At 37.1% G+C, this 72,089-nt stretch overlaps 3 protein-coding genes and 1 pseudogene across 7 annotated transcripts in view; 1 reads left to right on the top strand and 3 right to left on the bottom strand.

Annotated features, from left to right (window-relative positions):
* Nucleotides 1-3,736, top strand: part of LOC136229599 (aminopeptidase P1) — an 8,685-nt gene extending 4,949 nt beyond the window's left edge. The window contains exons 10-16 of the mRNA XM_066018491.1: nt 550-684; nt 809-889; nt 1,253-1,307; nt 1,469-1,573; nt 1,656-1,727; nt 2,170-2,294; nt 3,407-3,736. Coding sequence (XP_065874563.1) covers nt 550-684; nt 809-889; nt 1,253-1,307; nt 1,469-1,573; nt 1,656-1,727; nt 2,170-2,294; nt 3,407-3,568 — 735 coding nt within the window. The 3' untranslated portion in view covers nt 3,569-3,736. The remainder of the gene's footprint in view (nt 1-549; nt 685-808; nt 890-1,252; nt 1,308-1,468; nt 1,574-1,655; nt 1,728-2,169; nt 2,295-3,406) is intronic.
* Nucleotides 3,737-15,171: 11,435 nt separating this feature from the next.
* On the bottom strand, nt 15,172-21,460 carry LOC136228828 (disease resistance protein RPV1-like). Of its 2 annotated transcripts, none has more exons than XM_066017307.1 (6): nt 20,909-21,460; nt 18,560-19,655; nt 18,181-18,453; nt 16,766-18,106; nt 16,105-16,634; nt 15,172-15,607 (listed from the first exon to the last, which is right to left on the bottom strand). In XM_066017307.1, exons 1-6 carry the CDS (start codon nt 21,382-21,384, stop codon nt 15,508-15,510), a joined length of 3,816 nt encoding a protein of 1,271 aa, XP_065873379.1. In that variant the 5' UTR covers nt 21,385-21,460; the 3' UTR covers nt 15,172-15,507. The 2 variants fall into 2 exon arrangements, with proteins under 2 accessions (XP_065873379.1, XP_065873378.1); XM_066017306.1 differs by having other exon boundaries at nt 16,012-16,634; nt 20,909-21,458.
* A 4,706-nt stretch (nt 21,461-26,166) lies between these two features.
* On the bottom strand, nt 26,167-31,403 carry LOC136228803 (uncharacterized). 4 transcript variants are annotated; one of them, XM_066017284.1, is made up of 8 exons: nt 31,032-31,403; nt 29,889-30,009; nt 28,009-28,307; nt 27,789-27,927; nt 27,643-27,708; nt 27,465-27,527; nt 27,176-27,343; nt 26,167-26,340 (listed from the first exon to the last, which is right to left on the bottom strand). In XM_066017284.1, exons 3-7 carry the CDS (start codon nt 28,279-28,281, stop codon nt 27,225-27,227), a joined length of 660 nt encoding a protein of 219 aa, XP_065873356.1. In that variant the 5' UTR covers nt 28,282-28,307; nt 29,889-30,009; nt 31,032-31,403; the 3' UTR covers nt 26,167-26,340; nt 27,176-27,224. The 4 variants fall into 4 exon arrangements, with proteins under 4 accessions (XP_065873356.1, XP_065873353.1, XP_065873354.1 ...); XM_066017281.1 differs by lacking the exon at nt 29,889-30,009 and having other exon boundaries at nt 31,032-31,402; XM_066017282.1 differs by lacking the exon at nt 29,889-30,009 and having other exon boundaries at nt 28,009-28,293; nt 31,032-31,402.
* An 11,939-nt stretch (nt 31,404-43,342) lies between these two features.
* Nucleotides 43,343-45,967, bottom strand: LOC136229899 (anthocyanidin 3-O-glucosyltransferase 5-like; annotated as a pseudogene).
* Between the last annotated feature and the right edge of the window lie 26,122 nt (nt 45,968-72,089).

The raw sequence follows: 72,089 nt of genomic DNA, 5'->3' as shown, positions 1-72,089 counted from the left end.
CAGTCTTATAATCCTACTTCATTTTGGTTAGCCACGTTAAAGAAAAATGTCAGCACTTAGGAAGTGAATCCACTATGTCTTTTAGACTGAGTGAGTGGATTAGCAATGGACCAAGTATATTTTCATGATATGCTTTCTTATTATTTTGTTATATGGTCTCATAGTTTTGGTAAGCGCTATTGCATCTCTATTTGAGAGTTTTGTTCACATCAAGTCTTATTTGTATTCATGTAAAGTTAGTAATTTATTTGATGGTCATCACCTTCAAGTTTAAGCTTTTAGGCCTAGTGTTTCTTTGACAACATTGGTTCAGTGCTTTAACCTGTAGGTGAAAAGAAAAGGTTTGTTTCACCTTGTCACGGCAACTTGATATTTAGTAGACCATTTTACTCGGTGCATGCCTCAGTTAGATATCATGAACATTTTATGTTCATGCCTGAGTTGTTGTACATGCCTAAGTTGTTAGCCATCATGAGCAACTTAGGTGGACGCCTAAGTTATTAAACATCATGATTAATTTAATAGGTTCCTTATTTGTTTTAACCGCAGCATTTCAGAGGATTAAGTTTCCCTACAATTTCATCCGTGGGTTCAAATGCTGCAATCATCCATTATTCACCAGAGCCCGAAGCATGTGCTGAACTTGATCCCAACAAAATTTATCTTTGTGATTCAGGAGCTCAGGTTTGTTAGTTGTAAATAATGTAACTGGTAGCTATTACTGGTTAGCTATTAATTTCCATTGGCTTAAAATTTTATTTGCCTAATGCTTTTATTATTTTTAATGCTGTTGTTGGCATGAATAAAGTATCTGGATGGAACAACTGATATAACTCGCACAGTCCATTTTGGAAAACCATCAGCCCATGAAAAAGCATGCTATACAGCGGTAGGTGCCCTCAGTTGCTCCCTATGTGCATCATATTATCTGTTCAGAAATTGAGTATTGTACATCTTTTGTTATTTCGAATACACAAATTTTGTTTTGTTCCTGCATCTTATTATCTGTCTACAACAATGATACGTCTAATGATAAATTCAGTTGTTTTTGGTTGTTCACTTATAATTTGAATTGAATCATTAAAACTTTTTGCCGTTAGTATTCTTCTGTTATCGCATTTTGTCCATGCATTGCCCCTTTTTCTCATTGGAGCTTGTTAGTGATAGAATTTATATGTTTCTCATCTTTCAGATTGTGGTGTTGATTCTATTACCATCTTTGGATATTAATATATTAGTTTTTCTCATGTAGGTTCTCAAGGGTCATATTGCCCTTGGTAATGCCCGATTTCCTAATGGGACTAGTGGTAATCTAACGTTTACTTTTCCTTTTATTATTATTATTAATATTACTATGTCCAAATGTTATAATAAATAAATGAAAACTTTGTGCTTCTAGTGTATAAACTTATAGATGCTGTGCATGGATAGTTGTTGCTTATAATGATTTTTTTTGGTTTGTTCACAGGTCATGCCCTTGACATACTTGCTAGAGTCCCTTTATGGAAATACGGTCTTGATTATCGGCATGGTACTGGTCATGGAATCGGGTCTTACCTGAATGTTCATGAAGGTTAGTAATGAACTGCTACGACCTGCCTTGGGCTAATCATGTTGTATCGTAATAAAACTTATTGCTTGATCATCTTGAACAGGACCTCATTTGATTAGTTTCAGACCACAGGCTCGTAATGTGCCTCTACAAGCTTCAATGACTGTCACGGATGGTTAGTATTAGTCCTCGTTGAACTATATTCCTGTTATGGACTAGGACACAATAAATTACTTTGAATTTTCTTAATAGTCATTTGTTTAATCAGGTGGCCACCAGAGGTTGTGGTCCCTGTGAATCTAGGCAGATGAACTATCCTGCTCAAGAAGTTCGCATTACAAATTTTACCTACATTTTTTACATGACTTTTAGGGATTTAGTTTTTTGAATTGTATGGGCATTAAGTTCAAGTTCCCATCCTGTACTTGCTACATATGTACAATCACCAGTTATTGTCTAATGTAATTGGAAATTTGTTTATTTAATCCTGAAAATTAGAGTCCAGATGTGATTTTGATTGTAAAGCATGCTGTTTTCTTGTTCTCTACTAAAGATCCATTCATGTTTTTATCCTGTAACCCTTAATAATATAATCATGTTGACATTGTAATTCTCAGAACCTGGATACTATGAAGATGGCAACTTTGGTATACGATTGGAGAATGTACTTATTGTCAAGGACGGTGATACAAAATTCAATTTTGGCGACAAAGGCTACTTAGCTTTTGAGCACATAACCTGGGTATGCATATGTCTAATTCATCTTAAACTGTTCATGTTTTGTGTGCAATTTTTGCTTCCTTTGCTGTTAATGCTCTTAGCTTTCTTTTCTTTATTCTGATAGTCTGTTTCTACATGCAAGACTTCGATTCTATGTTCAGCTAGACAAACTTGAAACTGTATTTAGTTGGAAATCTTTTGAAAAAGGTTAGAATTGATGACGCACAGTTGCACACAAGATGGTAGAATAGATGTTCATTGATGAGTATATAAGTAGATGGAATATAGAATTCAAGAAAGAAAACAGGAAAAGATAAATGGATCAAAGCTAGATCTCAATCCCATTCTCTACCAAAGGCAGAGCCTCTGCATATACCAGCCAAACAGCAATAACCAACTCCTACATATACTTTTTCCAGTTCCCAGGATACCCTTCAGCTCATCCCACAAAAATAACTAACTCGGCAATCTCACGTGCATTCCCTTACTGCCCTTTTTACCCTTCATCCTCCTAGTGTATACTTTCAACTCTTTCAGCCCTTTACTACTCTGATCCATGATATTTGCAGCCGGTTTAGTCATTATAAGTGACAATTTCTTAATGAACAAAAATAGAAAAAATGTCAGTGCAGGTTAAAAATACATCTTGAAGCAACATCAGGCCCTCTCTAATCTTAGCACTGAGAAACATGTTCAATAATTAGGTAGTTCATATATCATAGCTCTTGACTAATTCCAGTGTTCGTTTTTGGGCACAAACATGTTTCTATATGCAAAGACTTTGGTTCTAATTTCAGTTGCTAGAAAGAATTTGAAACTGGATTTAGTTGGAAATCATTTGAGTCCGAGGACGAAACCCCAAAATCAATGGACTGAAATAGTAGTAACCTCACCAACATGGTTATAATATTGTTACTGATTGTTTAAACCACTCCTTGACTTATCATGACTGCTTTTAGGAGATTCAGCACTTATTACCTAATCTGAATTTTTAATGTGTCAAATGTTTCGTTGATCTAGGTATTGGATAACCAATCTTGTTTTATTTTTACTGACTTTATTTGTGCTAAAGAACGCTCTTCATTTACACTGGCTATTCTTATGCATTAACATTTACGATGTTCTGATGTGTAGGCACCGTATCAGAACAAGTTGATCGATGTGAGCCTCTTGGTGCCTGAGGAGATAAATTGGTTGAACACCTATCATTCAACATGTAGGGATATTCTGGCTCCATATTTGGATGAATCTGAGAAAGCATGGCTGAAGAAAGCCACAGAACCCGTAAGCGCATAAACTCCTCTTCTAACGGTGGAGGATCCGTTGCTTCTTTGCTCCTCTACATGTAAAAGGGTAAATAAAGAGTTATCAAATTTGATATTTTAAGTTCCCTTACACATTGTATTCCCTGTGGATATTTTTTTAAAGAGTGGCAATGAATTGTGCAAATTGAAAATTGGCCTATATTCTGCTAGTAATTTTTACTGTATGATGCATATTTATTGAGAGCAGCAGCATTAGTGGAAGCACCTGTAGCCGTTGTTGCAAGTATGCATCACCAGCTGATCTTGCAGTCATTTACTTCTATATTTCCATCAGCTTGAATCGCAAATGAGGCAGATTCTCCGTTGCCATCCTTAGTGCGGAGTACTTCTTCCCCACTATAAAAGGGAACGGGGTTTGAAATTTCTCGCCTAAACAGGGACGAAGCGTGGAAGTATCCTTTCCTCCTCGTTTGTAATCCTATAACTAGACCATTTTAACGGTGAATGAGCAAATTCACTTGGTTATTAAGGTGCAAGTGAACATTGCTGCTTATCGTATCCTCTCTCCCCTCTATGCTTTCCAAATGAGTAAATTACACTAATGGTATCTGAACTTTACCTTAGTTCACACTTCTGTACCTAGATTTCAGTTTGTCCTAAAAATATACCTCAAGTAAAGATAACTGGATAATTTAGTACATTTAACCGGTCAACGTGAGTTTGACGGGTAAATTACACCAATGGTACTGTTGAATAAATTGAAGGAATAACATACTTAAAATTTAACGATAGAAAGTGATTATTTTTATTAATATAATCATACACACTCTGTTTATTATTTTTCCCCACCCATTATTATTATTCTCCACACTTCCTCCATAATGTAAGAACTCCTTTTATTTATAACAATTTTTGGTCATGATCTACAAAATTTGAGCCACAATTTATGTAGGTTGTAGCACATAAAAATCTAAATTTATGTAGGTTGTAGCACATAAAAATCTAAATATTATACCACATATTTATAATATGTGGTGTTAACTAAATAGTTAGAGTATTCTGAAAATTGGTGGTGCAATCTCAATACTCCCCTCAACATTGATTTTTAGTACTTCGTATTTGTTAACTTTCGAAGTTGCTTTTCCAAAATCTTCTTCCAGAACATTTTTCCACTCATTGCTTAAAGATGCTTCTCCATAGGTTCTTTTATGGTAGCTTTTTCTTGTATCTTCTTAGTAAACATGGTATGCTCATGTCTCTTCAACAAGATCAGGTTTTCCCACTCTGTTGGGATTGCGATACTTGTACTTGTTGGTCTCATTCGGCCTACATCGCTTCAACCTACGATGCTTTGGTCCATGATTGCAACATCTCTTCGTTTTTTTCCGTTGGCCCTCTAGATAATATTGCAAAGCCTTTCTCAGTTTATGCAGGTCGCTCAAACTCTCGACTAGAGCTTCCAATAGTATCAACTCCTTATTACTTTCCTTCTTGATGAATTCTTGATGGTTATAAGCATCTTGCTTACCTTTTCTCGACATAACAGTTGCACCTTTAGCCATGTTTGCTTTGTGCTTCATCCTCTTTTTAAGTGATGCCCCCTTTGACGGGCTTGTGGGCTTAGGCTTCGTCTTGTCTCCCGTCTCAAACAGTACTGATTGTTCATGCCTAACATTTTTCCTCAGCAACATCGTCTCTATCATTGCTTGCTACTTACACTTGATCTCTCCCTTAGCTGGTGGCGTCTCATAGGAAGTCAATGACTCTTTTTGTGAATCTCCTTTATTCTCCTTCTCCTTGTTGCCCAACAGCAAACACTTGAATGGTACCCAGTCACCTCACTGGTTTTTCCTTCTCTTACTGCCCAACAGTAAAAGTTTGCTCTTATTTTCCATTGGATATGGATGATCTAATTGGATCACATATTACCGGCTCTACCATTACACTTGAAGCCTGGAAATCTCATTCTTCTTCACTTTCCTCTTGAGGGTGTGTAGATGTAACGACGTTGCCTTCTACTTTCTTATACTAGCAATCTCGTGCATAGTGATCTCTTTTGCCATAAACATAAAACTGATTGTTCTTACGTCGATACCTCTTATCATCTTTTTCATTATAGTTGTGACTGTGGTGAGCTCCCCTTTGTTGCCAACTATCTCCTTGTGGCTTTTGCTGCTAGCCTTGTTGTTTGAACCTACCGCCATTTCTCGATCTCGCGGTGTCTGGATACTTGATATTCTTACTACTAAAAAGAGCTTTATCTTCATCATTAACTGAGACTTTAGACATTTGTTTGTCTAGAGCCTCTTGATTAGCCAAAATATTTTCTAATTCATTTAAGGGAAAAGTATAAAAATAAATCTTGTGGTTTATGTCATTTTAAAACATAAACTATGTGGTTTAAAAGTCGACAAACAGGTACCTTATGGTTGATTCCGTTAGCAAACACAGTCCAAACTGACCAACGATGTTAAAAAAAGTCAAATATTAGTTAAAATCAAAAGGTAAAGAGTTATTTTGGTCTTTATATTTATTTATTTTATAAAAATTCTCCCAATACTTTATGAATTTCTTCAAAAACTATAAAAAGTCGGTGAAATTGAAACAAAATCGAGTGATATGTCTAAAATTTCTTCCTTAACCCGCAACAACAATGAAAATTCCCAGCCACAATCACCAAATAGACACCCAAAAGCATAACCCACTTAAATAGAATGATATGTCTAAAATTTCTTCCTTAACCCAGATCGGTCCTATAGCAGTTCAGGTAACATATTTTCAGTACGATGGAATGTCGATCGGGGTATGCTTGTGTTCAATACAGGTTCCTTATATCCACCTCTTGACCTCCCAATTCTGGAACAGATTGAGAAATGAAAGACTGTGTTACTAGGAGGCTTGTTTTTTTTTTATGGTTCGAAGATTGCAAAATTGAAGGAAATGGTAGCGGATCAAGTACCAAATCCTACACGAGTTGAGGTAGTCACTTCATTACTGTATAAATCAGCAATTTCTGCAAATACTAAGGCAAATTCTTCAGGTTCTTTAAAGCCGTGTTTTATGAGCCATGCGATGAGTCTGCGTGCTAAGATTTCGCCTCCATTATCAGAGAGAAACATAGGGAATCTATTTGGGTTGCAGCGGCAGAGCCTGGAAACTAGAGTTTGGGGAGCTATTTTAAGCGTGCGATTAGGGGTAATTTTTCAAAGCTCAGCCCGTTAATTTTTGTAGCCTCCAACGCGTTAAAACTTCGTCATTTTTATGTTTTTGCTAAAATGAAGTGTTCAAAGTACAAAGTAAAAAGATTAAACATATTTTTTTTATTAGTTCAATGTTAGTTTCTAAAAAAATTAGAACATTTCTACCAAAAAAAAAAAGAAATTAAGTTGTTTGAGTCTTAAAAATAAAAAATTAATTTTTAATGGAAAAAAAAATAATAAAAATGAGCTCAAAAGTGTTACGAAAATAAATAAATAAATAAATAATGATAACATGGTTTTTTTTTTTTATAAATATGATATAGTTTTATAATTATTGAAAAATCAAATTCAAATAAATAAATAGTTTCTAAAATAAATTGAGATTGTGGAATTGAATAATCAAATATTACTACATAGAGTCTATATAGACTAATATTAGGAGGGCTACGAGATGCAAAACTACGAATATTCAAGGGTGGAGCCGATGGCCGGGGGCTCGGGTCTCCGGGCACTGGGCTATCTCCGCCCCTATTGAGTTGTGTCCAGTATTGGCGAGGGAAGATAGGAAGATAGAATTAGGAGATTTGATGAAGGAATTCAGGAATTCAGCAAAGCAAAAGCTCATTTTTCTAATTCCTGTGCTAATATAATTAGCAGGGAAGATCTATGTCCATTGATCCTGAAAACCATGAAACATGTACATGAATATGAAATGTATGGTTGTAGCAGCTGGTGTAGGTATCCGTTTTACGAATCAGATTTCGGATGGGGAAAGCTATTATGGGTTGCTACAATTGTTTTCAAACTGAAGAATTTAATTGTTTTGGTAGACACTAGAGAAGGAGATGGAATTGAAGCATTTGTCGGTTTGGAAGAAAACGTCATGGCTATGTTGTTGCGAGTTAAGGAAGAAATTTTAGACATATCACTCGATTTTGTTTCAATTTCACCGACTGTTTATAGTTTTTGAAGAAATTTGTAAAGTATTAGAGAGAATTTTTATAAAATAAATAAATATAAGAATCAAAATAACTCTTTACCTTTTGACTTTGACTATCATTTGACTTTTTTTAACACCATTAGTCATTTTGGATTGTGTTTGCTAACGGAATCAACCACAAAGTATCTGTCTGTCAACTTTTAAACCATATAGTTTATGTTTTAAAATGACCTAAACCACATGGTTTATTTTCATACTTTTTCCTTTATTTAAATTTAGCTCTTTAGCCCATCCATGGGTTGTTGTGACAAGCGTGTTAAATTCTACACAACCCATGGACTATTATTCTTCTCATTCTTGTTTCAGTAAGTTTATTTTAGGATCCAAATTCGAAATTTTGTTACATAAAGTTCTAATTTTAGTGAAGTATTCACTCATTGTCATTTCTTGTTGCGAGACTGGCATTAACCTATTCTTAAGTTGTTGGAGCTTGACATCATTTTTCTTTGCAAATAATTCCGCTAGAGGGTCATATGATTCCTTTGGAGTTTTAGCATCATTGATGCGTTGCAGCAAATCATCCTCTACCGAGATTGATAAATCATACGTAACTTTACCACACTCGACTTTTCACTTTTTAAGAACATTTTGTTTCGTCGCAAGTGTTGTGTCATTACCTCCAATAATCTCCCATAAATCTTAACCAAGCAGATAAAATTTCATACGAGTACTCCAAGTACTATAGTCATCATTATTGAGTTTTTCCAGAGTGCTTAGCAAGATAGATATGCCAGTCATGACGACTTGATTATCTCCTTCAATCAACCAAGTATGTTTGGTCTCAGACTAATAATTTTCACAATCTCGGATTGTGCTCTAACAATATCTCGAACTACCATGATCCCGGATTGTGAACTTCTGAAGCACTTGACTCTTCGTCCCTGACTGCATGCTTGCACTCGACCGTATCGGTCCCTAACTGCCGCTCTGATACCACTTGTTGAATAAATTGGAGGAATAACACATTTAAATCTTAACAATAAAAAGTGATTATTTTTTATTAATATAATCATATACACTCTGCTTATTATTTTTGCTCACCCACTATTATTATTATCCACACCTCCCCCATAATGTAAGAAGTCCTTTTATTTATAGCAATTTTTGGCCATGACCTACAAATTTTGAGCCACAATTTAACACAGAAAAATCTAAATATTATACTAGATATTTATGATATGTGGTTTTAACTAAGTAGCTAGAGTATTCGAAAAAAATTGGTGGTGCAATCTCAATAGGTACCTAAACTTTACTTTTATTACACTTTGGTACCAGAATTTCATTTTATCCTAAAAATATATTTGGGATCAAACATACTTGGTTGATTAAAGGACTTCTAAGATCGGTAAGTACCTTTGATTGGTAAGTAACCGGTTAACACGAATTTGACCATTTTTATGTAAAAATTTGGGACTCACTAAGATCTCAACTCTTTCTCTCCTATTCATTTACATTCTTTCTCTTCTATTTTCTCTCTTCAGCTTGATTTCTCTCTCTCTTTGAATTCTCACTCTTCGATTTCTCAGCTTCAAGGATTAAGAAAATACTCATATGCAAAAAAAAAAAAAGTTAAGAAAAATAAAATAAAAACCATCATACTTTCTCTTCCTTAGGTTCATTCTGTTGTTGGTATTCATATTCTTTATCCGTTTTTTCAATTGTTGCTCATGTTCCAATCAATAATGAATTTTGGGTGTCGGAGAGAGAGATAAAGAAAATTTGGGAGAAAAAAATGAAAACCAACAAAGAGAGGGTTTTAACCTAAAACCAATAAAGATTCTAAAACTAAAACTTGTAGGAATTGGCAAAAATCCCAAGATACAGAAGAAGCTTGATATTTTAAACAAAGGTTGAACCTCTAATGATAAATTTTGATTGATATAAATACGATGATCTTACATGGGGTGTTAAACTTACATATTTATAGGGTTGGTCCAAAACCCTAAGTGATGCGTATTTTATGTATACGTGCTTGTGAAAGTAAGTGCATCTTAATCATGTATTAAGTAATAAAGTGAAAGTAGAGTATCGTTCCCATAAGGATGATGATTATAATTACTATTCTTTTTGCCTTTTATCTATTATTTAAACAATATAAAGGTAGAGTTTGTTGGGTGTTATCATCGTAATTTATAACGTTTTTAGTATTTAATTACTAGTTATTTTGTGTCATTTTAATAAATTTTAATAATGGTTTTTGTATATTTGCTTCATTTTATGTATCTGAGTCACTTTGTATGTTTTTTAGGCACTTTCGCGAGGTTTTCGGCACAAATAACCAAGTCGGGGCTTAAGACAACAACTCGGAAATAAAAGGGACCAGAAAAAAGGAGTTTTAGTGACACCCAGCGTGCACCTCGTCGCGGATGGGTGCTGCAAGATAAAAGTCCAATTGTTCACACTAGATTTGACATATTTTCGTATTTTCAACTTATCTCCCTCATACGGACTCGGATTGAGGCGATTCAAAATGCGTTGGAAAGCTAAGAGAAAGATGAAAAAATGACTAATAAAAATCATCTCCAAATTCGAAGTGTATCAGACCCATAAAATTATCCAAAATTGATGAACATGTTATAGCCTATGATTCCTTTCCCACCTTTACACATTTCAACTCCTAAATTGTCAAAGTCTTCCACCACCCTCTCTTAAAGGCTGAATTAAGAAGATTAGGGAGTGGGAGGCCATAAGGAGACTTGGTCTTTGGAATTATGTGTGCCATTTTACTATAAAAGGAGACATTGAGAGCCATTTGAAGACACACCAAGCTTAAGCTTAATTCCTCCATCTATAATGTTATTTTACTGATTCTTCTCTTCAAGAATCAGTTGTATTTGTTGTTGTGATTGTTGTTAAAGTGTTGTTTGTGCAAAAGTTCATCCAATAAAAGTAAGTTTTAAGTTACCGAAGAAGTTCGTTCGGCAATCATCTTTACGGTTTCTTCTAAACTTCAATCTCTTTTATTATTATGAACTCCATTATCTAACTTTCTAAGATGTGTTTTAATCTAATTATGGGCGAAAACCCCCTTAACTAAGGCTAAAAGCGGATCTTAACCTTAATTATATGGTAATTACGTTTAACCTATTTAAGCTATGTTTATCATTTTTTAGAACTAACTTATGTTTCTTAATGCTTGTAGGAGATGGGCCAACTCCCTACTTGAATATAACTAATCGTTTATATTGACCGTGATTAAATTGATTAATCGAAATTCATAAGATGGACCTAATGACCATTTAGTGTGGCTTATTGGTTTTTCAAGATTTTTTATGAATCTTATTACAAATCTTAGATTTATTACTTGAGCTGGACCAAAGGAAAGTAATAAATCGAAGGTTTGGAACTAAGAAAACTTAATGCTTCTTTGGATTAATTACTTGAGCCGGACCAAGGGAAAGTAATTAATCGAATGTTTAGAACTAATTACTCGAGCGGTTTTTCTTGAATCTTAAGTAATCACTTTAGCCGGACCAAGGTAAAGTAGGTTAAAAAGGTTTAGATTAATAAAACTAAATGCTTCTCTAGATTAATTACTTGAGTCGGACCAAGGGAAAGTAATTAATCGAGAGTTTAGAGCCAATCTCGAGAATCTATTAGTTAATAAGAAAAATCGTCATCTTAAAAAGGATAAAACAACTTAAAAGGGGTTAAGTATTATTACCAAGAAAAGAGGTTAATTGTAGCTAGAAGCCTTAGTTTCTTTCATTATAGGTATTCTCTCATCTAATTTTGTACAATTTTCATCTCACTTTTTAATTAAGTCTTAACTTGGTTGTCCAACAAACTCTACCTTTGGATTGTTTAAATAATAAATAGTAAGCAAAGAGATTAGTACTTATAATCACCATCCTCGTGGGAATGATACTCTGCTTTCACTTTATTACTTGATACACGACTAAGGTACAATTGCCTTCACATGCACGTATACGTAAAACGCGCATCATTGGGTAACCGAATTAAAAATTATGTTAACAAGTGAACAACAATTACACAAATTGAGAATATAAATTAATTATAATGGAAGAAACAAGGCTTTTAGCTTCATTTAACCTATTTGCTTAGTAATAACACTTAACCCTTTTCAAGTTGTTTTATCCTCTTTGAGATGACGATTTTTCTTATTAACTAATAAGTTTTCGAGTTGTTGGTTCTAAACTTTCAATTAATTACTTTACATTGGTCCGATTAAAGTAATTAATCCAAAGAAGCATTACGTTTTATTAAATCTAAACCTTTGTTAGTTATTTTACCTTGGTCCGGTTAAAATGATTACTTAAGATTCAATAAAAACCTCTCGAGTTTATTAATTCTAAACTTTCGATTAATTACTTTATTTGGGTTCGACTAAAGTAATTAATCAGCATTAAGTTCTCTTAATTCCAAACCTTCAATTATCATTTTACCTTGGTCCGGCTAAAACAATAAATTAGAGACAAAATTAAGATTCATGGAAAACCAATAAGCCACACTAAATGGTCATTAGGTCCAATTTATGAGTTTCAATTAATCAATTTAATCACGGTCAATATAAACGATTAATTAATTTCGAGTTGGGATTTGGTCCATTTCCTACTAGCATTAAGAATCATAAATTAGTTTTTAAATGGATAAACAGAGTTTGATTAGGTTAAACGTAATTACCACATAATTAAGATTAATACAAGCTTCTAGCCTTAGTTAAGGAAGTTTTAGCCCATAATTAGATTAAAACTTACTTTAGACAAATAAATAATGAAGTTCATAGTAATAAAAGTAAAATAAGGATTAGAAGAAACCGTAGTTACGATCGTCCAACGGAACTCCTTCGATGAAGTGAAGAACTTACTTTTATTGGATTGATCTCTTGTACAAACAACACAAAATAACAACACATAAACAAACTATTGATTCTTGAAAAAAAGAAGCATAAAACTAATAATACAAAGGTAGAAATGATTTTAGCCTAAGTTTGGTGTGTCTTCGGATGAATCCCAATACCTCATTTTATAGTGATAAGTCATATATACTACCAAAAGCTAAGTCTACTGATGTTCCCCAACTGCCAAACCTGCATTTATGAATGACGACAATTATACACAGAAGGTTTTTCTAAGTAAAAAATTCAAACCGCATAAGAACATGAACTTTTCAGAATATTTTAAGCTATTTTTACATGCACCTCATCCAGGTATTTACACACCTCAATGAGTTGCACGATGAATTGGATTAAAAAACCCAATTTCATCACACCTCGTTGTGGTGGAAATGCACATCGCCGAGGTGCATTACATCACCTCGTCGAGGTGATGCTAAGTAGGGGTGAGCAGAACCGAACAAAAAATCCAAAGACCGAAAAAAAACAGACCGAAAAAACCGAACCAAACCGGACCGAATTATATTTTGGTTTGGTTCGGTTCTAATTTTTAAGCTAGTTTGATTTTCGGTTTGGTTTGGTCTGGTCCAAAACCGAACAAAACCAAACCGATATACAATATGTACTACTTTTAGTTTTAAGGTTTTAAATTAATTAACTAATTATACATAGAAAAGAAAAAATGATTAAAAATGTTTTTTTCTCTCTCAACTAATTATATATACAAAAGAAAAATTAATTATATGATTATTGTCTTTATATAATTGTTCAGTTAGTGAATGTACAAATAGTTGTAGGTCTCTAGTGCTTTGTTTGGTCCAAACATGAACCAAACCGGACCGGACCGAAAAAAATTCGGTTCCGTCCAAACCAAACCGAATTATAATTTGATTTGGTTTGATCCTAAAAAATAGAGGTAATTTGGTTCAGTCCAATTCAGTTTGGTTCGATTTTTGGACCAAACCGGACCATGCTCACCCCTAAGTTGGGACATTGTCCCAACTTAATTAAGTTGGGAAAGGTCCCAACTTAATATTAATTCCCAACTTTATTAAAAGTTGGTAATTTTCTGCCAACTTTATTAAAGTTGGAATTTTATTTCTGTTTCACCCATATTTTAATTTAGGTCAATTTTGTAATTAATCTATTTAATTTGGCCCAAATTAAAATAATTGATGGAGTTGGGGGGGGGGGGGGGGGGGGCAATTATGCAATTTAATTTGGCTTGGATTTGATATTATTTTGCCAATTGTATCTTTTATGTCAAAATGTGTGAGAAATTAGAAGTATTAGGCCGATATGGTAATTTACCAATTATTCTGGCTAAATTGGAAAATTATCTAATTAAATAAATGGTGGAGCTGCACACATTCGTGGAAGTTAGAAAGTGGAGTAGTGGAGATAGTGGGGAGGTAGTGGAGCAAAAATAGGAGATAGTGGGTGAAAGCAGTTATGGAACTTCCTTGCTAAGCAGTTACATAACTTTCTCACTAAAACGTGGAACTTACTTGCTGAAACGTGGAACTTACTTGATGAAATATGGAACTTTCTTGATGGGCAGTTTCCAACATATTTTTTACAGCAGAAAAGTATAATTCAGCAGCAAAAAACAGTTAGCGGATGAGAGCAGTTATAGAACTTATTGGAACTTTCTCACTAAAACGTGGAGCTTACTTGATGGACAGTTACCTACTTATATTTACAGTATAAATACAAGTTTTGGCAGTAGGGAGAAGCATCAAACTCAATCAACAATCAAAACAATCAACAAAACTCAACAATGACTCCAAAGTCTTAGCAAAATCTCTACAACAGTATTGTCAATATCTTTCGATTTTCAATTGCTTTAGTTCTACAAACTTTCTTGCAATTTTAAATTCCAAGTTCTTCCAATTCAATTCCTATATCTGTAATCCTTTCAATTTCAGAATCTCAATTCCAATTATTCAAGCATTTCCTTTTATCCTCAATTTCAATTTAGGCATCGTTTCCTTCAATTAATCTCGATACCCGTAAATATAATAAAGTGGTTCTCCAAAATGTTGGAATAGCCTGCGGTACCTAACTCACTACAGCTCTTTCATCAACTACAGCAATATCCGATTCCGCGCATTCTCCCTCTTTCGCATATCTTCACTACTGTCAGATAGCTAGTAAGTAGTGATCGATTGACGAACTTTAAGCTTTTTTTATATCCTTTAAGCTTTCACACAATATTTTGATTTAGAAGTTAGATTTTCAACTTTTGTAATTTTTCCACAAAATTACTGGCACGCTCGACACAATCCAGTTCACTAAAAAAGGCGTTCAACAGTTTCCCAACACTAATAAATTTGGGATGCAAAGTCGAAATTTTATTAAAGTTGTGACATAGTCCCAATTTTAATCACCGATTAATAATACCCATAACAAGGTATCATTTTGTACTTCCGATTTGTGTCTTGACTTTATAAAATTTTGTGGAAACACTTGAAAATATACGATAATTATTTTGAAGTGTAAAATGATGAAAATTCTACATGCAATTATTATTATTTCTACAAAAACGATATGAAATAAATATAAATAAAATATGAACAAGCTATAAATTACGACAATAACATTAAGCAACAAAATGGAAAGACCAAAATAGGATAGAAAGGAAAAAAAATATTAACAAAAAAACCTAAATATTTCATAGAGAAATAACAGTGAAATGACACCCTAACATCCATTATAAAGGATATGCTAGCATCTAAATCTCCTTTTTGAGCAAAGCATTTGATCCCTCATTTACTCGAATCTTGATCGGTTGAGAACTATGATAAATCCTTCCAAACTCGTCCTTTGGTCACATAACCATGTCTTATTTGGATCTTCCCCTTTCTAGTATAGGGATCCGTTTTTCCTTAACTCTTTATCTCTTTTCCGGATCTCTACAGAGCAAGTCCCTGCATCAAATCTTGATATCCCTCGTGCTTTTCCAACATCATGGATAATGATTCGTCTGTTCTTTTATTCCTATTCTTACCCCACCTGTTAGCCAATAGAAAGAAAACGAAATCATTGTGACGGTACAAAAGCTTAATATATATTTACACCCTTAAACTTGACACGTGTTGCCTATTGACACTTTGAACTTTTAAAATAACCTATCACTATAGTATAGTTGGCTTTAAAAACCTATCACACACCTATAGTTGGTTCATTTAGACCTTCTACCCACAAAATCTTTGATATGTCATTTTTGACGGATAAGGTGACATGCGTGCTATAGAAAAAAAAAAATTGTGCGTGCCTCATCCGTCAAAGATGACATATCAACTATAGGTGTGTCATATGTTTTTAAATTTATTACACAAAACTTACCTAGTTTAAGGGTGTAAATATACATTACGCCGTAAAAAAAAAACTATCATTAAAAACATGCATGTTCTTACTCCATGAATTCTTTATTGGAAGGTCGTTGATGTGTGAATGTTATTTCTCCATCATCTTTCATTGTTAATAAGTTTGCATAAGCAGAAAAGAACCTTTTATCATGCCTGGATGCTGCAGAAGAAATGGTTGCAAGCTCATCCGAAAGTGAGGTAGCCTGATTAGCAGGCTGGCAAAGTAGGTGAATGCCACAGTTTCGAACACTAATTCCAAATCCCATATCGAATGAAAATTCCAGTTCATCCCCTTGTCTTGTATCTTCCTTAAATAGCCACCCTGTATCTAATAAATCATTCATATTCTTCTTGTGATTACTGAATATCCAGTAGCACATCCAACTAATATCTTGGTCCACATGACTTGAAAAGAAGGTCACATTTGGATGATACACCCAATCAAACATTTTGGTTTTGTTTGTGATTGAGAGAAGAGGTGCACAGTAGCAAGAGTTAGAGGTATCTTTCCATGAGTAAGTAGCATATGTAACAACTCCAATTATTGTTGAACCTGCATCAATCTCTGGCACCTGTAAAGATACAATATTTCCTTCACTTCTATCGCTGAACCATGTTGGAACTTCATTTCCTGGTAAGAAGATGCTATAGACACCCCTTTCAATAAGAGCCTGCTCATAAAGTCTTAATTAGGAAAGAACCACATGGAAAACTTCAATTTGAATTTCGTCAGAAAAATTTAATTTGTACATTTTAATCTGAAATAGAAGAGATAAATTAAAAAGAGAAGGAATCACTCTACCTGCAACGGGCAAATCTTATTACCAACTGCTTCATGGACAATCTTGCATACGGAAAAGTCTCCAATCGAGTCTGGAATTGAGTTTCTTAAGAGTTTCTCAACGGTTTCAACTTGTAAACATTCCAAGTTGAAAAAGCCTTTCAGTTCTTTCAGATTCATACACCCTAGGAGCCTCAATGTTACACTATCTGGAGAGTTTTTTAGATCAATACTTTCCAATGATAAACAACCATCAGCTTCCAAGGTGTTTACACTTGACTGAAGTTGTGGTATATATCGGAGCTCTACACAGGCATTCAAGTAAAGCTTGTCAAGGTTTGGAAGGCTACATATGCTAGTTGGTAAGCTTGTGAATTTGTTGCCACACAATTTCAGTTCTTTCAAGGAATATAATCTCTGAAGATCATTTGGAATTACATCATCCAATAGGTTACAGTACCTGAGATCCAAATTTTTTATAGAATATGGAAGACTTCTGATAGCATGTGAATTGTTTCCAGGTGAAAAGATAAGAGGACAGTCACGCAAAGTCAAATCTTCAAGCTTTTTCATAATTCTGATGCTTTCAGGCAAACAAACTATTCCTGTTTCATCAAGGTTAAGAACAATCAAGGATTTTAAATTCCCTAGATCCTCTGGTAATTCCTCAAGTTTTGAGCAGCCTGACAAGGTAAGCTTCTTAAGTGATCTTAGACCAAAGATGTTACAAGGAAAATTCTTTAGATTCTTGCAGTTTTGCAAATTCCAAAAAAGAAGGGACTTAAAATGTCCAGTAGACTCAGGCAAAGCCTCGAGATTCGAGCATCCTGACATGTCAAGCTTCTCCAGGGAGTGTAGATGGCCAATTCTTTCTGGAAGACTCTTGAGGTTCTCACAGTTTTGTAAAGTCAAGGAAATGAGACTTGCCAAAAATTGAAAGGATTCAGGTAATACCTGAAGTTTAGAGCATCCTGATAAGGTTAATTCTTGGAGTGATTTTAGCCCACCAATGCTTCCTGGAAGATTCTGGAAGTTCTCACAGTTTTCTAAACTAAGAAAAATAAGGTTTACCAGATGTCCAATGGAGTCAGGCACCATTTCAAGTTTAGAGCATCCTGACATGTTAAGCTTTTCGAGTGCTTTAAGACTACCGATGCTTCGAGGAAGATTCTTAAGGCTTTTGCAATCTTGAAACTTCAAGAAAACAAGATTAGAAAGAAGTCCAATTGTGTCACCAACCTTCTCCAATCTAATGCAATCTTTCAAGATCAACTTCTCAAGGTTTTGACACCCTCCAAAGTTAGGGATCTCAATAAGCTTGTGAGAGTGGCTCAAGTTAAGGAACTTCAACTTCTCTAAAGACTGCAAGAAACTAAAGAAACTCAGAAATATTGGTTTTTCTTACTCTCTTCGGAAAAATAAAAAAATAATCATACCTTTCTTGACTCCATAAACTGTGTGAGGTTGCTATATCGCATATCAAGAGCAATCAAATTTTCTAGACTGAGATCGAATGGTATAGATTCTGAAGGAAATTCCCGCCAACACAACCACCTCAACTTGCTAAAAATTTGCTCATAGCTTCCTGTCAGGCCAACATAATTAAGTTGAACTAATCTTAGCATTTTCATCTTCTTAAACGTCTTAGTACTCCATGTGTATTTTATTCCTGACTTGTTCAGAACAAGGCCTTGTACTGCATTAGTACCCTGTAAAAGGATCGATCGATGCATGATATTAGTAAGTATAAATGTTATGCATTGATATTGATTAATATGAAATTATGATAATTAGGAATATGTAAATCTTAATTACCATTTTATCTATCAAAACATCGATTACATCTTCATGATACCATAATCTACTACGCTCCCCAGGATCTATGGCATTTTCTTGGCGGACGATTTCTCTTCCCATGTCTCGAAGCAAATCGTGCATCACGATCTTATCATTAGACCCAACCTTCACTAGACATCTTTGGATGAGAGTACTAATGCATTGAATCGGGAAGAAACCACATCCGTCTAGTATTTTCATGACATAATTCTTATCATACCCTATGAAGAAACAAGCAATGTCAAGAAATATAAATTGTTCAATTTCATCAAGAGAATCATAACTTATTTTAAGCTTGCTATGGATATCATCATTGGCAATCACTTTGAGCTTCTCCAACCTACTATTCCATACAGCCACACTTTGGCCACTCAAAGAGGAACCCAAAACTTCAATGGCTAAAGGAATTCCCCCACAATAATCTACCATGTTGCTTGCACAAGAAACATAATCTTGAACTGGGTGATCTTGTTCGAAAGCATGTAAGCTAAGGAGACGAAGAGAATCATCGACTTCCATTTTATCAACCTCATATTCAAAATAGAACTTAGATGGATTCAAAAAGTCCTTGATTCTTGTAGTTATGATCACTCTACTTCCTGGAAATAACCAACCAGAATTTCCAAGAATTTTATGTATATGATCACGTTCATCAACATCATCTAGCACAATAAGAACCTTGGTTTGAGATAGTTTTTCTGTGATTACATTCAAGCCTGTTTCTGGACATTGGATCTTTTCATGCTTTTTTTCAAAGATTTCACTCAAAAGTTTCCTTTGCAAGTGAGCTATGCCTTTAGAACTTGAGTCTTCTCTAACATTTTCAAGGAAGCAACTACTTTTGTACATATGGTGGATTGAATTGTAAACCTCCTTTGCAATAGCTGACTTACCGATGCCTCCCATCCCATATATTCCCAGTATTCGTATCTCTTCTGACTCGATAGCCATTAATGAAATTACTTCTTTAGCTAAAGATGGTAACCCAACTGGATGTATCGCAACATGAAGCATTTTTGGGCTTAGTCTTCTTGTTATCTCTTCAATAATATGATCGATATTGTTTGCCTCATGTCTGCAAGTAAAAAGAAAATTTTAGTGACCTCTTCCATTTTCATTTTTTGATTTGTCTGAGCACAAGCCAAAGCGATTTATAGTTACAATTAATGGTCAATGCAGGTTCACCCTCAGCCTAGGCAAGGAGTGCGCCAACTCAAGGCCCAGTGCTGGCGGGACCCAAATGTTTTTATTAGGTCTATATATATATATATAGTAAACATATTATATATATATATTAATACTCCCTTCATTCCCTTAGAGCATCTCCAATACAGGGTGCTTGAAAGAGTGTTTTGTATTGGAGTAACAAAGATTGCTTAAATGATTATGTTAATGTTGCCAATTTTTGGCATCCATTTGACACCCTTACTTTTTTTTTTAATATAAAAAAATGATTTAGTTACCTACTATTGATGAATTTTTATGACAATATTTATTATTAAAAGAAATTATGTATAAAATAATAATTTGTGGGGCCATAGTGGTAACTTTTAGAGGTTCTTAGCATTTAAGGCATTTTAAAAAAAAAGTTGCCAAAGTGATGTGGATGATAAAGAAAATAAAATAGTATATTTTGAGATTATGTGTTAAGTTTTGGCAACTTTGAAGGGTGCTTGCATTGAAGATGCTCTTATATAAGCCATTTTAGAGTATTTCATACAAATTAAAAAATACAATTAATATAGAGTCAAATCAATAAATTTACATTGGTTAACTAAAAAAAATCTCCATCATGTCATGATTGGGGAATAAGTTTTGAAATATTAAAAACGCATGCACTAAGACAAAAAAAAAATTAATGCTAGGACCAAAAAAACTAAATTAAATTTTTTTTTTGAATCCTAGAATGACCTATAAAGGAATGAAGGGAGTGCCATTTAGGATATAAATGGCTCAAATAATTGATATTCTAGATTTTAAAGAGGTTTAATTAGTTTTTTAATTTAAAAAAAATTATGAAACATATTTTTTATTTTAGATAAACAATTGTATTTGGTGAATGTAATAATATGTACCATACAATTATTAATGAAATGTTTTTTTGTTTATCATTTACTAAAGTATATCTTAAATTTTTGCTTACATTCTTTTTTATTAAAGACCCTCATCTCTTATTTCGTTGTAGGACCATAAATTATCAGGACTCCATTACGGCTCCGTAAATTATTAGACTTATGTGATTTAAATAACATCTTTTAGATGTATTTATATAAAAGAGCTTTAAAGATAAAAAAATTTAGTCATGTTATCTTGTTAGGAGAAACTTACCCATCAAAATGCTTTGATCGATCAAGACCTTTCAAGTAAGAAACTTGTTGCAAAGCATCTTTCCACTCCTTAATAATATCCTCGTTGAAACGTTTCTGATGCTCAACAAACGCCAATTCGTAGCTTCCTTTGATCTCTTCGACATGAGATGGATCAACATCGTAAAAAATGGGCCAAACATCGTCTGAGTCGTTACATTTTAGGATTTGGACAAGCTCTTGGAGGCACCAAGTAGAGAATGCATAGTCTTTTGACAGAATTAGAAGCGATAATCTTGACCCTTTGATTCCTTTCAAGCATGCTTCCCCAATTCCTTCGCTCCAGTGTTCCAGCTTTTCCTCGTCGATGAAAGTGTTGATTCCACTCCGACATAGAGCAGCAAAGAGGTGGCCGGTGAAGCCTTTCCTTACGTCATTAGATCCGAAACTTAAGAAAACGTCATAACTCCACCGTGAATCGGAGGTTGAAGAAGCCATGGAAGAATATTTTTTGCTGCTTCAAATGTTATGTTATGCTTCCATCTTTATAATAATTGTATTTTTTTGGTCCACTCATTTAAAAGTCGTGCAGTGTGCAACGAGACAAGAACAAGTCTAGATTTCTTTTGTTTGTTTTAATAAGTCAAAACTAATAAAAAAATATATATTTATAGGAACATATTATATTTTATAAAAAAAAGGAACATATTATGTTATCCTTTTTATTATAATGAAAGAAAAGGAATGTTAACACTTACATAATATATTAGATTATATCTTCATCGTCAACTTTTGATTAATTATATATTAATACACTTACTAATTAATTCATATTATAACATGTTGATGATTTAATTAAATAAAAAATTCAATTTAATACTAAGGTCAAATTTTGATAAATATATATGGATTTATAAGCAGATTAATACCAGACCCGTTCCTGAGCATGGGCAGGAGGAGCGTCAGCCCAGGGTCCAAGGATGAGAATGGCCACAATTATAGTAATGTATTAGTAGTACCTATTAAATTATACTTGATTAAATTCAAAAAAAAATTATAGTTAGTTAAAAACGTTGGCATTAGATTCTTTCCAAATTAGTTATTCCAAATAAAAAGCGTTGGCATTAGTTATTAAATAGTCTTTCTAAATTCCCTATTTTATCTCGGATTTTTTCCAAATTTCCTAATAAAAACTCCGGGCATCAATTCCCTAATTTTTCTCAAAGTATTTCTATAATTATCTTTCCCACCTATCAATCCCAATAAAAATTTATAATTTCTCTCTCCATTTTTTAATCACACTCCAATCTCAAAGAATATTAAACAGTAATATTATCCTACATCCTCGGTTCATCTTCTTAATTCATCAACTATATAATCAATTTTGTTTTCTAATCACCTCACTGTGAAACTTCCAATTACTAATAGCCTTTTTTATTGTCTTTGAGAAACTCTATCAGATTCTGATTTACTCGGTCTTCAAAAGCAATTTGGGAAAAACGTATCAAAATCTTCCAATTTCAAGAACTTAGACGCTAAATCTCGTTAAATAATGTGATTTTCAAATTTTGTTTTTCATTTTTATGTTATCATGCTTTGTATCGTAAAGAGCATAAAATCTATTAGAACTATTTCATAATTTATTAAATTTAGGAAATTTACTTCTAGAAATGCTCATAGACATCATTTTGTATATAAAAAATTGGGTACTTAAAGCAATATAAAATATTTTTATTAGATATTTTGTTAAATGTAACAAGAAAAATCTCATTTTTAAATAATTTTCTTTTATACAATTTACTTTTCTATTTTTTTCATTTGTTTATTAGGGCCCCATTTGGTAATTCGTCCACGGGCCTCTAAAATCTCAGGATCGGCCCTGATTAATACTCCATAGATGATAAATCATGTTTTGCCAGACCATCAGCCACACGAGCAGGGCAGGGACATAGGAGGGCGGTATTATGAATGGTTTCGGTCCTATATTTCTGACAAATTAAAGTTCGGAGTGGTTAATTAACTTAGGGTTAAGGTGCAAAAATACCCCTAACGTTTTGGGTCAGGAGCAATTTTACCCCTAACATCTAAAATGGTACAATTTTACCCCTAACGTTTGTAGCCAAGAGCAATTTTACCCCTAACGTTGATAATTTGGGTCAATTTCAGACACTATTATAAAACACATATTTTTATTCCTTATTTTGCACCAATTTCATATCAATTCGTTCTAAAAAAATGATTTCATGTTTTTTTGTAATTTAATAATAGAATTGAAGATTAATATTTATAAATTCGGTGAATTTTTTGATTTTTTTTGTCTAATTCGTACAAAAGACAATATATTTTTTTTTTATTTTTTCACATCCCAATATATATTTGTGATTTGTTAGTGTTAAAATGACGCACGTGTGAAGTGTAGACGGCAAGATTCATGGCCGAGCAGACAATTTAATGAATTATTTCTGAAATGGACCCAAATTATCAACGTTAGGGGTAAAATTGCTCTTGGCTAAAAACGTTAGGAGTAAAATTGCACAATTTTAGACGTTAGGGGTAAAATTGCTCCTAATCCAAAACGTTAGGAGCATTTTTGCACATTAACCCATTAACTTATTGATTTTGTATTTAATTACGAAATCCAACTTGATTAATATATGGTATGCGATAAATTTCCTTATGTTTGTTCAAACCGACGCAATATTACTTTTGTAGTCTAAATCTAGTTTAAATTTGAAAAGTTTTACAATGGTTTGTAAAATTGATTCTGAACCACTCAAATGATAATATGTATATATATGTAAAAACAAAAAAATCAGCGAGTTCAATTTATCAATTTTTTTGTACGCATTCACGTCTAAAATTAGCACCCAATGAACAAATCCTATATTCGTTACTGAAACACGAGTACCTTTCTTGAAATTACCAACTGCATCTTAGAACTTAATGAAAGATAATGTGTATCCATTCCGGACGAATCTCCCAAGGAACCACATTTTCTCTTAAAAAAGATCAATGACATAAGTAGAATCAACCTCTAACAAAAAAAAAAAAAAAAATTTGGTCCGCCTCGGCGAGATTTAGCTAGATCTCAGCAAGATGGGCTCTTGGAAAAGAAAATTTTCAGCAAAAAGTCAAGTCTCGGCGAGACCTGGCTAGGTCTCGGACGGTGACCTGGATGTCATTTTCTCACGTTAAATTGTTCACTACCCACGTTTTTTTGGCTCTCAAACTCTGCATTATCAGTAGTCGCAATTAATGGAGCAAAACTAGGAGTTCATGGGATTGAGGCTTGGATCATTGGCTATAAATAGAGGCAAATTATTAGAAGCATCCGGTTCTCCATGTCAAATGGAGGACCTCCTATACATATTTTGATACGTGTAACTCGGACCCACATATATTATAAGAGACCCCACTATTTTAATTATTATATGGGGTCACACTACACGTGTCCAAATGTGAATTGGGGGTCTTCCGAGTGACATAGAAGACCGTGTGCTTAATATAAGAACTCATAAATAGGATCTCAATCCATCATTCCAAACCTCAACCAATATTCAATCAATCTCTACAGCAAAACTCAGTTATTCCTCTGAAGTTGTTCTTCTAAAATATGTTCTTCCCAAGCGATCAAACTCTGTTCTAAAGCTTTGATTTTCATCCTTAAACCTTGAATTTCATTCTCCAAGCCTTCAATTTGCTTAAATTTAAGTTTCCCATCAAGTCACAATTGTTATCTTCCCGAAAAGCTCAGAAGTATTATTCTATACGAAATTTCAGCTTGCAGTTCATATTTTATACAAATTCACCATTCAATCAATTACAACAGTCGTTATTCACATCATAAGCCAATTTTCAACTACAGATGCAGAGGATTCATCAAACCAAGTTAATTCCAAGTTTGTTAATTTCAGTTTCCATTTCTGTCAAAATTTCATTTTTACAATTGATTGCTTTGTCAAACGTAATTTCTTCACGAAATTAACGTACTCTTTTCAGTTGTAATTATTGCTTTCGTTTCCAATTTTTTTATCATCGTAATCACAAAATATTTACAAAAATCAATAAAAAAGGAAAAAAAAATCCCAAAACCTTGTGTTGATTTTAATTTTTTTGTAATGCCATTAGCTGAGGTAGTAAAGCTTTTCATAGTGGAACTAGGAACTCAAGAATGTTTTTATTTTTCAATCCTTGAATCTTTCGTCCAATCGTTTCGTTTTCAAGAAGTCATGTTTAACACGCATTTCATAACCCAAAACCATTAAAATTAATTGGGAATTAACTTCCCTGGCACGCCCGCACCAATTCCACACGAATCAAGGTTGAAATACACAAAACCATTCAAATTAACGGGGAATTAACGTCGAAATCTAAAGAGTTCTGATTTGAGGACTGAAGGTGCAGTTCGTAGCACTCAATAATGAGTAATTTTAGGATATTCCTGTAGTAATACTCCCCCTACCAATAATTACATGGTACATGTATATATATTTTTTTCCACCAATCATGCTCATGTTGTCACACCCGACCCTAGACGACCTCAATCGGCATCGGGCGTGAAATAGAAATAATCTCCAAGATCACAAAATTATTTCACATTATCAAGATTCACTACAACAAATCATCATTTGCGCCACGGGTAGAATCATGGCCCAAGTGTAATATTTTCGTGGCTATGCTACTTAGCCACGGAAATTCAAGGTGGATACTCCTGTGGCGCAAGTGAGCGTGGCTAGATAGTTGCCACGGAAAAATAATAGTCGTGGCATAAATGGATTTTTATGCCACGAAAAAATCCGTGGCTAATCATATCCCTTTGCCACAGACAAATTCGTGGCATAGTAAAATACCCGTGGCAAAATATAGCAACCCATGGAAATTAATCTCACTTCGCCACAAGCATAGCCGTGGCGAAAATATGGCATTTCTGGCTAGAAATATTTCTTAGCCACGAGCATAATCGTGGCTAAAATAAAACACTCGTAGCTAGAAACCTTACATAGCCACGAGGATAATCATGGCAAACTTGACCAAATTTTGATAAAATTTTTTTATTAATTTTAATTTATTATTATTATTATTATTATTATTAGTAGTGGATGAACTTATGGATTGGATGGAGCTACATTAAAATCAATAAAAATAAATGAATAATAAATAAATAAATTTTAAAATTTTAAGCATTCTTAATGAAAAATAAAAATTAATAAATAAACATAAATTGTTTTATTATACAACAAAGAAACTACTATAAAAAAATCCTACTAGAAAAAAAGTATATACTAAGAAAACTATAAGTCTAAAGAAAAAGTATCCAATATAAAGATTATATTCCCTATTAGTGTATCATGTACGAATAACAGTGGTAGAAACCGTAAAATTGAATATGGTCAGCTTTTGAAAGTTACAATGTACACTTCATCCACCAGCTGCTCCTTGATGTCAATCAATCATCTAATAAGAGAAAAAAAAAAAGTTACAATCAGAAAAATTACCTCTGAAAATAGCAGTATAACACTCCATATATAATCAGAACATACATACATATATATACCGAGTGATGACATCTCTAAATACGACACCAGTCGAGTTCATGATTAATAAACAACAATCATGATCTAAAATAAACAAAACGGTTATTATGAAATAAAGAAACCAAAGAGGGATCTAATGGAAATTATGTAAAAGTAAAGAAATTACTAACTAATTAATTATGAAGGACATAGATAGAAACAAAAAAATCAAATATTGCTTTGAGCCAATAAACTAATGCATAAGGAACATATAAAACAAAGTCACCATACCAACATAATGAGTGAAACCCACTATTATCTCACTAATAATTGATAATTCTTAGGCCCTGACCATAATACATTTTCACTCTCTGTGTTAATCAACATCACTCTTTCATCTCAAGAGTGTAATTTGTACTCAATAATTTAGTCATCAATTATACTAATGTAAGAGCAAACAAAGTCAATATTCCTCTTCAAATTTAAAGTTAACTCTTCCCATATGTCAAATTTAAGGCATTTTAGGTTATTTCTAATATCTATAGCTTCCTCCCATCTTCAATTGACATACATGGATCTTCTCCATCTCCATCCTTATGCTTCAAACAATAAAGAAACATATATAATATGGATTGAGACTATTCTTATATCTAGATAAATACACTCCTTAGAAATTCCACTGAACCACATCAGAGCTTATCACTTAACATGTTTGGTGAAACTTTTGTAAGGTAATTGACCAAGTACTACTCACTAGGAAAATATTAAGTTCAAACCTGGAATATTAAGTTCCTCTTCCATATTCACAAGGGGTACACTGCTTATTCATTCACCATCAAGATCATGAGGAGGAGAATATTCAAGCCCAACTCCTTTTCCATTTTGTCCATCCTGATCATAGTTTGTCTCCATATTGTCTTGAAATATAGTATCTTCTTGATTATCTATATTGAAAAATCGAAAAGAAAAGTCAAATTAAATTCTAAATTATATTTAAACTATTAACAAAAAAAATATTTCCATTAAGTAAAAAAAACGTAATTAGATTTTGAACATGTCTTATACCTTTCTCCATTTCAGCATGCTCATGATTCCCACTAAATGGATCCTCATTTAGATTAGGTATACCTACATCAGAAAGGGAAAAAAGTAAAAATTATAATTTATCACAAGGACATATGAGAACTGTATGACAGTAGTTCTCCCATATTGTAAAAAAAATTAAACTATTACTAGCTTGTACCTTCCTCAAGAAAAACAATTTCTTCATTGTTCTGATCTTGATATGTTTCTTGTTGGCTACTAAAGACTGCATTAAAAAAAATAGCTTTTACTTATATCCAAAATACATAGATTTTTAAGCCAATTTAAAAAAGTATAAAGATTGACCTTTTTGTACCACATCCGATTCCTTATTTCCCACTACTGCATCATGTTGTTTCTTCTTCATTTTATGAATTCTAGCCAGTGACATTGGTGGAATGAAATTACCTTTTGTATGTCCTTCTTTCAAAAAATTTGTCTTAGCCTGAAACAAATTTCAAAACATATAACAAGAATACATTATACATTCATATATAACTTATAAATTACTATTTTGTGTCCATACCTTTTTTGAAAATGCAAGTTGGGCTTCTTTCTCACATTCCTCTTCCACAAGATCATCATCAGGAACATACTCATCATTTTCCTTGGTAGCTTCTCTTCTTCCCTTTCTTTTCTTCTCCTGTGTACTTTCTACTAAACTTGTCAAAGAGGAAGCAATATGTTTTAAGCCCAAGGATTTCAATCTCCCCTTGTTAGCTTGAATTACCATAAGCCTCCTTTGTTCATACTCATTAAGTGGTTGCTTTGAATTTGTCTTTCCTCCATGTCTAGTCATATTTAAGCTATTCTAAAAAGTAGCAGCTATTAAAACAATTAATATCACTTATTAATTCTTTGGATAATATTTGCAAATTAAAAAATGATACAAATAAGATAAATGATAAAATTATATTATTAAACCTTAGTTACTCATAAAAAGCCAAACGTTATGTAGTTTATAGTTAAGTAAGTTTTAAATTCATATGTATTTGTAATTTAATAAAATTTTGACTTGTTAATTAATTGGATCCAACTTTTGATTTGTTTTGTTTTTTTCAATTTATACCATGATTTTGTTCATGTAAGAGGAAGTGAGTTGTTCTCCAAAAAGAAACTACTTTATTTTTAGGAGTAGGATAACACAATATTTGGTTCCACATTCTTTATTCATATGGTCTTTTATGTAGTGATTTTTATGATAATAGTAATTCTTAGTTCATTGTTTCTGAAAATAAAAAGAAAAACTAGAAATGTACTTGTACTCTTTTTTAACATTACTGGGTTAGGTGGTCTATTTTTTAATTTGTATAGATTTATTTGGATTTTTTAGAGTTTTATGAATTGATTATATTATGTTTATTATTATTATTATATATATATATATATATATGACAAATAGCATCTTAGGATCCTTTATCTTTTAATTTTTTGGTGTATTAAACCCTCGATCTTTTATTTGGACACATTAAATCTCTAATCATTTAGTGTTAGTCGCCTAAGACCCAAACTAACAGACTTAACAGTTCATGCCATGGCTGTCACTATTTTAACAAATCAAACCACTAATCAAGTGACACGGGCATACGATGAGAGATTTATCAAAATTAATTTTCATTTCCCTAATTGGCACCTGAATGACCCTTTCTTTTTTATCTCGTTCTTAAATCTGCACTCCATAGATAAGGATTTCTAGCATGCACTAAAGCTTAAATCATAATTATTTCTTTCAAGAAATTGGTTTCATTCTGCTGTTAATAATTATCAAAGATGGAAGATGCAGGGAGAAACTAGTACCAATTCAACATTATTTTTATAAATATAATTGCATGCAGGTCACTTGAATAGTGGTCTGATTTGTCAAAATTGTTGCCATCATTTTAGATTTGTAGGCATAATATATATGAGGTATCAGTTTTCATTATTTTGGATTTGCAAAATAGTTTTGGAAATTTGAAATTATTAGATACATATGTTCTATGGCAATTGTTGCCAAAGATGGATATGATTTCAAGCAAACTTGATTTAGTGTACATATTATTGAAATTAAAAAAATGGGACTGCTGTCAAAACGTTGGCAGCAGAAGCTATGGCAGTGTTTCTTCCTAGCAGTGACGATATGGACCTGTATTTAGGTAGCCAAGCTGCTATCCATCATGGACAATAGTTGCAATGGATCAGTGGCGCTATCTGTTACATAGTGCCGAAATGTTCAGGACTGTAGTAATGAGCCGGGCCAATTGTTTTTCAGGCTAAGAGTTCTCCATTCCTCTTTATAAGCTCTAAGTCTAAGGCAAGCTAAAATATTGAAGTCAAGGTTCTATTGAAATGAGGAAATTTCTTATTAGAATTAGACAAGCCATATTGATTCTAATAAAGAATAGAATTAGAGTGAGAGTAGCAAACCGAAAGTATGCTCCTCTTAGTCGTGTGTTTACTTCCTAGACACAAACCAATTAGCTAGCGGAAGCCAATTATCACCATGATCCAAAAATATCCCAAGGGATATAAAAAAAAACACTGCTTCCTGATAAAATGAAAGAATGCATGATTTTCAACATGTAATAAAGGAGATACTTTCATTCTTGAGATCGCTTATACAGTTTAAAGTGCACCCTGAAGTAGAAATTCATTATTTATTTTTATTAACCTGCTCAGCCTCACATTCTTTATCAATTAAACCTCGCATTTATGTTATCTGTTGCTGTCTTATCTAACGAAGGAAAACGAGTACTGACAAATCCAGAGAACACAACTTGAAGACCATATTGATTACAGGAAAATGGACAAACTTTTTTTTTACTCGATTCGAAATTGGATGGGTCAGTCAAGCCAATTCTATCCTTCCTGATTAGAGGTGCTAGTTCGAGTTCAGCTCGTGACAAGGCCTTTTTGGTCAAAACTCTAAATCATATAAACACTTAGATAGAGGCTTTCTCACATGCTTGCTTAATGGGTGGCAACTATCCTTTTAAATAGATCGTTGTCACTACAACTGACTCACTAAAACGAGGAAATCCTATTGTGTTATTGGCTTTGAACCAAATTACTAACCAGGTTCTGCCCTGTGCTCTATCAATCTAGTCCGTCTCTAAATCATAGATTCCATCAAGCGAGCTTGTAGACTTACACTTTTTACCTTAAACGGTTACACTAAAGACAAAGCATTTAATTACATATAGAAGGAGTCACAGTAAGAAGTATCAACAAAGGGTAGAGTCTCACTCAACACCCAATCCACAGGAGGTTTTGATTCTTCTTGTGCACAATGGAGATGAAAGTCAAGAAGGAGAATAAGAAATACCAAGAACATGCAAATCGGTGACATTCTGGAATTCTTAATTTCTCTACCAACTAATTATTACCCTTATTTAGAATTATAAATTCGTAATAGAAATTTCTTAGCCCATGACACAAGAACACATATCCACTAAATTAGCACAGCAAACACGATTAAAAAACACATAACCACAAAATCTACAATGCTTCATATGCATAATAAGATCCTAAATTAACTTTAAACAAAAACTCTTATAAAAGAACCCTTACCACCAGCAGCGATGAAGTCAATAGAACCAGTTCTCCGCAGCACAAAAATAACCTTTTTGAGCAGCGTTAACAGCTTCCTCGGACACCGGCAATAACACTCCTCTCCGATTGGATCGTCTAAAATTAGAAATAATGGCTATAAAGAAAGAAAAAATCAGAAACCCAGTAGGAGATAGTCAATCGGAACTGTTCTCATATTCTAGAGACACTAGAATTTGGAGAAGATTATGGAATGAAGGAATCTATGGAGAAATTGAATGAATTTGGCCCAAATAATTTCTGTAGCAAAGGATAGGTGGAATAATATTTGCTTTTATGAGTTTGTGGAAGATCATTTGTTGTTGTAGACTAGTGGCCGGGAAAGTGAAAGGGCAATGTCATTGAATTTTTTGGCGCAAATAACATCTACTTTATCCCGCCAATATAAAAAAATTTGGAAAATTACATATTTAAACCTTTGATGAATTTATTTTTTATTAATTAAACAATTAATCTTTTAAACAGATATATTAAATCCCTGATTAATAATTGTTTTAACATAAATCTTTTAAATGTTTATATTAATCTTTTTATCAATTATTTTTTAACACATTAAGGCTCCATTTAAATCACACACATAGCCGGATCCTCTAATAAGGGCTTGTTTAAAAATAAATGATGAAAAACTTAACGTACCTATTTAAAAATGTGTTAAAAAATAATTGATCAAGATATAATATATCCATTTGAAAGATTAAGGACGTAATCAATAAAAAATAAATTGGTCAAGGGCTCAAATATGTATTTACGAAAAAGATAAATCAAATTAAATTGTTTATTTTTTTAATTATAAATGAAATAATTGAAATTAATTTTAGTTGCCATGAAATAAATTATTTTGGACATAAGTAATTTTATGCCACAGGGGTATTTTTTCCGTGACATAAATAGATTTAGCCACATGAAAAAAATTACTGTGGCAAAATCTGTGGCACAAGTGTATATTTGCCACGGAAAAAAATTACATGTTGCATAAATATATCAGGAGATCCTAAGTTTGTGGTGGAATATATTTTTCCCGTGGCTAAATGAAAATACGCCACAAATTTTGAATTCTCGTGGCATGATTCGTGACCCAAGTGATGATTTGTTGTAATGATTCCTCCTAATCATCATAAGACCACAAATTCTAATGTTTCCTTCCATTAACTCCATCATTTATCCATATCCACATTACTGTAACTATTATTTATACATAACTCTTAGTAACTCTCAATTGCAACCTAGTTAATTCCATCACCATAATCCACAATAAAACTTCAAATATCATTCATATCTTCCTAACATACACCAAATCTCACTTTAATAAATTTAAATCACAATTGATTTCATCAATTGCATATATATCAGATATATTTCACCTATCTCCAAGTTCTACAGACTTCAAAAATATCACTTTTGAACCGCTAATATGTACGATATTATATTTTTCTTAAACTTCAAATAATTTGAATCAATGATTTGCATCAACATATAATCTTACTTCATCATAATAATAATACTTATATCTATACTTTTTCACTCCCATCATTATTTGTCAATCATTAGCATCAACGTCACCATCACTCTTATAAGAGTCATTTCATAAACATCAACATCAACATCACTAATATAAACCTCATTATGATGATACAATTTCCTATCAATAAGAGTCATTTCATAAACTCTTAATATCAACATCACTATTATAATTCTCTATTTAACTTCTCAAAATCAATTAAGCTAACATGCTATTTTTTTTAATCACCACTATATATATCATTTATCAATCTAAAGAAACTTCAATCTTTCCTCCAAAACATATAACCAAGGAAAATAGAGTACCTCAATTACGATAATCAATGTTTTTTTTCTGTCTTCTCCAAACTCCAAATAATATCTTTACACCCATAAAAGTCAATAAATCTATAATATCATTCGATTTTCTTATTTGATCTATAAACACTCAATTTGATCCTTATATAAACTTAAACCATAATCACACAAACTTCAACTAAAAAGAACTTTCCAAACTAATTCATAACCATAACTCATTTGGCTTCAATTAGCCCTTTTATATCATAAAAATCATATTTGGATTTCAATCCAAAATAATAACAACAATAACCGCAATAGATTTCTCAATCCAAAAACAATTCGTAAGAAATCATCAAATTCATTTTATTCAATATAGATATATATTGAAACCAAAAACATATATGTATATATGTAAATCAACCAAATTAAGCCTTAAATCAACATAATCAAGTAAAATCTGAAATTCACATAGAAGCATAATCAATAGCTTCATTTGAACCGTAATTTCACAATAAAAAGCAAAATCATGAAAAACCCCAATTTTACAAAATTCCTGCATAACCCTAAAATATCAATTTCTGAAACTTCTTTGATTATATATATATCCATATACATAAAACTCAAAATATAGTTGATAGTTACTTACCTTGGCTACTAATTGAACAAAATACACCCGATCGATTCACCGCTGTATAAAGATGCTATAGTTTCAATTTCGAGTGATTCGGACGGTCGAATCTCGGTAAATCAAAGAAACGGTGGAGAAACAGTTCAGAGAAAACTGATGAATTTAAAATGATAAGAAAAAAGAAAAAGAAAAGAAAAAACAATGGATAATCTCTGCCTCTCCGACAGAGTTGGATTTATATATACCATAATTGGCAAATATTCACTTTGGTCCTCCATCTTTATATAATCTTTTAAAAATGATCCTAAACTTTTAATTTACACCTAAAACCATCAAATTAACTCCAAACTTTTCCCATAGCACCAAATAAAAATCACACACCCAATAATTATAATATATACTACTATCAATGTATAAATTCTAGAAATTTAGACCCGGACGTGACACATGTAGTGAGATTAAAAACAATTTTGATTGGTCGGGAGCATTGCTCCCGGAGTACTGTAAAATTTATCATCAATAATATCAAAAGTTCATTTCTGAAAAAAAAGAAAAATAGAATACTCTTAGAGTATTGTGCTCCTTAAAAACACATTTAAAAGAAAATATTTTTATTCTAGATTTGGATTAGTAATGATTTTTCTATGTCATGTTAATCTGGTATTATAATGACATAATAATAATAATATACAACTTTTTTTATACGTGAAAATTGATTGATATCGTCAATTTTACCAAATATTTTTGTCCAATTCATTATTCTTATCTATACTATATATATATAATTACGGAAGCAGAGAGAAATGAGGAGAAGTGTTTTGGAGGTCTTTTTGATGAGTTGTCAACGTAGTAAAAAATCAGATTAAAAATATTTAATTAATTAAAAATAACAAATTTATATTTATAATATATTAAACAATTACTAGCCTATTAATTAAAATAATAATAAAAAGCAAGAGTTACGGGAAGATGAAAAAACACAAAGCAAAGGAAATCCAAAAGTCACAAATAAACTTATATATAAAGCATGATAGATAGTATTCCACCATTATATTCATTGGTCACGATAGATAGTATTATATTTCTGAAGGTAAATATTCGATTTTTTTCATATGTTGTAGTTATTTTGTTCTCAATTATTTTGTTGTTTTATTTTTATTAAACAATAGTTGTTATAGTTTCATCTTTCAGATCCATTTCTGTTGTTACCCAGGTTCTATACCTCTCGCTATCTTATCCATGTTTTCTTTTTTATTTGTCTTTTTTTTTTCTTCCAAACTGATAGCTTCAATTGAAGAAATCCGATAAAAATAGAAGATGCATGAACAACTAAAATCGGGAAACACAAAAGTGTCAAAAATTACAATAAATTCTTATGTTTCTGAAGGTAACTATTTGATCTTTTTTCATGTGTTGTGGTTATTTTTGTTCACAATTTTGTTGTTGTTTTCTTTTTATTAAACAATAGTTGTTATAGTTTCATTTTTCAGAGATGAAATTTCATTTCTGTCGTTACCCAGGTTCCATACCTCTCGCTACCTTATCCATGTTTTCTTTTTTATTTGTCTTTTTTTTTTCAAAATGACTAAAATAAAGATTTTATAAATTTGTATTCTTTTTTAGTATATGTTGCTAGGTGTTATCGTTTCGATTGTTAACTCTTAACTAAATTTAGATTTTCGGCTTTATATGAACTCAATTTTTGGCTTTCTCAATTGTGCTGTTGTTTTATTTTTATTAAACAATAGTTGTTATAGTTTTATCTTTCAGAGATGAAATTCCATTTCTGTCGTTACCCAGATTTCATACCTCTCGCTACCTTATCCATGTTTTCTTATTTATTTATTTATTTTTCAAAATGACTAAAATAAAGATTTTGTATATTTGCATTCTTTTTTAGTATATGTTCCTAGGTGTTATCGTTTTGATTGTTAACTCTAACTAAAATTTAGATTTTCGGCTTTTTATGAACTCAATTTTTAGTTTTAATTGAAATTAGATTAATTTTTCTAATTCGGAACCTGTTGAAACCCACTCATTTTTTTAGTTTGAGTTTATCTAATTGATATGGATTGTATTTTTTAATTTTATGCATTTTGGTACAAATAGATATAAAGTTTCACACGATAGTTGTTCATTGAAGTTTGAGACATATTAAATAAAATATTAAAGAGATATTGGAATATTAAACTTACAATGAAGTTTATTTCAATATAAATTATGTTATATTATTATTATTATTATCAAGAAGTTATTTCTTCCCAATTTTCTAGACAAGGAGATTGTAAGCGTCTAATACGCTTGATAAGATGTTTATTCTTGAAGAATGTGGATTATGCTAGATACGAATTCAAAATCAAGATAAATAAAAATAAATTTTGATGCTCAAAATCCTAAAAATGTACATTAATTATGGATATTGAGATAATTGCTTTTGCAACATTGGCTTATATAATTTTTAACTATTATATTATGGTTCGTACAAAATTGTTAGTATTTCAAGAGTTTTTAACAGATGAAAATGAAATATGATCATAGGACAAATTATTGAAAAATATTAATTAAGAAAATATTATTATTTGAATCTCTTCAAATTCTCAAATGTTGAGCATAATTATTCTAATTAATATAATTAATTTCACATATTAATTATAAAACGTTTCTTTTTTGTACTGAGTGGTTACAATTGCAATTTAATTCTATTTAACTAAAATTAATTTATGGACTTAATACTTCATTAAGAAAAAATAAAATGTTTAATTAATGAGAAAAAAATATTTTCACTCTCCTCTTTATACGCTTATGTCTCGACATTCTCTCTTATTTAAAAAAAAAACCCCGAGAGGAAGATGGTTCTCTTCTAATTATCTTTTTCGTCCCTTTATTTTTTTCAATTCTTTTGTTTGTTTTTCTTACTTACAAAATTCAAGAATATACAATTATTAGAAAATATTAATGAAGTCAAATAAGTGATATCTACGAGTATGGCTGATATTCTATATAGTGAAAGAATGAATAACAAATTGATCGAATGTTTTGATGAGATATTACGAGATGAAAATAGGAGAAATCATCATCTTAAACCGATTTAATTAGATATATTGGGTTATTTGTAGCAGAATGAATAATTAAATTCGAATACTTGGTGATCATGAAATTCCATCAACCAAAATGATTATCATCAAGATGAATTTGTGACTAATTCTTACGAATTTTATTTTTTTATATGTAACATATTGAATTGATAAAGTTTCTTCATATGCAACATTAGAAAAGTATTGATTGTAATAGTTTATAGAATAATATATTGATGTTGCTTCCATTTTAACATAGATTGTAATTCTTTTGTATCGTAGATATAATATTTAATTTTAATTTAGTTTAATTCAATTTTTGTTTAACATATATTGTAATTATTTTGTATCGTAAATATAATATTTAATTTTAATTATAGTTTAATTCAATTTTTGATTTTTCATTATATTCTAATATATTTCTTAATTAATCTGCTAATTTATTATTATTGTTTCACAGAATTTAAAATATGAAAATGTATTAAAATTCCTAAAAAGTACAAATCATTGAATTTTATAAAAATAAATAAATCATTCATTTTTAATTAAAATTCTATAAAAAAAAGTAGTCAATTATTTTTAAAATTAATTTAATTTGAATTATCATTAAAAAATATATATTAATTTCAAATATACATAATATAAATTTTTTTCATAGCATGATATAAAATTATTTAAAAGTAAATATGTCAATTTATTTATTTATCTAAATTATATAAAAGTTTCATACCCCGTGCATTGCACGGGTTTTCGACTAGTTATTTTAGTTGTAAAGTGTAAACTAGAGAAAACAAGAATCCAAACTTATAACTGAGTTTAGCATTAAAGAGAATGATATCTACTGGTGGTGATTTTAATTCCTAATCTAAATCCATATTCATAATAGATTGTTGGCTAGAAGTTCAAATGAGAGATTTAGAGAACTTAAAACATATACTTCCAATTTTCAATGAAAGAAAAAATTGAACTTCTAAACTAAAATAATATATATATATATGAATATTTTATTCAGATTTTTAACTTTTTTATTTTTGATATTGAACGGAACTGAAAATACTCAAATATATCTAAAATCATAACTGGTTCCGAACTGAATAATTAAATATAAACTAAATCCAAATACCGACTTGAGTCTATTTGATTCGATAGTAGAGATGTATTTAAATATTTTATCTAGATCCATATTCAAAAGATTGCTTGCTAGCTAGGAGTTCAAATGAGAGACCGATAACTTCTTTACATTGATTATTAGAAGTACTTTCAACCTTAGTTTAATGGAGTTTAGTGACGAAATCCAGATTAAGGGTATGTGGATACTCATTGGTTTTCGAAAACGACAAACAAAAAAACTTATTGAACTGTGTACCTAATTTAAAATTAAATATGAATGGAATATCCATCCATCACCAAATATTCCTGTCCATAAATCTTGAATATGTCACTGAGTGGTGGATCCAAGATTTTATATATGAAAGCTAATACTCAACCATTTTAAAATATTGAAATTATAGTGAGGATTACAATGCGGTGGTCAATGGTGGACCGTATATTATCTCCAATCATGTTTTGGCTCTGAGACCTTGGGTCCCAAATTTTGACCCCCATGACTGCTCTGTTAACAGAATCCTTACTTGGGTTAGGTTCCCAGGCATTCCTCTTGAATACTATAGTGATAGATTCCTGAACAAGATTGGTAGCCTGGTTGGTAAGGTCCACCATGTCGATAAGACTACCATTGGGGCAGTAAGAGGCAAGTTTGCCAGGGTCTGTATTGATATTGATCTTGCTAAGCCTCTTCTTTCTCAATTCTGTATTCAGAATAAGGTTTTTCATATTGAATATGAAGGTATACATAATATCTGTTTTGAATGTGGTATGTTTGGCCATACATTTGAGGGATGTCCTAAGAAGAGGAAGGAGGCGGAGGAGTTGATGCAACCTATCATAGGTGGAGCTGAGAAAAGTCAGGGGGAAGAAAGGAGTTTTGGGCCATGGATGCTGGCCAAGAGGTCAGTGAGAAGGAAGCCAAGTGCTAATGTTAGTTCTATTCATCCGCCAGATATTAGTCGGAAGATGACTACGCTCCAGATTGCCCCTGAGATCAAGGTCAGACCCCCGGATATCAAGAAGAGGAGTGAGGCTGGTGTGGTCTCAGCTTCTGGCTCGGGGTCTAGGTTCGGTGTCTTGTCCCTGGAGGAAGGTCGGGAATCGGACCCTTCCAATGAACAGATTGATTTGAGCATGCTTGGTCTGGAATCGGTCGAGCCTGTTTCTAATCGGGGTAAATCTATTAATCCCCTCTTTGTCTCTGATGCTAAGGATAAAGGGAGCTCCCAGTCTCACCTTTCTACAGGGGAAGGGTCGAGAAGTAAGGCTGTTTCTCTGAATCCTCCTGTGGATGCTCCTATTGGAAAAGCTATAGGAGTGAGTAAGATGAACATGAAGAAACTTAAAGTGAAACGTAAGAAGAACCTTAATGGGTTAGACTCTTGGGCTAAAAGGGGACCTTCTGGGACTTCCTCTAGGCTCTCAGGAGCCCCGAATAAATACCTGATCTAGGGTTTGGGCTTGTGTTAGTAGTCTTCCTTTCTGATGGATTTCTTTGTTTGGAATGTTAGAGGTGCGGCGAGCAAGGCAACCCGCATTCATGTTAATGATCTTATTAAACAGTTTAACCCCTCTTGTTTTGTTCTTCTAGAGACCAAGGTCAGTGGAGCCAAAGCAGACGAGGTGGTTAGAAAGTTTAAGAATTGGAATTGTGTCAGATCGGAGGCTACTGGCCGGGCTGGGGGGATTTGGCTCTTTTGGAAGCCATGTCTTGTTAATATTGATATTGTTAGTATGGACTGTCAGTTCATTCATAGTAAGGTGTGCTACCCTGGTAATAAACATTTCTTTGTTACCTTTGTTTATGCCGATCCTGTTCTTTCTAATCGTACAAGGTTGTGGGAGATCCTTCATTCTATTAGCTCTAACATGGTGGAGGCTTGGTTGGTGGCCGGGGATTTTAATGATATTGCCCTTTTAAGTGATCAGAGAGGAGGGGGTAATCATTATGTGAACCGGTGCCTTAACCACAAGCGTAGTATGGATCTGTGTGGGCTTTCAGACCTGGGTGCTGCTGGCCATAAATTTACCTGGAAAAGAAATAGCTTGTTTGTGAGGTTGGATAAGGTGTATGCTAATGTTGCGGCTATCTGTAGGTTTCCTGAGGTCAAGGTGCTGAATCTCCCCTTCCGTCACTCTGACCATTGCCCTATCCTCATTAATTTGGTCAAAGGTAACCGGCTGAAAGGTAACAGACCCTTTAGATATCTTGTGGCTTGGGATTCTCATCCCGACTTTAGGAATTTCGTGAAAACCAATTGGCATCCCCACTCTGATGTTCTCCTCGCTGCTGAGGAATTCAGAAGGAAGGTGGTTGTTTGGAATAAAGACATCTTTGGCCATATTATCAGGAGGAAGAATAAACTCTTGAGGAGGATGGAAGGCGTTCAGCGTTGCTTGGAGGCTCGTTTCGACCATAGCTTAAATGGTCACCTTAGAGCTCTCCAGAACGAGTTGGAAGCTGTGCTTAGACAGGAAGAGCTTCTTTGGTTCCAGAAGTCTAGGAAGGCCTGGATTCAAGACGGGGATCGGAATACCAGGTTTTTTCATCTCTCTACGATCATTAGGAGACAGAGGAATAGGATTGATGCTATCAAGGACGCTAGTGGCGAGTGGATTTTTGAGGAGGAAGACATTCGTCGCTCAGCCCTTGATTTCTACAAGGACTTGTTTAGAGAGGAAGCTGTGGACTTGGAGAGTGCCCACTCTGGTATTTCCTTTCCTCGTTTGGGGGAGGAGGCTATTAAAGATGCTTTCCATCCTATTGACCTTAAAGAGATTGATCTGGCCTTCTCTAGCATAGGGTCCACTAAGGCTCCTGGGATTGATGGTATCCCCGCTAGTTTCTATCATAAACACTGGGATACTGTTAAGGAGGGCATATACAGTTTTGTGTTAGGTGTTTTTGGTGGCTCTAACGATATCAGGTCGGTTAATAAAACCCTCATTGTCTTGATTCCTAAGGTTGTTAAGCCTTCCTCCTTCCTCCAGATGAGACCCATCAGTCTTTGTAATGTTTTGTATAAAGCTATTACTAAGATTGTGGCTAATAGAATCCGGAAGATCCTTCCGGATATAATTAGCCAGAACCAAGGGAGCTTTGTTCCTGGTAGACAATTGATGGATAACGTTGTTATTGCCCAGGAGGTTGTCCATTCTATGAAGATTAAGAAAGGTAAGAAAGGGATTGTGGCCCTCAAACTGGATCTGGAGAAAGCCTATGATAGATTGAACTGGAGCTTTCTTCTGGATAGTTTAGCCAAAGCTGGCATCCCGGAGAACTGGAGGATTTTGATTGAGAAGTGTATCTCCTCTCCTGTTTTCCAGGTCATGATCAATGGGGACATGTCGGATGAGTTTTCTCCCTCCAGAGGAATTCGTCAAGGAGATCCTATGAGTCCCTTCCTCTTTGTTATTGCCATGGAAAGACTGTCTCACCTGATCCAAGAGGCAGTGTGCAAAGGGACTCTCCACCCTGTTTCTATCAACAGACATTGCCCCCTTATTACCCATTTACTCTTTGCTGATGACGTCATGCTTTTCGTTGAGGGTAATGAGGAGCAAATTAAAACAGTTATGGATATCATTGATTGTTTTTGCGAGGCTTCTGGCCAGAAGGTTAACATCCAAAAGTCCCGTATGCTTTGTTCCAAAAATATGGACAATAGCTTGTGCAGAAGACTGAGTGAGCTCTCTGGCATACCTCTGACGAACTCTTTGGGGAAGTATCTTGGGGTTCCTCTTCACAGTGACAGGGTTTCCAAAGCCTCTTTCAAGGATATTTTGGACAAAACTAATGGTTTGTGTGCTAGCTGGAAAGCTAATTCTCTTTCCCTTGCAGGTTGCCTTACCTTGATCCAGTCAGTTAACTGCGCTGCTCCGAACCACATCATGCAGGCCTGTAAGCTTCCTGAGCCTGTCCTTAGTGACCTGGATAAGATAAATCGGCGTTTCCTGTGGGGTGAGTCTGGAGATGGGAGAAAGGTTCACCTGGTCCCGTGGAAGGAAGCTTGCCAGCCTAAAAACAGGGGGGGTCTTGGTATTAGGCAGGCAAAGGACAATAATAAAGTCCTGTTAATGAAACTTCTTTGGAGAATGTGGCAATGCCCCTCCTCTCTTTGGGTCCGTCTCTTGTGCGGGAAGTATCGGAAAGATAGAATCTTTGGTGGCCCGAAGGAGAGGGTTGTTAGCTGTTCCTTCCTCTGGAAAGGGCTCAGTGCCGTGTTTGCTGAATTCTGTACGGGGATTGGCCTGGAGGTGGGTAATGGTAGATCTATTAGCTTCTGGTATGACACCTGGATTGGTGATAAACCGCTGATTGATGTGTGTAATGCCCCTCCGTCGGCTGATCTCCTTTCCTGGAAAATTGCTGATGTGGTGGACTCGGAGGGAGACTGGATCTGGTCAAAGTTCGACTCTTTCTTTAGTCTGGAGACCCTTCTTAACATTAGAGGAGTGAAGATTAGCAATCAAGAGGAGGATAAGGATAGACATTGTTGGGCCTTGACGAATAATGGTACTTATTCTTGTAAATCGGCCTATGAAGCTTTTACCCCTAATAGGGCTGATCCTCCCTTGGAGATTTGGAAGTCCATATGGTCCCTCAAGATCCCTTACCGTATCAGGAGCTTCCTTTGGCTGGGTATCAAAGACAGGCTCCTTACGAATGCGGATAGGCACAGAAGGCACTTGACTGAGTCTAGTGCCTGTAGTAGATGCAGAGGCAATGTGGAAACCTTGTGCCATGCCTTGAGGGATTGCCCAAATAGTAAGAAGATCTGGGAAGGGATCCTCCCTCATCACATCCTCCCTTCCTTCATGGCCTTTTCTGAAGGGGACTGGTTCTCTCAAGGAGCCAAGGGGAACTTGCTGGCCAACATGGAGCACGGTGCCATCCTCTTTGCTATTACTTGTCACCAAATCTGGAAGTGGAGGAATGAAGAATTATTTGCGGGTAAGGCTGTCCTTATTCCTGATTTACTGTTTTTCTTCTCGAAGAAGCTCTTTGTTATTACTAAAAGCTTTGAAAGAGATTCCCTTGTTCGCCCCTCCCCGGATAAAGAGATCCTGCTAGTTGGCTGGAGTAAGCCTAGAGAAGGGTTTGCTAAGTTGAATACTGATGGCTCCTGCCTTAGCAATGGCAGAATTGCTGCTGGAGGAGTTCTTCGGGATGCTGGTGGCAATTGGATGGCGGGGTTTACCCATAACTTGGGGACGGGCTCCTCCTTTTCTGCGGAGCTCTGGGGTATCTTGTCAGGTATTAAACTCGCCATTCGCATGGGTGTTAAAAAGCTCTCGGTGGAATCTGATAATCTGGAGGCTATTAACAGGATTTCAGATAGCCATGTTGTTTGTCTGAAGAGCCAGAATCTCATCAAAGCTATTTTGAGGCTTCGTCCTGCCTTTGAGTATCTTAATTTCTCCCATATTTTTAGGGAGCAAAACCGCGTGGCGGATCGCTTAGCAGCTGCTGGGCATGGGAGAATGTTAGGTGTTTCTACCCTATCTGTTCCTCCTTCTTTTCTTTTGCCTTCTCTCCTAGAGGATAGGATTGGAGTCAGCCTTCCTAGACTGATCCCGGTGTAGGTTTTTTGTTGGTTTTATTTTTTTCCTTTCCTTTCTTACCAAAAAAAATAATAATATTGAAATTATAGTAAGAAACGTCATTATAAACTAAAATTGGGGAAGGCTATATGGGGCCGGAGCCCCCGAGCCTTGGACTGGATCCGCCTCTCCCATCATTAATTACAGCGATCTGCAATATGAGAAAGCGAGTTAAAGGAGCTACCACCCTCTCTCAAAGCCTTTTCACCACTTTCTTTCAATTTCACCACCCTATCCCTTCTTCTTCCTCCATCCCCATTCTCCTCCATTAATTCTCTAACAACTTGTTCAATCTCATTTCTTCCCGCAACCTGTTGAGTAGGCACAACCTTCAACCCAACAGCCACTCCAACCACTTCAATAAGCATTGCAGCATTCATTCTCTGCTCTGCATACAATGGCCAAGCAACCATAGGAACCCCATTCACTATGCTTTTTAAAGCCGAGTTCCAGCCACAATGTGTCACGAAACCACCCACTGATTCGTGCCTTAATATCTCCGTTTGTGGTGCCCAAAGTGGGACTACTATTCCGGTCTCTTGGGTCCGGGTCAGGAACCCGTCGGGGAGATAATCCGGTGTGTCGTCACTCCTTTAGCGTGTGTTGAATAGTGCAGCAGCTGAATCTGTGTCGATTGGCGGCCGTACCACCCAAATAAACCTGAATATTTAACAAAGAACGAAAAAATTACTTGTCGTGTGATAGCTACTAAACTACATTACACGGAAATGAAAACGGATATCAATACAAGTTATTTTTAAAAATCAAACGAAACAAAAATGCAGGATATATATGTAAATATTAATAATATATATATATATATATATATATATATATATATATATATATATAAAGGGTTATGTTATGCTTACTTTGTTTTTTATAAAGTAAGTATTATTTTTTTTTCGACCATTGGATGGTGATTAACTTTGACAAAGTAAACTCATCCAAAAACTTTTTATATTTTTTAGGCTTAAAGCACTTGTTGGCTCCTGACCTATCTAAAATTTGTGCATTTGGCCCCTGACCTATTATTTGGTCATATTTTGCCCATAACCTATCAAATTAGATAAAATCCAACCCATATTGAATGAAAAATTAACTCTGTTGGAAAATTAACGGCAGTAACCAATACAAAAATGACACATGACACATAAATAAAATTAATTTCACTCTATCCGAACACTAGAAAAAGTTTTTAGGATTTTTTTACTATGTAAAATAGTTACTGTTGACATCTCCAGTTGAAAATTAATTTTATTTATATATCATGTGTCGTTTTTGTATTGGTGACTGTTGTTAATTTTCTAACAAAGTTAATTTTCCATTCAATATGGGTTGAATTTTATCTAATTTGATAGGTCAGGGGCCAAATATGGCCAAATAATAGGTCAGTGGCCAAATGCACAAATTTTGGATAGGCCATGGGCTAAAAAGTGCTTTAAGCCTATTTTTTATAATTTAATAATAGAATTGAAGATTAATATTTATAAATTCAGTAAAATATTTGAATTTTTTTCCAAACTCATAGAAAAGATAGCATTATATTTTTTATTTTATTATTTAAATTTCACGTTTAATCATATATTTGTAATGTGTTACTAATTTGTGATCAAATGATGATGATAAGATTTATGACCGAGAAGACAGTTTGATAAATTATTTCTCAAATTGACCAAATTATCAACGTTATTGGTAAACTTACATCATTTTAAACGTTAGGAATAAATTACTCTTGACCGTAAACATTGAGAGTATTTTTGCGTCTTATCCCTAAATATTCGAATAGACATACCTTTGCTTGCTCAACTCCAGCCCCCAAGCCAGCTCAGTAGTTTGCTCCGCCGAAAGAGTCCCACCACTCCCAAACGAGACATAAACAACAGACCGTTTTGGTTGCAAATCAAGCCAATCCAACACCTCACTACTCCTCGGACGACCAACCACAGGTCGAACCAGCGGTCCAACCGGATAAACCGGCACCTTACTGCTCCTCCTTCCACATCCAAGTGCACTAAGCGTTTTTCCCTCCAAACCCTCCCAAGTATTAACCAAAACACCATCACCCCTCATTATCTCAACCCCCATACGCACAATACTCATCCCACATCCCACCATTCGGCTCAACCAGCGGTGCAAACGTATCCTCAAACCGGACCGCCTTACAACCCGGAATAACCAACGGTCTCCGGTTCATCACATGCTCATCCTCAACCATCTTTCTATCCAATGTAGGAACATGGATAGTCAAAGCAAGAAACCAAGCATTAGAAGCAATAAAAACGTACTTAAAACATGTTGAATTCCTCAGCCATTGATAAAGCTTCGGTCCCGAAAAGATCAACAACAAGAACTTTAGGACTAAATTGCAATTCTGAAATTGCTTGATTCAGGCTTGGTAAAGCCTGGTGCATCATGGTTACGAGTTGGGTTAGGATAGGAGTTGAAGGGTTGATTAAGGAAGAGATGTCAACAGGAGGTAGAAGGATAATTTCAAATAGTTTTGGGGTGATTTGTAAATTTTTTATTAGCTGATTTTGAGTGAGGGAAGCATCGTTTGTGACCACAAAAAGAGTTACTTGGAAGCCATGGTTAGCCACCATGTGTTTGGCTAGCTCTGCAATAGGAATTATGTGACCCATGCCTGGGCTAGCCAATAGGACTGCATGAGGTTTTGTTGTTTCCATTTTTGTAAAATTCATAAGGGTAATTGAAATAGTTTTTTGATTATATATATATACTAGAAAGATACCCTTGCTTCGCTTCGGGAGAAAAAACTTCACAAATTTTATGTCTAAATTAAAATTACAAAAAATTAAATAATTAAAATATTAAACACTTATTTAATTTAAGTGTGTTTTTTCTTTACCACTTAAAATAGTCAATTAAGTAAAAATCATTTATTCTGATAAGTCAAAATATTTTTTTTGGTGAATGATAGGTCAAAATATTTAACTTAACACTTTAAGTTAAATATTACTACATCCGTTTCATATTAAATGTCTTTTTAGAGATGTTTTTTTTTGTTTCATATTACATGTCATTTTATATAATCAGTACACGTTAAGTCATCTTTTTTTATACTATAAAATGCGGGTTTACGGAAATTAATTAGAATAATGGACTTATTATAAAATAAATAAATATTGGAATCAATAAATAAGGGGCGACCATGTCTTTTTTTCCAATATCCTTAATTTCTATACAAATCTCTAAAAAGACATGTAATATGAAACAATATTTTTATAACAGTTACATCATTTAATACTTTTAGTACTTATAATTTTCAATACTTAAAATTCAGTAATTATTTTTTTAGTACTTAATTTTAAGTTTTATCAAACATCACTTAAGTCTTTAGAATCTTAACCCTGAGATTTTAATAAATCTAGATTATTAAATTTAAACCTTAGAATACTAAGAATTTTCATTCTAAAATTTTAATAAGTCTAGATCTAACCGTGAATAACCAAATTTATTTGGTTAAATAGGCTTACATAAACACCATTGTTAATATAATATTATAATTTAAGTGGTCTAAACTTTACATAATAAGAGTACAGGCTAATGGATATTTTTATGTTCATCTATCCATAAATAGAATGTACAAAAGAATAAATTGGACTTTTTTATAGACATAAAGTGGACTTTGAAATAACAAAAAGACAAAAAGGAAAAAAATATAAAAAGAAAAGGAATATGATATGAGTGAGGAAAGGAAAAGAAACCTTTTAAAAAGACCATAGAAGAAACGGCATCGTTTTGCTCCCACCTATATGGGTGCCACAAAAGCTGAGAGAAATTAGTGGAGGATATAATGGATTGTTGATGGCAAATTTGGAAAATGAGGAGTAGAAAATAGAGGAGGGTAAGATTGGAATAGATTGGAAAAAATTTTGAATTGGTACTGTTCACACAGTTTCACTTTTATAAGTATACTAGAATTCGCTTCGGGAAAAAATAAGTTGATAATTTTTATTAAATTGATTTAGGTTTCTTCTCTAGATTGAGAGGGGATATTTTCTTTGTTCGTCGTCTCGATCTACTTCACCTTTATGTTTAACACATGTAGTGACGTATTTAGGATTGTTTATCGTGATTTATGAGTATTAAATTAATATTTTTTTAGTGTTTTTACATAAAAAAAAAGTTAAATCTTTGTTTACAGTTTCCATAGAATTTTTAACGTTTTTCGGTAATCAGTGGGTGCCAAAGCCTCCAAAACTCTCTTGACCCTGTCCCTGAACACACGCTAATTCGAATAGATTTTTTTTTTTGGATAAGGTGCCAAAACGGGTCTATTGTTTTTGGGAAAGTATTAATTTAGGCTACATGTACAAAATAACACCAATATAGGCTTAACGTTAAAAAAAGTATCAATTTAAGCTTCGATAACAGATTGGACACGTCGTTTCTATTACTTCATTAAGTTCTGATTTATTCTTCCACGCATAATTGACAGAACTTAACGGAATATTATCAATAACGTGTCTCGTTCCATTAGCACTAAAAACCATAGATCTATTTTAATACAGTATCTCTTTTGAATCTATTATTTTTATAGATGTTTTTGTCCTTTGAAAAACTCAATTTATTTCTTCCATTTTGAAAGACAGAAAAATTAAAGATTTAGTGTGTTGAGAAGTGTGTTGAAAGAATTAAAAAAAAAATTAAACATTATGTGGCAGGGATAGCCAAAAGAAAACAAAGAGTAAAACAAAATAAACAAACCAAAAGAAATGTGGAGGAAGGAAAGAAATGGCATGGGGCAGTCTGAAATTCGCATAGAGGAGGAAAGTGTAGAAGGTGGAGAACGACGCCGTTTTACTTCTAGGCAGCTGAGGTTTTCAAGTGATTTGGAGGGGCAAAATTGTAATTTGCCTTAAGGATGAGATGGGAAAGACTTCAAAAGGGTAAGATTGTCAAATTTTGGAATAAATTTGAAATTGATACTGTTCCCATCTTTCAATTTTATATATATAGATAATATGTGTTATTCATAATGCAAAATTAAATTGCATATATCAATTATGGAAATTGTTTTGAAAATCTTCTGTATTACACAAAAGGTAATTTATTTATTTGTATGGATTTTCATGTATAACTAATTGCAAAATTAATTGACTTATTTCCATATATTAAATATTAGGCATAACACTCATTTGACTCCGTAAACTAAGATTTCAAAGTCAATAAGGACCTTAAACTATAAAAAAAAAATCATTAATCAGGTCCATAAACTAAAAAAAAAAATCATCAATTCAATCCTCATTCTAAACAAAAATCATCAATTGGGGCTCTCATCGAAAATTATTCGGTTAAACAGTTTCAGACCCTCTTCCACAAACTCATGTTGAACCAACACTAATAACTTGCTGGATCCGATTAGATGATCTCCACCGTAGTTACCTGCAAAACAGAACCGGAGACAAGATCTCCGGGAAAACTCTCCGACGATCAAGTCAGTTTTTGTAGGAGGGTTGGTAAATTGACAATAGTATTGTGGAAAAAAAAATGTGAACGTACCTCTCCCCCTTGGCCTTATGGCTTTTTATAAGTGCTCTTAAGTAACCGCCGAGGGCGGTTACTCCTTCCAGGCCACGTTCCGAGGGCGGTTACTCCTTTTTAGGCCATGCCCCTTTCGTGGCTTTCGTGGCAACAAACGTGGTATCGTTTGTTCTGAGTGGGAGTTTTGATGCTCCATTTAGGAATTCGGGGCGGTTACTCACTTCACCCGCTTCCTCTATTCGGGTCCCATCCGATCTTAGACCATGGATCTAAGTATGGGCTGGGCCCGTGTAATGAATTCGACCCGGTTTGGCTTCGCGGGTCATCACATGCCTCCCCCTTAGTTTGGCAAGAGCCCTTTAGGGTCTTTTTTATAGGGGACTTTTCGTTTTTTGTCTGGATTTTCAAAATTCGAAAATTGTGACTTTCCTTTTCCGTCGTTTCTTTTCCCGCATCAACCTTTTCTGTCGTTTATTTTCCGGCATCAACCTCTTTGCATCCGTTCTCCTCTGTGTCGTCTTTCATATGTAAGTTTTCCTTTCCAGAACTTGTACCTCGCTCGACTCTTTACTTCAGTTCATTTTTCTTCATCAATATGTCGAACCCTGATCTCGACTTCGCACCGTTCGACGAAAATTACGTCCGCGAGGTCTCCCATGAGGTCGAGGAGATAGGTTGATGAAGCTTCAACCAGCTCTCTTGGGCCTGATTCTCATCCTGCCGACTTCCTCCACCTGGCGAATACAACCGATGAGGGTTTAGGTTTTGACCCTAAAAAGTTGATTCCGCCACCTGTCCCAACCCCTCGTTTATTACCGAAGAAGGACAGGTCGGGAAGTCTAGTTTGTCGCGAGACAATTGATGATTTGCGGGAGCAGTATCCTTGGCTCCAAGGTCTCGAAACCCTCATTCCCGGGGAGGATAGAGGACCGGGCGACTACCCAAAGGGGTATTTCACCATTTTCGTCGCCCAGATTATCTACGGTTTCACGTATCCGCTGGCGGATGAGATTGCCTCTGTCCTTGGCGGTTACGGAATCACACCCGGTCAATTGCACCCCAATGGATGGGCCGACTTAACTTTGGACAAATTTCTGGCGGATTGTCTGGAGGTTCCCTTCTCACTCAAAATTTTCTCCAAGCTTCATCATTTCAAAAGTTCGGCGGGGTATTTCACTTTCATCCGTCATAGTGGTTACTATGGTTTTGACGAGAAGCTGAACAAAATCCGCGAGTGGGATCGATCTTATTTTTTCATCAAGTTTAATGAGGGGAATCCAAATTTCCTTCGCCGTTGGGGCCGACATAACGTGAAGAGTTTGAACTTCGGTTACCCCAGCGAGGAAGAATCCGCCGTTATCAAGTTTTTGAAGAGTACTCCTCCCTTTGTATGGACATATGATCAGGCCTTCCACATGCTAAGGAGCCGAGTAGCGATTGCCTACCGCGAGGGAGATCGCGTTGTCTATATCCCTTATCGCGTTTTTTTACAAGGTACTTTTTTATTTCCAAGTTGATGATTTCTTTCAACCCTTTGCAGGGGTGATCCTTTATCTCAACTCGCTGCAGATCGGGAGGCGAAAGCCCTAGCGAGAAGGAAGAGGCGGATGGAGGGAACCACCTCTGTTGCAGGGGTGAATTCTCCTGGAGGGGCGATTACTTCTATTGAGGCGGATTCTCCCGTAAAGGCCTCTGTTTCACAAGGTCCAGCTTCTGCTTTCGAGGACCTTCCCTTAACTAGGAAGCGGAAGAATACTGTGGATACATAATCTTCTCGTCCCAGGAAGAAAAACACCTATGTGTCCCTCACCATTGGCGGTACACCTGTATCCGCCTCGGCCAAAGGAAAAAGCAGTACTCCGATCCACGAGGTATCTTGATCTATTCCCCTTTTTTATGTTGTTAATTTTTCCTCATGAGTTATCTGTTGTTCTCCTGATCTTTCTCCTTATGCATTCGCAGCCAATTCCTGATATCAGCGGGTGGTGGACTAGGACCTTTGGCATGGCTGTGAGCTTCTCCTGTAAGGACATTGTTTCTTCTATATGCAATGTCCTTGGGCGACTCCCCTCTGCTTCCCGCGTGCGGGAGCAAGTACCTCTTCCTACTGCTATGGAAGGGATTGAGAAGCGGGCCATAGAGGTATATTGTTGCTTGTGATATTCCTTTTCAAGGATCTTGTATTCGTAGTAACCGCATATTTCTATTCGCTCTTATTATCTGCGAATCATCTTTTATGCAGATTATTAACTTCGCGGAGGGTGCTCTCCGGAGGGACGCCGAGCGCGCTAAAGAGTTGGAGAGTCTTGGTACTGAATTGGCGACTCAGAAGTCGCTCTTTGATGACGTCCAAGGCAAGGTAAAGGCCCTGGAAGGTGCTTGTCAGAAGGCCATGAACGAGAAGGAGGAAGCTCTCCAATCTCTCCAGGCTAAGTCCGATGAGCTGCAGAAGGCCCTTGATGATCTAAATTCATCCAAGGAGGACCTAGAGATGCAAAAGAGGAGGGCCGAGGAGATCGTAGCCGAAGATAGCGCTCGCATCTATTGGTATGGGGAGCGGATTCATGCCGCTTATGAGCATGGCCATCCGGATCGAGTACTTAATCGCCCCAAAGTTCCCATCCCCGAGAAGGATTTGACTGAGAAGTGGGATAAGCTGGAGGCCGAAGACGCCGATATGGATGAGGTACTCCTCTTGGATTGGCAAAGTTTCCAGGACTCTCCAATTAACCGCGTGATCCCGAATCAGAACGTAGAAGAAGAGGCACCACAAGACGTTTCTCAGCCTGAGCAAGAGGTGCCTCTCTCTGGAGCGGTTACTGATTCGAGGGTTGAGGATTCGCTTGAAGCAGGTCCGCCGGCTGGAGGAGATGAGGGAGCCGCTGAAGGCGAGGAGGGCCATAGGGGTGAAGGAGAGGAAGCTGTAGCATAGTTTGATTTATATTTGGACTGTTGTATGTAACAAACTGCCCATATATATTAATTTTCTTTTACTTGCCGTTTTACCTATATGTGCGATTGTCGCTTTATTCCTTATTGCCCTTTATTTTCATATGTGACCCTTGCCTTTTGCTGACTCCATATTTGTATTTCTTCGTAGTTAGTTTCGCTTCCGCTAGGGTGGCCAGACCCTTTTTGCAAATTTTTGCAATTTTTTGAGTACTCGTTTATTCGCTTAATTTTATGCCTTATCTTATAATTTTTCTTTCGAAAATAATATAATCATAAGGTTTTGCGAGTGATGCGTAATCATGCATCCGCCTTTCTTTAACAGGCAACACATTTATGTGTTTTTAAGTTTAACCATAAGGTTTTGCGAGTGATGCGTAATCATGCATCCGCCTTTCTTTAACAGGCAACACATTTATGTGTTTTTATGAGTAGCTTGAAAAGGATCCGCATTAGGACGTAGTGTACTGAATAAATGTAATAATTGAGTATCTTTATTGATAAAGAAAAAAAAAGGCTTCTTATTACATAGGTACATAAACCGTGCGGGATCAAAGCCTCGTTAAAACCTTTTATCAGAAAACCCAGTGGGAAAAACTCATAAAAGGAAAAAGAGTACTCGTCATTTCCCTGAACTACTCGGCCTGTTTATATAGGCGTAGATTCTCTAGATTCCAGGTGCGCGGGAGCTTTTTTCCGCTTATTTCTTCTATTTCAAAAGTTGATGGTCCCAGCTTCTTGGATACTCTGTATGGTCCGATTCAGTTGACGCCTAATTTGCCTTTGCCTTCTCTGGATTTTATTTTATCCGCTTTTTTCAAGACCAAGTCGTTCTCGTTGATTATCACTTTTCGCACCCTTCTGTCATGATATTTCTTGATTCTATTGCGGTACACTGCCATTCGCATGTAAGCTTTTTCTCTTCGTTCTTCAACAGAATCCAATGCATCTCTAATGTTGATAGGATTTTGTGTGTCGCAATAATAAATTATCCGATCTGTGGGCGACTTGATTTCAACAGGTAGGACTGCTTCGGCTCCATAAACCAGCGAGAAAGGTGTTTCGCCTGTTGCTGCTTTTACAGAAGTTCTGTATGCCCATAACATATGGGGTATCTCATCCGCCCAACCTGTTTTTTTTATCACCTAGCCGCTTCTTGATGCCTTGAATCATGGCCCTGTTGGTAACCTCCGTCATACCATTCGATTGGGGATGGTTTACGGAAGAGAAATGATTCTTGATCCCCATGCTTTCGCAGTATGCTTTGAACTTGGCACAGTTGAACTGGGTGCCGTTGTCGGTTATAAGCTTTTACGGGATTCCGAATCGCATGATAATGTTCTCTCGTAAGAACTCGATCATTCGTTCAGGTGTTTGAGCGGTTACTGCCTCCGCTTCTACCCATTTGCTGAAGTGGTCAACTGCGACTATCAAGTACTTCCTTTTCTTTGTCGTTTTTGGGAATGGACCCACAATATCGATTCCTCATATTGCGAATGGCCATGCCGTCATTATAGTGATTTGTTCGGCTCCGGGAACATGCTTTTCATTCGCATGGATTTGACATTTGTGACATTCCGCGACCATCTTCTGGGAATCCTCCACCACCTTGGGCCAGTAATATCCCATCAACTTGACCTTTCTTGCCAACACCGCCGAAGCTTCATGCGCGCCACAAATTCCTTCATGTAGTTCTCGCAGCACGTAGTCTCCTTCATTGCGGCTAATGCATTTCAACCATGGACATGTATACGATTTCCGATACAAAGTTCCATCTCGAATTGAGTATCTAGCTGACTGCCCAATTAGCTTTCTGGCTAAGCTTTTATCAACCGGCCAATATCCCTGTACCAGATATTGGCGGATGGGCATCCGCCAATCTTCATCGTCTTCCAGCTTTTCGATGACCATAATCTGATCGACTTCGAATGCTGGTGCCGATTTTATTTCCAAATTGCATGCTTTTTGACTCCATGGTTCTCTACTTGCCGCTGCTTTTGCCAATTCGTCAGCCTTTGCGTTTTGGCCTCGCGGAACATGCACCATCTCCCAAACGGCTCCCTTGTGTGTTAACTCTTGTGTCAATCTGCCGACCACCTGATGGTATTTTACTAGATCCTCCTGTTTCACCAGATAATTTTTTGTGATCTGATTTATCATGAGTTTGGAATCGCTGTAGATTACCACTCTTTCTGGGGTGAGTTCATTGAGCAACTTCAATCCGCATATCATCGCTTCATACTCCGCGGCGTTATTGGTAGTTTTGAATGTTAACTTTGCCGCATAGTACAGGCGAATAACCTCCGGGCCTTTGATGACGACTCCCAGTCCAGCTCCGTCTGTGGATAATGCCCCATTTGTGAACATGCTCCACTCTTCTTTTTGTGCCTTTGGACATTCGTCATCATCCCACGTGAATTCATTCACGAAATCGGCGAGTACTTGACTCTTTAGCGCTGGTCTTCCTTCATAGCGAATATCGAATTCTCCCAGGCGAATTGACCATTCCATCAATCGGCCGGATGCGTCAGGTTTCTGCAGTACCTTTCGCATTGGAATGCCAGTTCTCACAATGATAGTATGCGCCTGAAAGTATGGTTTTAATCTAGCCGCCGTGGTTATCACCGTGAGGGCCATTTTGTCCAACTTCGAATACCGGAGTTCTGCATCCTTCAAGACTTTGGTCACATAGTACACTGGATATTGTTGCCCTTCTTCTTCTCGCACCATCACAGTGCATATCGCCATACTGGTGACGGATACATAAAGAAATAAATCTTCTCCATCCTCCGGCCTGCTCATTAAGGGCGGATAACATAGTAATCGTTTTATACCCTCAAATGCATCTTGACAATCCGGCGTCCATTCAAAGGACTTAGATTTTTTGATGGCATTGTAGAAAGGTAGACATCTTCTAGCTGAGCATGATATGAATCGCCCTAATGCCACCAACCGCCCATTCAGTCTCTGTACTTCTCTTACGTTCCTCGGTGTTTTCATCTCCATCACTGCTTTAACCTTCTCAGGATTCGCCTCAACTCCTTTGCCGCTAACAATGAAACCCAGGAATTTTCCTGCCCTTGCTCCGAACGTGCATTTTTCTGGGTTCAACCTGAGGCCATATTTGATCAGCACTTCCAGGATTTCTTTGATATCCTGCGGGTGGTCTTGCATCTTCTTGCTTTTAATGATCATGTCATCTACGTAGATCGAGAAGTTCTCGCCTGACTTGTCTGAAAATATCTTGTTCATCATCCTCTGGTATGTTGCTCCCGCGTTTTTCAATCCAAAGGGCATCACCTTGAAGCAATAAGTCGCCTGATGAGTTATGAATGATGTTTTGATTTCATCCGCCTTCTCCATGGGTATCTGGTGGTAACTGGATTTCACGTCGGTGAACGATAAAGCCTCAAATCCTGCAGTTCCATCTACCAATATATCAATGTTAGGCAGCGGATACATATCCTTTGGACAAGCTTTATTCAGATCCTTGAAGTCGACACACATTCTGTACGTTCTATTTGGCTTTTTGACTAGAACCACATTGGCTAGCCACTCCGGATAGGTGACTTCTCGAATTGCATCTGACTTTAGCAAATCCGCCACAGCTTTTTCAATCGCCTTCTGTCGCTCTAGAGCGTGTCCTCTCTTTTTCTGTCGCACTGGGGTTGCACCTTTGCCCACATTCAAACGATGGGTCGCTATGTCTGGGCTTATTCCTTTCAGCACTTCATTCGGAGCGGCGAATGCCGACTCGCATTGGATCAACACCTTGGTAATGGCTTTCTTCGTTTCTTCTGGGAGTCCAGCCGCTATTCGCACGTTCTTGTCATTTGAGATGGCGAATAGTTCCGTTTCCCCCAATGCTTCCGCCGGCGGCTTCTCATCGACTTTATCCTCTTCATCTGGTTTTGGTTCAAGAGACAATGTATAGGCCTGTTGAGATACAAGTTGATCACCTTCAACTATGACTCGCCCTTGGTGCGTTGGCAAATGCAATGTCAAATGCTTCATTGAGATGAGCGATTCCGTTTCCGATAGGAACGGACGCCCCAGAATTACGTTGTAGGCCAATGGGATATCAATAATTGCGAATTCTTGATCACCTCGCCATTTTAGATTCTTATCACCCATTTCTGCCTCCAGCACCACCTGTCCACTTGTTTGAGACGATTGACCTCCAAAACCAGTTACATCCATGAATGTATGTTCCACTCGCTCGTCATTAATTCCCAACTTGTTGAATGCAGTCCGAGTAATAACATTACAAGAACTGCCAGTATCAATAAGGACCCGCTTGACGTCCCATCCTTCTACAGCCATCGTAATCACCAAAGCATCCGCATGTGGCTCCGTGATTCGCGCAAATGAGTAATTGAGGGCATCCCCCCTATGTGTGTTGCTTTTTCGCTGTTCACGGCGAGCCCTTTTTGTTGGAGGCTCATAGATCCCGCCTGCTATCACGTTTATCACCCCTTTTTCTGCTTCTTTTCTGGCCTTGCATCCACCTCATGCGGGAGCGTTGCTTTCTCGTCACTCGTCACTTTTCTTACGAATTGACTCAGTTTGCCCCTTTCGATCAGCCTTTCGATCAGCCTTTCAATCTCCTTCTTCAATTCATAGCAATCGTTCGTGTCATGGCCGTTCAATCTGTGGAACCTATAATATTTGTTAGGATATCACTTCCATGAATTCCTTTGCTATCTTCATGAGTTCGGCCACTGTGCGCGGCTTGTTGCGGATGATTTCCTCCCGCATGCTCCAATCCGTGGTTCCATCCGCCATGATGTTGCGGATGCTCACGATATCCGGGTTCTGCAACCGCACCAGAATATCGTTGAATGCGACAACAAATTCCCTTAGGGAATTATAGTTCCTCTGTTTGATCTCCTTCAGCTGCCTATCCGTCACATCCGCTGCTTTACAGCCTACGAACTTTTCACAGAAATCACGACTGTATTGGTTCCAGTTGTGAATAGATTCAGCAGGTAAAGACCGAAACCAATCGGATGCCGCTCCACCTAAAGTGGTCGAGAATAATCTGCAAATTATGCTTTCACTCGCTCCTGCAACATCCATTAATTCTCTGTAGTTCCTGACATGAGTCTGAGGATCAGAATTTGGATCCCCATAGTATTTAGGTATAGCCGGCGCCTTTATCCTGTGATCTGGTATAAATTCCCACAACGACGGAGCAAAAGGCGAATCACTCTGCACCTCTGTTCTCGCCCTAGGCGTGTACCCCATTCACTCCATCATGTTCCGTAGTTGATCTTCCAACTCAAGATGGGGTACTCGCCGAACCTCCTCCATCCGCTGCTGGTGAACTCTGGGTGGCATCCACCCGCCAATTGGTGTTGAGATTTGTAGTCGCCGTGGTTCTAGTCGCCGTTCGATTATAGGATCAAAGTTCCAAGTGTGCTCCTGCCCAGACGTATTCGCCCTAGACGTCATTAACTCTGAATGCCCGTGAACCAAGGGCTCCGCGTGTTGTAGTGGACGGATTCCCAACATTCCCGATGTCGGTTGGGATGTTTGCCAGGTTGGATGGACCGTCACACTAGGATCGTGATACGAGTAATTGCCTGGGTGGCTGCATGGGTTCATGCGGCTACTCTGACCTGTCTGATTTAGCTCTCGAGATGGCTGCGGAAGCGGAGATATGGCGACATTTGTCGATGGTTGTGTGGAGATGACAACAGGTTGTTGAGGAGCAGCCGCCGCGGCGGTATTGTGATCAGCGATTGGAGTTAACAAACTAATCATTCGATCCCCCGCCGCTTGGCTCATATTTGAAGCCAAGACTTGTCCTGCCATTTGCACGAAATCGCTATTGGACATCTCCATCTCATTTTGCACTTGGACTTCCAATAAGGGACTCAATTGTCCCGAAGGGCTCGACGAGCTTGGCACCACAGGTTGCGCACTCGCAGGCTGCGAATTCGCAATCCGTGGACCCCTTGAGTTCATACTAGTTGACCTGGTTGTAACGCCGGTCGTTCGTGATGGTTCTGACATGTTCTTTGTGTACCTTTAACCAAATGTTGGTAAAAAAGGTCCACCTTCACCGCACCAATAATAACTTGCTGGATCCGATTAGATGATCTCCACCGTAGTTACCTGCAAAACAGAACCGGAGACAAGATCTCCGGGAAAACTCTCTGACGATCAAGTCAGTTTTTGTAGGAGGGTTGGTAAATTGACAATAGTATTGTGGGAAAAAAAATGTGAACGTACCTCTCCCCCCTGGCCTTATGGCTTTTTATAAGTGCTCTTAAGTAACCGCCGAGGGCGGTTACTCCTTCCAGGCCACGTTCCGAGGGCGGTTACTCCTTTTTAGGCCATGCCCCTTTCGTGGCTTTCGTGGCAACAAACGTGGTATCGTTTGTTCTGAGTGGGAGTTTTGATGCTCCATTTAGGAATTCGGGGCGGTTACTCACTTCACCCGCTTCCTCTATTCGGGTCCCATCCGATCTTAGACCATGGGTCTAAGTATGGGCTGGGCCCGTGTAATGAATTCGATCCGATTTGGCTTCGCGGGTCATCAAACACATAGATTATTACCGTCTATATCAAACAGTCACAGTTTTTAGGTTTTAGGATAAGATAGAGACTCAATTGATAATTTTTACTTAATTCAATGATCTGATTGATGATTTTAATAATTTAAAGTCTTAATTGATTTTGAAGCTTTAGTTTAGGGACTCAAATAGGGTGTAATCCCTAAATATTACTACTATATTAGAAAAATTATAAAATTAATAAATTAACAAAGTATAGTCGATTATTACTATATTTGCAGATTCATTTCTTACCAATCCATTTTTTCTAATTAGAATATAAATAGGGCGGTCACCAAACATTTTGGAGGCCCTAATTTTTTTTTTTTTTGTTCTTTTTTTACATCTAAAAGTCTAATTGTACATAATAATTAGGATAAAAGCATCTAACGTTTTAATGGAAGTGCAAATTCAGCCTTAACATATGAAATTAAACTGTGCAAAATTGAACTTAATATTCAAGCAAGATCACCGTTAGCCTTACGTTGTCAAAATTTTAAAAAGACTAGTTTGACAGATATTTGACGTTTCCAAACATCAATTATGTTTAAGATATTTAATGTGTTACTATTATAATTATAAAATGACTAAATACTAATAATTAAACAGCTATTGGAGAAAAAATAGGATCCTTGGAGAAAAAATAGGATCTTGTGATAAATCCTCTTGGCGATTAACCTTGCGATCGTCGTTCGGTCTCCTAATGGAGACCCTTCAGCCGCCCGTCTTCGGCCGGCCGCTGGCTGACCCCCCGAATCCATTTTCTTCTGATCCACAGGGGCCTTCGTGGTCGAGATTGAATCCTGGTGTGGAACCAGCACGCAGAAACTGGAGAGACCTATTGCTGAATAAAGAAGTGCTACGGGATTCCAAGGTTCGTGAAAACCTTCGTGAGAATGGGAAAGTAGTGATTACTGTTGATGAGGCGAATCCTTTATACCCAAAGATAACGCTTGACTTATCCCTGAAACAACAATTAACAACTCAATGGAATAGTGCCCTAATCATTAAGCTGCTTGGGAGAAAGCTGAGCTCTATTGCCTTGCACAATAAGGTATCAGATTTGTGGACGCCGATTGCCAACTTTAAGATGATGGAAGTTGGGAATGGTTTTTATGTTGTTAAATTTGATGACCCCCTGGACAGAGAGCATGTAATACTGGATGGACCTTGGATTGTTCAAGGAAATTATCTGACAGTTCATACCTGGTCCCCCACGTTTTCTCCTTCAGACTCTCTGATTGAATCTACCCTTGTGTGGCTTAAGTTCCCTCAAATACGATTGTTCTATTATAATCAAAATTTTCTTTTGGCTATTGCCGAAGCTATTGGAAAGCTTATTAAGGTCGACAATAACACGACCTTTGCTGATCATGGTAAGTTTGCAAGGGTCTGCATTGAGATTAACCTACCGAAACCCCTCATTGCTTGTTTTGATCTTGATGGGAGGGAGCAGAGAGTAGAATATGAAGGTTTACATACCGTTTGTACTAGCTGCGGTCGTTACGGTCATCTTATACAGGTTTGCTCCTGGCCTAGTGTCAATGAAGTTTTGTGCACAAGAGTGACACGAGCTGAGAGTGATACAATGGAGCAGACTAAGAAACCTATAATGGATCCTATGATTGAAGGAAACAATAGTGAGTCAATTCCGATTCCCGCTGCTACTATTTCAAGTCGGGAGGAGCATGAGTATGGACCTTGGATGGCTGTGCCCGGAAGGAAGCAAGCTTCTCATGTCAGAGCCCCTTTTAAGCCATTTGTTGTTGACCCTGGGAATGTTAATGTGAATCCCTTTGAGGGAGTCCATTCGGATTGGGCAAGAGTAAGGAAATTGGTAGCAAGGTCTTTGCTAGCTCGGGCCTAAATGAGGCTGCTGCGAGTCGAAACAAGAAAGGGAAGAGGTTGAATGTGGTTACAATTAGCAGCTCTTTTGTGAGCAAGAACTCGTTTGGGGACTTGGCTGGTCCTGAGTCGAATAAGGCTAACAAGGCTTTGAAGTTGGCTCCACCTGGCTTTGATGCAAAGAAAAATAAAGGTAAACGGACTCAGTTGAAGTCGGATGCTGGGGGACAGACTAGAGGCCTCCATTCTAGTCAAAGTGAATGTTTGGATACTGGTAGGATGTCTGAGGAGTTAGAGAACATGGAAGGAGTTGTGGAAAAGAGGTTGCACCTCCCTAGATAAGAGTTATTGGTGTTCTTTGCTTCTCTTTTTGTTTTTCCTTTAATGCGTTTTGTCATTTGGAATTGCTTTGGCGCTGGAGGAAGGGTCTTCTAGAGGTCGCTGTTTCATCTTATTAGGACCCATCGTCCTTCTATTGTTGTTCTTCTCAGGAGTTCAGCTTGAATCGTGGTCTTCGTCAAGGGGATCCTTTGTACCCTTATTTGTTTGTGCTTTGTATTGAGCGGTTGAGCCATCTTATTGGTGATGCCATTGGGAATGGGAGCTGGAAGCCGATACAGGTGTCTAGAAGAGGTCCTAAGCTCTCTCATTTAATGTTTGCTGATGATATCGTGTTGATGGCACAGGCGTCGGTAGATCAGGCCATCACGATGAAAGGCATCCTGGACAGTTTTTGTATTGCTTCAGGGCAGTGTGTTAGCTTCTCCAAATCGAGGGTCTCCTTCTCCTCTAATGTTCCGGAGTGGGTTGCTTCTAGGATTTCCACGGTGTTGCAAGTGGCACCAACTACGAACCTGGGTAAGTATCTGGGAGTTTTCTCTTCCATAAACGTGTGGATCGCAGTGACTTTCAGCATGTAGTGGACAAAGTGTAGAACAGGCTGAATGGGTGGAAGAGTCATTGCATATCCCTTGCTGGTAGAACCATCCTGATTCGCTCTGTTGCCTCCTCTATTCTTTCTTACATTGTGCAGACGACGATTATGCCGATAAATGTGTGTCGCCTTTTGGATCGTTTGAATCGTCAATTTTTATGGGGTAGTGTGGGTAGCCGGCGTAAAATTCACCTTGTCCGATGGGACATTGTGTGTCGGCCAAGATATTGGGGTGGCCTGGGAATTCGCCCCATGCGGGAGTTTAATTTGGCTATGGTGGCGAAGCTTGGTTGGAGGTTAATCACTGAAGATTCGACCCTTTGGGTTCAAGTTTTGAGGAACATGTATATGAGAGGTATGTCTGATCTTAAGGAGATTTGTGCTAAGCAAAATTCTAGTCATGTTTGGAAGAGCATTGTGCAGGGTTCAGTTTTATTGAATCATGGGCTTGAAAGGCTCATCGGGAATGGCACTTCAATGAAATTCTGGGCTGATAGATGGGTGGGGGATAGCACTCTTAAGGAAAATTGTATTTCAGTGATTCCTGAGACTGTTATAGGTAGATCTATTGCTTCCTATTGGAGGAGGGTGTTGGGGTTTTGTGTCCTATAGTCAATTGTTGCGGGATATAAACTTATTGTAAATGAATTGTCCTTTATATCATTTGTTTTAATGAGATATATGTTTTATAACTATATAAAGGCAATCCCTTTTAAGCACTAAATAAAGTCTAATAAAAGGAAATCCGTAAGTTTGTTTAAAGTGATTATAAAGTGTTCATACAAGCATGAAGTGAGACAAAACTTTATAATAAACTAATAAACTTAAAACCACCCCAAGTCAAGTGATATATTTAGGATTGATATATCACAGTTGAGAATTGTATGTAACAATGTCTTCTATCCGACAGAAAGCTGATCTCACAAGCTTCACATATATAGATATCTGGACAGTTACATAGATCCGGTGAAACGTTGTTCATTAGGATTGGGGATCCGACTTGAGATAACAGGATGGGTAGATTCATCATTGTCAACTGTTCATCTCATTGGTATTAATAGGTATAACTAATCCTCAGACTCAAAGGAATGTTAATTGGTCATCCTGAATTACTGAATGTGAGACTTTGATCCTGTGGTCCCACGATCCTTAACAGAGATGACTCTGGGGTGTGAACTGCAAAGGTTGGATGTCACAGGAAGTAATTTCAGGGTAGTTATACATTGGATTGAGCATTTATCACTCCCGATTAATGGGAGATACATCCAAGGATCGCTTGTGGAAGACTCGACTCTAAACCCTTGCAAGGTGATAGCTTAAGAGTAGAAATTCGGATTTCACTTAACCTATCTTTTTGAGTTGACTCGGCCAATAACAAGTAAAACGAACGTCTCGCTATATGTGACTTGACATTACCCATAGTCATAAGATTCAGTTCAAGGATGTAGTTGATAAAGGATCGTATTATACCGTAACTAATACGGAAGGGTTAACGACAGAATCAACCTGTCTTCTTAACGGACTCTGGGGGAATGATTACGGACTTGCCAATAACATACTCTGTACATCATTCCGTTATACAAGGGATTAAATATAATTCTTGAAGAAATTAATTTAATAGGTTGCATACGGCCAGAAGTAGTAAGGACCTAATGGATCACACATAAGACTTGGAACCAAAAGAGAGATGGATATGATTAATAGATGGAGGCCCAATTGAGCCCAGTAAGGCCCAAATACAAGGAGGGGGCCGAAATTTATATGTATTAGTAAGGAATTAATTTTATTCCTTTAATCCTAATTAGATTAGGATTATGAATTAAATTAATTAAGAGATAATTAAGTTAGGAGTTTTAATTAGATTAATATACTCCTATTATTATCCAATTAGGTTATTTATTATTATCCTAAATGTATTTGATATATTATAAGATAATAATTAGGAATCCTATTCCGAATGGAATTCCTATTAAGTAACCTATTCCTATCTAACTAGGGTTTAGATACAAGCTAATATATATACCCCTCCCTATAGTGAATTTCGACTAAGCCTATATCCCTCCCCACTTGTGATTTTCGAAATTGCTAAAAGAGAGAGAGAAAAGAATTCTATTCCCAAGTTCGTGAACAAGAATTCATACGGCATTCCATCGATTGATTAATCTTTAATAACTTGCTGGATCCGATTAGATGATCTCCACCGTAATTACCTGCAAAACAGAACCGGAGACAAGATCTCCGGGAAAACTCTCCGACGATCAAGTCAGTTTTTGTAGGAGGGTTGGTAAATTGACAATAGTATTGTGGGAAAAAAAATGTGAACGTACCTCTCCCCCTTGGCCTTATGGCTTTTTATAAGTGCTCTTAAGTAACCGCCGATGGCGGTTACTCCTTCCGGGCCACGTTCCGAGGGCGGTTACTCCTTTTTAGGCCATGCCCCTTTCGTGGCTTTCGTGGCAACAAACGTGGTATCGTTTGTTCTGAGTGGGAGTTTTGATGCTCCATTTAGGAATTCGGGGCGATTACTCACTTCACCCGCTTCCTCTATTCGGGTCCCATCCGATCTTAGACCATGGGTCTAAGTATGGGTTGGGCCCGTATAATGAATTCGACCCGGTTTGGCTTCGCGGGTCATCACATGCCTCCCCCTTAGTTTGGCAAGAGCCCTTTAGGGTCTTTTTTATAGGGGACTTTTCGTTTTTTGTCTGGATTTTCAAAATTCGAAAATTGTGACTTTCCTTTTCCGTCGTTTCTTTTCCGGCATCAACCTTTTCTGTCGTTTATTTTCCGGCATCAACCTCTTTGCGTCCGTTCTCCTCTGTGTCGTCTTTCATATGTAAGTTTTCCTTTCCAGAACTTGTACCTCGCTCGACTCTTTACTTCAGTTCATTTTTCTTCATCAATATGTCGAACCCTGACCTCGACTTCGCACCGTTCGACGAAAATTACGTCCGCGAGGTCTCCCATGAGGTCGAGGAGATGGTTGATGAAGCTTCAACCAGCTCTCCTGGGCCTGATTCTCATCCTGCCGACTTCCTCCACCTGGCGAATACAACCGATGAGGGTTTAGGTTTTGACCCTAAAAAGTTGATTCCGCCACCTGTCCCAACCCCTCGTTTATTACCGAAGAAGGACAGGTCGGGAAGTCTAGTTTGTTGTGAGACAATTGATGATTTGCGGGAGCAGTATCCTTGGCTCCAAGGTCTCGAAACCCTCATTCCCGGGGAGGATAGAGGACCGGACGACTACCCAAAGGGGTATTTCACCATTTTCGTCGCCCAGATTATCTGCGGTTTCACGTATCCGCTGGCAGATGAGATTGCCTCTGTCCTTGGCGGTTACGGAATCGCACCCGGTCAATTGCACCCCAATGGATGGGCCGACTTAACTTTGGACAAATTTCTGGCGGATTGTCTGGAGGTTCCCTTCTCACTCAAAATTTTCTCCAAGCTTCATCATTTCAAAAGTTCGGCGGGGTATTTCACTTTCATCCATCAGAGTGGTTACTATGGTTTTGACGAGAAGCTGAACAAAATCCGCGAGTGGGATCGATCTTATTTTTTCATCAAGTTTAATGAGGGGAATCCGAATTTCCTTCGCCGTTGGGGCCGACCCAACGTGAAGAGTTTGAACTTCGGTTACCCCAGCGAGGAAGAATCCACTGTTATCAAGTTTTTGAAGAGTACTCCTCCCTTTGTATGGACATATGATCAGGCCTTCCACATGCTAAGGAGCCGAGTAGCGATTGCCTACCGCGAGGGAGATCGCGTTGTCTATATCCCTTATCGCGTTTTTGTACAAGGTACTTTTTTATTTCCAAGTTGATGATTTCTTTCAACCCTTTGCAGGGGTGATCCTTTATCTCAACTCGCTGCAGATCGGGAGGCGAAAGCCCTAGCGAGAAGGAAGAGGCGGATGGAGGGAACCACCTCTGTTGTAGGGGCGAATTCTCCTGGAGGGGCGATTACTTCTATTGAGGCGGCTTCTCCCGTAAGGGCCTCCGTTTCACAAGGTCCAGCTTCTGCTTCCGAGGACCTTCCCTTAACTAGGAAGCGGAAGAATACTGCGGATACAGAATCTTCTCGTCCCAGGAAGAAAAACACCTCTGTGTCCCTCACCATTGGCGGTACACCTGTATCCGCCTCGGCCAAAGGAAAAGCCGTACTCCGATCCACGAGGTATCTTGATCTATTCCCCTTTTTTATGTTGTTAATTTTTCCTCATGAGTTATCTGCTGTTCTCCTGATCTTTCTCCTTATGCATTCGCAGCCAATTCCTGATATCAGCGGGTGGTGGACTAGGACCTTTGGCATGGATGTGAGCTTCTCCTGTAAGGACATTGTTTCTTCTATATGCAATGTCCTTGGGCGACTCCCCTCTGCTTCCCGCGTGCGGGAGCAAGTACCTCTTCCTACTGCTATGGAGGGGATTGAGAAGCGGGCCATAGAGGTATATTGTTGCTTGTGATATTCCTTTTCAAGGATCTTGTATTCGTAGTAACCGCATATTTCTATTCGCTCTTATTATCTGCGAATCATCTTTTATGCAGATTATTAACTTCGCGGAGGGTGCTCTCCGGAGGGACGCCGAGCGCGCTAAAGAGTTGGAGAGTCTTGGTACTGAATTGGCGACTCAGAAGTCGCTCTTTGATGACGTCCAAGGCAAGGTAAAGGCCCTGGAAGGTGCTTGTCAGAAGGCCATGAGCGAGAAGGAGGAAGCTCTCCAATCTCTCCAGGCTAAGTCCGATGAGCTGCAGAAGGCCCTTGATGATCTAAATTCATCCAAGGAGGACCTAGAGATGCAAAAGAGGAGGGCCGAGGAGATCGTAGCCGAAGATAGCGCTCGCATCTATTGGTATGGGGAGCGGATTCATGCCGCTTATGAGTATGGCCATCCGGATCGAGTACTTAATCGCCCCAAAGTTCCCATCCCCGAGAAGGATTTGACTGAGAAGTGGGATAAGCTGGAGGCCGAAGACGCCGATATGGATGAGGTACTCCTCTTGGATTGGCAAAGTTTCCAGGACTCTCCAATTAGCCGCGTGATCCCGAATCATAACGTAGAAGAAGAGGCACCACAAGACGTTTCTTAGCCTGAGCAAGAGGTGCCTCTCTCTGGAGCGGTTACTGATTCGAGGGTTGAGGATTCGCTTGAAGCAGGTCTGCGGGCTGGAGGAGATGAGGGAGCCGCTGAAGGCGAGGAGGGCCATAGGGGTGAAGGAGAGGAAGCTGTAGCATAGTTTGATTTATATTTGGACTGTTGTATGTAACAAACTGCCCATATATATTAATTTTCTTTTACTTGCCGCTTTACCTATATGTGCGATTGTCGCTTTATTCCTTATTGCCCTTTATTTTCATATGTGACCCTTGCCTTTTGCTGACTCCATATTTGTATTTCTTCGTAGTTAGTATCGCTTCCGCTAGGGTGGCCAGACCCTTTTTGCAAATTTTTGCAATTTTTTGAGTACTCGTTTATTCGCTTAATTTTATGCCTTATCTTATAATTTTTCTTTCGAAAATAATATAATCATAAGGTTTTGCGAGTGATGCGTAATCATGCATCCGCCTTTCTTTAACAGGCAACACATTTATGTGTTTTTAAGTTTAACCATAAGGTTTTGCGAGTGATGCGTAATCATGCATCCGCCTTTCTTTAACAGGCAACACATTTATGTGTTTTTATGAGTAGCTTGAAAAGGATCCGCATTAGGACGTAGTGTACTGAATAAATGTAATAATTGAGTATCTTTATTGATAAAGAAAAAAAAAAGGCTTCTTATTACATAGGTACATAAACTGTGCGGGATCAAAGCCTCGTTAAAACCTTTTATCAGAAAACCCAGTGGGAAAAACTCATAAAAGGAAAAAGAGTACTCGTCATTTCCCTGAACTACTCGGCCTGTTTATATAGGCGTAGATTCTCTAGATTCCAGGTGCGCGGGAGATTTTTTCCGCTTATTTCTTCTATTTCAAAAGTTGATGGTCCCAGCTTCTTGGATACTCTGTATGGTCTAATCCAGTTGACGCCTAATTTGCCTTTGCCTTCTCTGGATTGTATTTTATCCGCTTTTTTCAAGACCAAGTCGTTCTCGTTGATTATCACTTTTCGCACCCTTCTGTCATGATATTTCATGATTCTATTGCGGTACACTGCCATTCACATGTAAGCTTTTTCTCTTTGTTCTTCAATAGAATCCAATGCATCTCTAATGTTGATAGGATTTTGTGTGTCGCAATAATAAATTATCCGATTTGTGGGCGACTTGATTTCAACAGGTAGGACTGCTTCGGCTCCATAAACCAACGAGAAAGGTGTTTCGCCTGTTGCTGCTTTTACAGAAGTTCTGTATGCCCATAACATATGGGGTATCTCATCCGCCCAACCTGTTTTTTTATCACCTAGCCGCTTCTTGATGCCTTGAATCATGGCCCTGTTGGTAACCTCCGTCATACCATTCGATTGGGGATGGTTTACGGAAGAGAAATGATTCTTGATCCCCATGCTTTCGCAGTATGCTTTGAACTTGGCACAGTTGAACTGGGTGCCGTTGTCGGTTATAAGCTTTTACGGGATTCCGAATCGCATGATAATGTTCTCTCGTAAGAACTCGATCATTCGTTCAGGTGTTTGAGCGGTTACTGCCTCCGCTTCTACCCATTTGCTGAAGTGGTCAACTGCGACTATCAAGTACTTCCTTTTCTTTGTCGTTTCTGGGAATGGACCCACAATATCGATTCCCCATGTTGCGAATGGCCATGCCGTCATTATAGTGATTTGTTCGGCTCCGGGAACATGCTTTTCATTCGCATGGATTTGACATTTGTGACATTCCGCGACCATCTTCTAGGAATCCTCCACCACCTTGGGCCAGTAATATCCCATCAACTTGACCTTTCTTGCCAACGCCGCCGAAGCTTCATGCGCGCCACAAATTCCTTCATGTAGTTCTCGCAGCACGTAGTCTCCTTCATTGCGGCTAATGCATTTCAACCATGGACATGTATACGATTTCCGATACAAAGTTCCATCTCGAATTGAGTATCTAGCTGACTGTCCAATTAGCTTTCTGGTTAAGCTTTTATCAACCGGCCAATCTCCCTGTTCCAGATATTGGCGGATAGGCAACCGCCAATCTTCATCGTCTTCCAGCTCTTCGATGACCATAATCTGATCGACTTCGAATGCTGGTGCCGATTTTATTTCCAAATTGCATGCTTTTTGACTCCATGGTTCTCTACTTGCCGCTGCTTTTGCCAATTCGTCAGCCTTTGCGTTTTGGCCTCGCGGAACATGCACCATCTCCCAAACGACTCCCTTGTGTGTTAACTCTTGTGTCAATCTACCGACCACCTGATGGTATTTTACTAGATCCTCCTGTTTCACCAGATAATTTTTTGTGATCTGATTTATCATGAGTTTGGAATCGCTGTAGATTACCACTCTTTCTAGGGTGAGTTCATTGAGCAACTTCAATCCGCATATCATCGCTTCATACTCCGCGGCGTTATTGGTAGTTTTGAAAGTTAACTTTGCCGCATAGTACAGGCGAATAACCTCCGGGCCTTTAATGACGACTCCCAGTCCAGCTCCATCTGTGGATAATGCCCCATCTGTGAACATGCTCCACTCTTCTTTTTGTGCCTTTGGACATTCGTCATCATCCCACGTGAATTCATTCATGAAATCGGCGAGTACTTGACTCTTTAGCGCTGGTCTTCCTTCATAGCGAATATCGAATTCTCCCAGGCGAATTGATCATTCCATCAATCGGCCGGATGCGTCAGGTTTCTGCAGTACCTTTCGCATTGGAATGCCAGTTCTCACAATGATAGTATGCGCCTGAAAGTATGGTTTTAATCTAGCCGCCGTGGTTATCACCGCGAGGGCCATTTTGTCCAACTTCGAATACCGGAGTTCTGCATCCTTCAAGACTTTGCTCACATAGTACACTGGATATTGTTGCCCTTCTTCTTCTCGCACCATCACAGTGCATATCGCCATACTGGTGACGGATACATAAAGAAATAAATCTTCTCCATCCTCCGACCTGCTCATTAAGGGCGGATAACATAGTAATCGTTTTATACCCTCAAATGCATCTTGACAATCCGACGTCCATTCAAAGGACTTAGATTTTTTGATGGCATTGTAGAAAGGTAGACATCTTCTAGCTGAGCATGATATGAATCGCCCTAATGCCACCAATCGCCCATTCAGTCTCTGTACTTCTCTTACGTTCCTCGGTGTTTTCATCTCCATCACTGCTTTAACCTTCTCAGGATTCGCCTCAACTCCTTTGCCGCTAACAATGAAACCCAGGAATTTTCCTGCCCTTGCTCCGAACGTGCATTTTTCTGGGTTCAACCTGAGGCCATATTTGATCAGCACTTCCAGGATTTCTTTGATATCCTGCGGGTGGTCTTGCATCTTCTTGCTTTTAATGATCATGTCATCTACGTAGATCGAGAAGTTCTCGCCTGACTTGTCTGAAAATATCTTGTTCATCATCCTCTGGTATGTTGCTCCCGCGTTTTTCAATCCAAAGGGCATCACCTTGAAGCAATAAGTCGCCTGATGAGTTATGAATGATGTTTTGATTTCATCCGCCTTCTCCATGGGTATCTAGTGGTAACTGGATTTCACGTCGGTGAACGATAAAGCCTCAAATCCTGCAGTTCCATCTACCAATATATCAATGTTAGACAGCGGATACATATCCTTCGGACAAGCTTTATTCAGATCCTTGAAGTCGACACACATTCTGTACGTTCCATTTGGCTTTTTGACTAGCACCACATTGGCTATCCACTCCGGATAGGTGACTTCTCGAATTGCATCCGAATTTAGCAAATCCGCCACAGCTTTTTCAATCGCCTTCTATCGCTCTGGAGCGTGTCCTCTCTTTTTCTGTTGCACTGGGGTTGCACCTTTGCCCACATTCAAATGATGGGTTGCTATGTCTGGGCTTATTCCTTTCAGCACTTCATTCGGAGCGGCGAATGCCGACTCGCATTGGATCAACACCTCGGTAATGGCTTTCTTCGTTTCTTCTTGGAGTCCAGCCGCTATTCGCACGTTCTTGTCATTTGAGATGGCGAATAGTTCCGTTTCCCCCAATGCTTCCGCCGGCGGCTTCTCATCGACTTTATCCTCTTCATCTGGTTTTGGTTCAAGAGACAATGTATAGGCCTGTTGAGATACAAGTTGATCACCTTCAACTATGACTCGCCCTTGGTGCGTTGGCAAATGCAATGTCAAATGCTTCATTGAGATGAGCGATTCCGTTTCTGATAGGAACGGACGCCCCAGAATTATGTTGTAGGCCAATGGGATATCAATAATTGCGAATTCTAGATCACCTCGCCATTTTAGATTCTTATCACCCATTTCTACCTCCAGCACCACCTGTCCACTTGTTTGAGACGATTGACCTCCAAAACCAGTTACATCCATGAATGTATGTTCCACTCGCTCGTCATTAATTCCCAACTTGTTGAATGTAGTCCGAGTAATAACATTATAAGAACTGCCAGTATCAATAAGGACCCGCTTGACGTCCCATCCTTCTACAGCCATCGTAATCACCAAAGCATCCGCATGTGGCTCCGTGATTCGGGCAAATGAGTAATTGAGGGCATCCCCCCTATGTGTGTTGCTTTTTCGCTGTTCATGGCGAGCCCTTTTTGTTGGAGGCTCATAGATCCCGCCTGCTATCACGTTTATCACCCCTTTTTTCTGCTTCTTTTCTGGCCTTGCATCCACCTCATACGGGAGCGTTGCTTTCTCGTCACTCGTCACTTTTCTTACGAATTGACTCAGTTTGCCCCTTTCGATCAGCCTTTCAATCTCCTTTTTCAATTCATAGCAATCGTTCGTGTCATGGCCGTTCAATCTGTGGAACCTGCAATATTTGTTAGGATATTGCCCCAAACTAGTTCTGCCTTTCGCCTCGGGGAACCGCACATCCTTCTTCAGGGGGTTCTTTTCGATCCAAAGTAATACCTCCTGGCGAGTCGTATTCAATGGTGTTTGATATCCTCCCCCTTGAAAGGAGCGTTCGCCTCTGCGAACAAAATTACCCTTGGGCTGGGCTTGGCACCGATTGTCCGAAGTGGATCTAGCAGCATCTCTTTCTCGCCGGGTTTGAGCTCTATGTTCTCTGTTGACATCGTCCACTTCCATGAATTCCTTTGCTATCTTCATGAGTTCGGCCACTGTGCGCGGCTTGTTGTGGATGATTTCCTCCCGCATGCTCCAATCTGTGGTTCCATCCGCCATGATGTTGCGGATGCTCACGATATCCGGGTTCTGCAACCGCACCAGAATATCGTTGAATGCGACAACAAATTCCCTTAGGGAATTATAGTTCCTCTGTTTGATCTCCTTCAGCTGCCTATCCGTCACATCCGCTGCTTTACAGCCTACGAACTTTGCACAGAAATCACGACTGTATTGGTTCCAGTTGTGAATAGATTCAGCAGGTAAAGACCGAAACCAATTGGATGCCGCTCCACCTAAAGTGGTCGAGAATAATCTGCAAATTATGCTTTCACTCGCTCCTGCAACATCCATTAATTCTCTGTAGTTCCTGACATGAGCCTCAGGATCAGAATTTGGATCCTCATAGTATTTAGGTATCGCCGGCGCCTTTATCCTGTGATCTGGTATAAATTCCCGCAACGACGGAGCAAAAGGCGAATCACTCTGCACCTCTGTTCTCGCCCTAGGCGTTTACCCCATTCGCTCCATCATGTTCTGTAGTTGATCTTCCAACTCAAGATGGGGTACTCGCCGAACCTCCTCCATCCGCTGCTGGTGAACTCTGGGTGGCATCCACCCGCCAATTGGTGTTGAGATTTGTACTCGCCGTGGTTCTAGTCGCCGTCCGGTTATAGGATCAAAGTTTCAAGTGTGCTCCTGCCCAGACGTATTCGCCCCAGACGTCATTAACTCTGAATGCCCGTGAACCAAGGGCTCCGCGTGTTGTAGTGGACGGATTCCCAGCATTCC

The sequence above is a fragment of the Euphorbia lathyris genome, chromosome 5 (genome assembly GCF_963576675.1).
Source record: "Euphorbia lathyris chromosome 5, ddEupLath1.1, whole genome shotgun sequence".
Lineage (NCBI taxonomy): Eukaryota > Viridiplantae > Streptophyta > Magnoliopsida > Malpighiales > Euphorbiaceae > Euphorbia > Euphorbia lathyris.
This window is presented reverse-complemented; position numbering and strand designations above follow the sequence as displayed.

Excerpts from the sequence above, each read along its gene's own strand:
- LOC136228828 (XM_066017306.1), bottom strand. The coding sequence starts at position 21,384 with ATGGCTTCTTCAACCTCCGATTCACGGTGGAGTTATGACGTTTTCTTA. Across the intron at positions 19,656-20,908 it reads CGATCAAAGCATTTTGATGG|ACATGAGGCAAACAATATCG; the intron begins GTAAGTTTCTCC and ends TTTTACTTGCAG. Across the intron at positions 18,107-18,180 it reads AGTTTATGGAGTCAAGAAAG|TCTTTAGAGAAGTTGAAGTT; the intron begins GTATGATTATTT and ends AGTTTCTTGCAG.
- LOC136228803 (XM_066017284.1), bottom strand. The coding sequence starts at position 28,281 with ATGACTAGACATGGAGGAAAGACAAATTCAAAGCAACCACTTAATGAG. Across the intron at positions 27,709-27,788 it reads ATCGGATGTGGTACAAAAAG|TCTTTAGTAGCCAACAAGAA; the intron begins GTCAATCTTTAT and ends TTTTTAATGCAG. Across the intron at positions 27,344-27,464 it reads GCATGCTGAAATGGAGAAAG|ATAATCAAGAAGATACTATA; the intron begins GTATAAGACATG and ends TTTTCAATATAG.